This window comes from Electrophorus electricus, chromosome 1 (assembly GCF_041902795.1).
Source record: "Electrophorus electricus isolate QZ-2024a chromosome 1, ASM4190279v1, whole genome shotgun sequence".
Classification (NCBI taxonomy): Eukaryota; Metazoa; Chordata; class Actinopteri; order Gymnotiformes; family Gymnotidae; genus Electrophorus; species Electrophorus electricus.
Genome location: NC_137497.1, coordinates 38,476,314 through 38,548,402, shown reverse-complemented (window position 1 = coordinate 38,548,402; position 72,089 = coordinate 38,476,314). Strand labels below are relative to the sequence as shown.

Sequence of the window (72,089 nt, the reverse complement as noted above, 5' to 3'; positions counted from 1 at the left end):
ATATAATAATAGGATAATAATTATATAATATATTTATATATTATATACATATAATATATTTATAATAGGAGACTATTATAAAATGGGACTATAAGAGGGAAAAATATGGGAACTCATCATTTTATAATAAACATAAAACTAGTAATTAACAATTAAACTTTATGTAATATTGTCATCAAAAATGGCTTTTCAAAAACGTGGACAATAAAAAGTGGGTTTTACTGCAAATATTAGACAAATTGTTTTTGGAAATTGCCATGGTACAGCAACCACCCCCCCCCCCCCCCCCCAAACGTTTCCATGTATGTGTGTGTGTGTGTGTGTGTGTGTGTGTGTGTGTGTGTGTGTGTGTGTGTGTTTGTTTGTATTGCTATGCCCTCTCATGTCGTTCACCTGATCCTTGTTGTGTGTAATTGTCATGCGTGTATATAAGTCTTGTGTCTTATCATTGAGGTTGTTGGTGTTTGAAACTACAGCCTACATGCTACATCGGGATGTTAATTGTGTCAGTAAATATCTGTTTCAATGTGCCTCGTCTCCACATCCTGCTTAAGCCTCCAAACGTCACAGAAATGATGATGACAATGAAAAACATTACCATCTGCTGATGGTAATCAAAACATTATTTGAAGTGCTATTGCACATTTTCATCTGAAAAAACAAACAAACTTTCCTTACATCTAAAAATAAGCATCTAGTATGATTGTCTGATTAACTGTCTAATAATGGTAATTCAGTACCATTATTACAGAAATTTCAGGATTTACACAATCTAGACAAATTGTTTTTACCAAGTGTTCAATTTTGATTTCCAGTTTGGATTTTATGCATATAGATATTATAATCTAATAAATCCCCAGATAGTAATTTCTTAAATACATAGTGGTTTATATGGTCAATAGTAACAACTACAACATCAGCTTTTTGTTAAGATTACTAAGGTAATTAATGAAAAAAAACTGGAATGAATTGTAAATTGCTGATAAAGAAATCAAATAAGATTCACTGAGTAGTTTTACAAGGCCAGAAAATAGAAGCAAAAAAACCTTTACATAGTATGCTTATGTGTATAAATCTGTGGGGCTGGGGGCTTGTGTCATCACAGGCTCAAGATAGTGTGTAATTGAACTGAACTGCCAGAACCATTGGGTGAGTGAGCTGAGTCAGTGTGGTGACTGCTGAAGAGGCATTCAGAGCCCAGGGCTCCGAGTCGGAGACCAACCCAACACACACCCCACATCAAATTTTCCACAATCCCCAGGCAGGGAAAAGGACAGCTAAATTAACACTTACATGCATGGATAACCCAGCCATCTAACACAAATATATCTACAAACTGCTATGATAGTGTGAATCTGTCAGAACATTTTATTATTACAATAATATTTCATAATTATTTATAATGTCATTTTAATAATAAAGTAAGTACATTCATTTTGAAATTTCCAATCAGGACAAACACAATACAGACAAATTACGTTTCCTTTATTTAAATATTTGTAAATATTGGTAAATTGTTCAAAACAAAATGGGTGAGAAAATATATGGAAATAGAACCTACTAAACAATGATGATGCGGGAGAAGAGTTGACTGATCATACATTCACCACCCACTTTATTAGAAAATATACCTAGAGACTACAGCTGCTGCGCTGACCACAGGATCACTGTTGACTGAATATTTTTTGGGTAACAGACAACTTTCAACCCAGACACTGACATATATACACTGACATATGAACATTTACATATAAAACATCAGAGCTGCTATGTTGCTGCCATACCACTACCCCGTCAGTGCTCTGCTGTATTGAAAATGGCCCATCACCCAATTGATATACAGTTGGTCCTGTGGTGCAGTGGGGTAGATGGGTAGCGGGTGGAGAGAAATTGTTCTTGCAATAAATGGGATAGTCTGTAAGTCTACCTCTTTTGAATGAACCTCTGCAATAAATTTACTTTAAAATGTGACCAGTAATTAGAGGTGAATGGCTAGTGTTTCCAGTAAAGTGTACATTATTAAGAAGATATTTTTGATGAATATTTGGCAGTTAAATGATGATTTCAGATGACATAAAACTACTGGCTCCATACAACTCATGCACATATTTAGTGTCTTGCTACCGGGGCTCTTTAGTGAGGATTTGAAATGCCTTTACAAAACAGTGAGGGAATCTCAAACCCCTTGCAGCACAGATCAAGGAAATTCCTGCAGTGGACAGGCAGATTAAGTTTATGCCTATAAATCCCATGATTAAGAGCTCCATTGACGCCTTCTTATCACGTTCAGGACATCTTAATTACACTAATCAGATCTAATCACAAAGCAGTAAACACATTTATAATTTCCACTAAACATTCCCCAAACATTTACCCCAATGCAAAATAGGGTAATTAGCATTATTATGCAAAATGAAGTTTGGCATCCCTTTCTTTCCCATATTTTAATGTTAGACATTAAACAAATGTTAAACACTCTCCTATTCTCTGTTTCCCTTTCATCCCTACTGCTGAATATAGGTCTTTTGACATTTAAAGGAATAGTTCAGTGAAACAAATTTCCACAAATTTCAAGTAACAGCCAGTTTACATGATAGTAATTCATATTTGAATTATGCTAATTGGCCAATATCTTAATACTATGTTAGCCAATTAGCTTCATTGCAAAAATGAAAAAAGAGCAAAAATTTGGATGTTTCAAGGATATTAATCTCTCACCTTCAGACTGATGCTTTCAACCAGGTAATTCCTTCCAGTCTCCTGGAAGCATGGCCTCAGCTACATGTATCAAATACACAGAGCAAACTGTAGGAGCCCTTCTTGCATGCGACATTGAAATGACTGACTCTAATCATTGTTTATCATTTCTAGTCATTTCTAATTCTGTTTAACAAGCCTAAATGAATTTTTAAAGAAAGTGACTGAAACCCTGAACCATCCCTCTCCCATTTTTAAACCTGAGGTTAAAGGATGTGTGGTTGGACTACAATATATTGCACAATAAAGAACAGAAGACTTGCAAAAATCTATAACATACTGCCCATCATTCCTACTGAGTCAACATGAGTATATTTATGAAGCTTTTTACAAAGGTCACATTATTGAATTTCTTGCTTGTTCACTAAAAAAAGCAAAAAACAAATGCTGTATCACTATTTATTATTTTGCCTTAAAAATGTACACACATAAATGCACACATTAATTTCAAACCCTTCATTCCCGAGAATCGTTAGTTGTCTATAACCTCTCTCACATGTAGACTCCCACTATAAACCCATGATCTATTATCATCCCACATCAGAATTTTACCTTATTTAGTATTTAGTTACCAACATGGAGAATTCAAAACATAAAATATCTTATTTACATTGCAGTCTTTTACAACCCTGTATACAAATTCCAATGACAATCTTGTCTGGATATTAGTTCAGAGGCAAGACTTCTTAAACTAAATAGGTTGCTTAGAGGGGTGTTGGCCAGCAAAGATTGCTCATGTATGAGATCATTGGTCAAGGAATGTTTGATGCACTATAGTTATGCATGCTTTACATACACAACTGTTTATAAACTTTCATACGACTTATCACATATATGTGTTGCGTGTATGTGCACTATGCCTGTTACATATTGCTTGTGCTGTAATAAAAGAAAATGGTCTACTCTGTTGTCAGTTAATAGATATGAAACAGAATTCTTCTTAACCATATTCCCTCCAGTAATCAGTGAGGGGGAAAGCATTGCTGGGTGACTTGGACAAAATTTAATATAACAATATTTTTCAAATAAATCATGCTATCACAATACCAATGGAAATCTTAAACCATAGCAAAACATGCTATAAATGTATCTGTTTTGATTTAGTTTTTATATGTTGGGGAACTAAATAAATAATGCTAAAACTAAAACATTCTAATAATTGTGTGATGTCGGTACAAATATATTTGTGGAAAGCTGCACAGTACTAGAAGGAATTTAGTATGATGCTAGTACACAAGCATCATGCATAGATTCATTAAATTGAGCTTTTAAAGACACCTGCATGAAAATATAAGTTGGCATAAAAAGAAATAAAATATTATAGATATTATCTACAGTATTTTCTTGTGTTTGAAGATGAAGTTACATGACAGACACTTGAATCAATGCAAACTATTTTTCTGTTTAAAACTGCAATCCCAATCACAATTAAACTGACAAAAGCTTAATCGTTAATGGTTTCTCTCTCTATGCAGTCCAAAGCCTGTTCATGAACACAACAAAGTAAAAGTACTGTTAAAATCAGGATGCATTTATTTTGGAGGTGTCATTACCTGAAAACTGTAATTTTCAAAAGTATGAAAGTACAATTTCTGTAGAATAGCACTTAAGAACAGTAGTGGAGTACTTATTAATATGCAGACACTTTGCACATCAGCCTGGGATTAACGTATAACTGAGTCTGCTTTGCAGATATGTACCATACTATAAGATAATAAAGTAGAGAGAACTGCTGTTAACCATAACATGTGAACTAATGCCATTGAGCCATATTGTTGTAGTTTAGACCCATGAACTTGCTTGCAGATTTGCCCCATGCACACTGCCCTCTCTGTACCAACTGCACTCAAAACAGAAAGAGAACAAACACCACCTCCACATTTCTGTCCACAGATACAGCATGTTTCCAAGGTGATCGATAACCAGGATGCTTATCAGGCGCAGGGTGTGTTACATGCACCTAATTGCAATTGATCCTTTTCTCTATCACATTAATTATGAATCCACCCCCAAAATCACCTGCTTGTTTGGGCACACAAAGAACAAGAACAAAACTCCAACCTAATTTGTCATTGAGTGCCCTAAAGGTTTTCAATAAGGCAGTGGCTAGTCCTTAATGGTACTGTGGTACCTGGTTGGATGACCTCTAATTTACTTGAAAGGTCACTTGAAAGGTCAAGGTTAATATGCAAGGCAGCACCTATGTGGCCACATCAGTAATAGGCTTACTCGAGTTTCAGAAGTGCACAAGCACTTAAGAACACAAGTAAGTTTCTTTCGCCTAGCTTTGCATAGATTCTGGGGATCTTCAGATCAGAAATGGATAAAATGAGAACCCAGTATAATTATAAAATCACATGAAGTGGGCATCCATATTTTAATCATCTTAAGATTTACTGCATCACTTACATTTTAGAACATCATGTAATAAAATCTATTTTACAAGGTTTTTTTTAAATTATTATTATTATTTAAAACCTATTATAGTGAGTGTGCCAAGTCTGGCTCCAAAAAGATCATCTCAGCACTTCACTATGTCACACTTAAGATAACTGGATACATATGTACTATAACTGCTTTTGTTTGGATGTATTACTTGTATTTGAATACAGTGAGTGCACCAATGATTACATTTATATGCACATCAGCTCTCTGATCTTCAACCGAGTAAGGGTAATACTCTGAATTTGTTAAACATCTTTCATTAAGGTAAGGTCTTAATCTCTGCAAGCAAAACCTGATTAACTGGTCTAAATATGAGTATGTAAACAGCTTTGTAGTTTTCTGTCTTTCTTTAAATGTATACATGTCTGACTACATAAAAATAACATGGCTATTAAATGTTTTATGTGCAGCAAAGAACACTCTTTATTTCACCAAACTATGCATTGCGTAATTGAGGTAATGCCATGTGTCTATACACTTCAGCTAAATTATTCCTGTATCCTGATTTTTCAGAAATCAAGGTATAGTTGTGAATGCATTCACTGTTAATTGGCTATATGTTTAATTATATTTTAGTGTTGTTTCTTATTGCTCCCTCCTTGAACAGTCTTGCAACACCAACTGTGAGACATAAACCAGATTTATGCATAAATTTATTTAGTTTAATAAACTATCACAAAACTGCTTTTGAGTAATGCAATACTTAACATAGACACTGTTATAGTAACCAATTCATAATAGTACCATTATATTGTTATTCCTAAAAGTGAAATTATTAGATAATGCATTACCCCCAAAACACTGAATATAGTCACAGGAACATTTGTCTATTCAAACTGAATATTTAAATTTTTGATGACACAATATTGATATACCAATATAATATTGTCTTGCTTTTTCTTTCCTTCCCCTCCCCCCAAAAAATTGTAAGTACAATTTATTGTATGATACTGATCTGATATAACTTACACAGACTAAATCAAACAACCACAGGGCTGCATGTGTACCCATAAACTAGGGAGACATAGCATGCTTCATACTTGAAAAGGAGGTTTAACTCCACATGCCCAGCCAAGAGCCCCCAGCAGGACTTCCTCAAGTGAGATTGGATATTGAAGGATGGAAGCAGGAATGGGGAGGCATGTGGGTAATAATAATGCCTCTGATGTTAGTGCTGATCTTGTTTATTTTAAAAAAAAGCCTTGCTGATCACTCAGACAGAGAGAAATTCATGCAAAACAGGGGAGCTCTAACATGGTATATTTGTAAGAATTTGCATGACCCATGTCATTATAAAAGGCTAAGGGTAGGGATTCTGTGGGGTTTTGTATCTGTTCCTTTTCTTATGACTACATGTATGGTACTCAGTGATATAAATTTTACAAATCTTTGGTCATATTACAGCCATTTAGGATGTCTAGGGCATGCACATAAATCCACAGTGGGCACAGCTTATTAACGCATACTCACACACACCATAACAGATCACCACCCCATGTGTCTCCATGATTAACCCCTTAATTACTGCTCTAATTGTGCTGACTTTGTTCGTAGAGACAGTTCAGTTCTTTTCATAAAGAGTTGAATTATGTAGAATAGCATTTAGTCCTGAAGGTCTGTACCTGTACTAAACTACATTGGTGAACAACTCCAGCTATAAAAGCATGCCATCTCTTATTCTAAGACAAAATCCTTTGCTATTGTTTTTATTGGCTCTTAGGTAGGTCAAGATGGACTATGTTTTCAAATGCAAAGATTCGCTCTATCACTGGTACCTGGGATGCCTGGGATGCCATTTGGCATTCATGTCTAGGTGTCTAGAAGAATAGAACTGGATGTTCCCTCATTGAGTGGAACAGATTCCATAGTCCCTCTCGCTATCGCTCTCTCTCTCTCTCTCTCTCTCTCTCTCTCTCTCTCTCTCTCTCTCTCTCGATCTCGATGCAGAGTAATCATAGCCAATCTAGAGTATCTGCTAGGTGTCACTGAACTGAGTTATGTGTGTGGCGCTGTCATGCAACATAAGTGGTAAGTGGTATTCTGCTAGATAATGTAACTAGCAAGTGGTAAGTGGTATTCTGCTAGATAATGTAACTATGTCCTATGGTGAAAGTTTATGTTCAAAGCTATCAACCTTTTAAAATATGCAATTAGACAGACAGGCAAAGAGGAAGGTATTTTCAGCCTTTAGTGAATTATTAACAAGTAAATGTATGAAATTTCACCTGTCCTCATGTCTGATCACAGATATGATTTAATCATTTGCTCAGGAAAAATTAAAGAAAGGAGATATAGTAATCTCATAAGAACTACATTACTCTTTTTTAATCTAAATATCTTTCAAAACAACCATAAACCCCAGCTGGACAGTAAGATTGTGGTGACTGTGGAAGTTCAGAAAAATAAAATGGCAGGATATCTAGTCATTTTCAAAATTACAAATACATGCCAAATACTTGCTCAGGTTGTTGGTTAAAGACCCAGGTTATTGTTGGCACATCAGTCATACATGAGAATGGTTGGACTGGGTGTAATCCTAATATTCTATTGCGCTTGATTGACAGAACTTAATACATAAGCTTAATACATTTTACCCAACAATAGGACCACAGATTTTCCACTGGAAGGGGAAATCTTAAATAATAAATAAATAAAATGAATAAATTTGGGCATTTATTAGATTTATAAGATAATAATCAGGAGCATTTTATATATGTACACTCGCAGCCCAGAATAGCAAGATTCACCAAATCAGAAAGAAAACAGATTAGGTTTCCTGGGGCTTTCAATAAAAAAGAAAGCACCTCCCTGCATTCCCTGAGTGAATACCACTGAGAGACTTTCATTTATCTGTGGGATTACACATAGGGGAGAAAGAGATACAACAGAACCCAGAGAGATTAACCAAAATTTTGGTGAATTTCAGTCCCATTTGCATGCCTATGAGATATAATGAAATCCTGGAAAATCTCATAAATATCACTGTGCTCATGCCTCCACTTACAGTTCTGCAGACAAAGGGGTCTGAACGATGCACATGGGATCTGGTGTGGATATTATGCTATGACACTGAAGTTAGTAACAATTTAAACTCTTTGTTTGGAATGAACTTGACCTTTTATTTTAAACTCTTTAAATGCTCTCTGTAAATTTTGCTAATAGAAATATCATTTTATCATAAGCAGGTATCTTTTATAATTTTATTACCATTAAAAAGAGGAAGGATATTCTATATGGTACAGTCCTGTATATCCAATTTACAAAGAAAAATCACTGATATTACTTTGATCTATTGACATAATGTAGTAAGGTCTTATAAAGTACTATCATATGTCCTTACTGCATTATAAGGCCCTGAGCAGAGAAAGAATTTGTAATGGGATGCTTCCCCCGCCACAAGTCACATGGTACAGCCTGCAGAGGGGGGTTTACTCTTGTTTGTGGCCACACCCCCATGAGGGCACGCACCTGTACAGGGTTAAACCCCTATTTAAACCCCTGTCAGTGCTCCCCTCACTGTTGGTCATTGTTTGTTAGTGTCTGCGTATAATGTTAATGTCCATGTTTGTGTAGCACTTGTTGTTGCTTGTATAGCGTATGTCTATGTTATCGTTAATGTTAGGTTTGTGTATGTTCGATGTTACTGTTATGTGTGCGTGCCAATATTGTCCTAAATGTTTTATGTCATTAAATGTTTCACTCCGTCGAGAGAGTCTGTGCATGCTGCGCCATGCCCTGCGGCACTCGGGCATTCGTTACAGGATACCTCTACAGTTTCCTCTGGTACCACGGCCATTAATAAGTTTGAAGTTTAATCTTTCTGTTGTGTCACAGAAATATTTTTGCAGTATAGAAAGAAGCAAAGGCACAGTCTCTCCTAGAGATTTAACTCTACAGTGTGAAATAATACTGTATTTATCCTAGAACCATGGACCATTGTGGCAATCTATACATTTCAAGGCTATTTACAGGATCTGCATCATCCATTCGAAGAGGTTTGTATTGGTTGTGGGTTTGCAGAATGGGGACTGCCAGTACACATGTTTTGATTTTGCTCTACCTTCAAACAGTGTAAGGTTAAAAATGTACATTGGTGGCCCTGCTGTCACTGGTGCTTCCATAGCACTATGTCTTACATCACAGACTGTTTCCTCCACACTTATACAAGAGGTTCCATGGACTGGAGCGTTGAACCAGATATCAAAATATAGAGGATACCCTGGTGGAGGCCTGAAAGGCTGACCTAGGTTCAGAAAGCCCTAAGCCTTCTTACTCTGTCTCGGGTTCCTTTGCCCTAGAGCTAGGTATTTTGGCCCAAGCTGCCACAGGGAGGCTGCAACAGGGCATTTTCACTATGCCTAGTGTGGTGGGGCAGGAGGAGGACTCATCTTGAATAATATACAGGCAAGTAAAAAAGCTAAAGACCACACCACAAACGTGGCTGTTTCTTTTGGGGTTTTTTGGCTGATAGATAATAAACTCATGGATATCAAGCCTATTGATATTGATTTTTTTTGTTATCAAAGGTCACTAGCTAAAGCATAAATAGTATCTGTGGTGTATTATCAAAGTGTGTTTCCTTTTTTAAGAGAACATACCCATGTGACAAGCATGTCTGATAATCAGTGAACAAAGAGAAATTCACAAAAACATGCAAACACATTTCAGTCGCATGCCCACGCAGTCAATGATGACCTTTCTTTCTTAGTCTAGGCTGCCAAAGACATTGGAGTTTAATTAAAAATAACATAGTTGTCAGCTTTGTTAAGGCTGAGAATTTCTGCAAAGCAAATTAGTCATATCTCTTTTAATTAACTAGTGTTTTAAAGCAACAATGCAATGATGATAAATTAGGTGTGAATCTGTCACTCTCTATCCCATGCCTATTTCCATCAACTTATTAACTGTGATTCTGCATAGTATACAGTAAAGTCTTATATAACTGCCTAAGACATCTCATGCTTTTAATACTACATCCAATGATACCTGAAAAAAGTTACATATAAACACCAGACATGGCCAAAAGAACATTAGAATGTGTCTTGGTATGAATTACATTTTTTTCATTAAAGACCAGAATAAATTAGAAAATAAGGTGTTAAAAAAGTGTTAACTCATCTGACCCAACTCGTAAAGACCATGACACCTAGATAATGAGCTGAATGACATGTGTTAAATCCCATACATGTGCAGAGCACTAGGCTCCTATCAGAGCCATGGTTTTACTGTGATGCAGTAGTCAGAGTCCTTGCTTAGCTTTTGCTTGCCACCAAGCACCAGCCCCAACAGCTACACATGCAATGCAGCGCCATGCTCCCACGGCCCATAGCATGTCATGTTTCATGCTCCCACGGCCCAAGGCACATCATGCTTGTATGTCCCAGAGGAAGGCACACATGACTTGGCAACAGCATAGATTAAATTCTTATCTCATGCGTGAGGGTTTGAACTCCAGCCATTGGCTGGGAAAACCATGCATTATCAGTTCCAGCCTGGGAGATTATCGATGATTGCACCTCTTGTATGTCGCATGGGTGCCGTCTGCTGTTTATTTCATGGGAACTGCCAGAACCGCTCAATGTCATGAAGATGTTCAGTCTGTACAGTGGAAGTCAGCCAGCCTTGAATTATGCTTTATCAGATCTAAAACATTTTGTGTGTAACTTAAATTGGTATTCACAGTGATACAACAGCATTATGGAATACACATCAATATATAAATATTATAAATAAATATTAGGGAAGAATATACAAAAATGTATTTGCCTAAATAAACAAATGTAAGCAAGTATTATAAAAACATACAATGTGACTGCCTACCCAATGTATGTTCTTCTGTGATTAAGATAGCTATAGTACTTTTTATTTTAATTTTGCATGTGTCAGAATATTTAACTTGACACCAACTAGTAGACCTATGCAAAGATTATCTTTAAACAAGGTTATTTTTGTATTGACTTATTACATTATACTTCACTTTCATGTAAGAGAGAAAGTCTACTGATCATAGTTTCATGCTGATGGAACTGAGATTGACTTAGAAATCCTAATTTTTGCATGTAGTGCTGTGATGGTCAGGGAAAATGTATAGACTGAGGAACAGGTCTGATTCATCTCATCATCTAATTAACAAGTGTTCCTGGGGAAAAGTTGTGTTGATAGAGGAAAAAAAAAACACTACATATATAATACAGGCTTACTCCAAGAACAAAGCTGAAAGATATTTACTTATGTAACTGTAAAATACCCTATGAAGTACTCTATAAAGGGGTTTAGCTAACAAGCTAAAAACAGAATAGCTGCATAGCTTCACCATAAACATTTGAAAAGGTCATCAGTAAAGAATCTAAATGAAGTGCACCTGCTCATTAAGATTCCTGAAGCTTGTGTTTTACATGAGCCATTAGGACATCCTGTATGTGGGTCACGTGTATTTGGTGTCCCTGTAAAACCATATTTAGGAGGCTGATGGGACTCAGTGTAGACATGACACTTTATCAGCCCAGCATGGGGCTATGTCCTGCAAGGCCATGTGCTCCAAGACCAATGATTTATCTCCCAGAAGCTGTGGTCGTAATGGTAATACTCTGCAGGTAATTGAAAAGGAAAACTGAACTAGGTCAACAGAAACTTGAACAGGGCCACTGGATGGCAGATAGTGTCTATGTGTGGGGGTGGTTGTCTTACAGTGATTATAATCACCTCTCTCCCCGCTCCCTGAGATTTCACTTCTTCAAATGTAATCATTTATACTTATTTATTTGTCATTTTTGAGTTGGCAATTGTGGTTTAGCTTTGCCAGAACCTTTCCATACATCTCCCTGTACAAGTATTTTGTACAAATGATAAAAAAGCAAGACCAATATTTAATTTGCAAATTAATTTGCATGTATTCTTGAAAACTGCTAAACCTGTTTCTAGCAATAATTTTGCATGTGTTGGTTAGTGCTTTGTAACCTTTGTAATTCCCTATTCCACTCCCTCTTTGTGTTTGTATCCTGTCCTGTCTGTATCTCAGTAAATATAGGAAGAGACAGGAAAAGTTTCTCTGTCTGTAGAACAAACAGAGAGATAAAATAGAAGGTCAGCACACAGCTGCACTACAATCCATCAAACACCAGTGCCTGTGCTCTCTGTCAGTCCCTGTGTCACTGCTATTGGTGTAATCACAGAAAAAAACACATTACACAGGACATCACCAAGCTGTGTCACTTTGAGATAGAGCAAGTTTGGCTGTGTCAAATAAGTGGGAGCTTACACATCTGCCCATATCACAGGAAGAGGGATTGGAAGAGAGATGAAAAAATAATGTATGCATTCATTCACATGGTTATTACTTCTCATCTGTGAGAAAGGAAATGGAAAAATGTTCTAACAGCTGGGTCTCAGCCCTTATAGCACACCACTGTGAATATATTCATAATCTTGAAATCCTCCCTCATTTCCAATCTTCTCTTTTTACCTCATACCCACATACTGTTTTATCTATCTATCTATCTATCTATCTATCTATCTATCTATCTATCTAGCTAGCTAGCTAGCTAGCTAGCTAGCTAGCTATCTATCTAGCTATCTATCTATCCAGCCCACTGCCCCATTCTTCAGATGTGGTTAATGTTGAGCAAATTGAGGTTTTGGAATACAGGGTAGGTGCACTAGAGGAGAGCCAGATAGAAGAAAGGAATACACAATGAGAGAGGGATAAGGAGAGGTGAAGAAAACACAGATAATGAGGGAAAGAGAGCTTGTAAATTCAAGCCAGTCATAACTCAGACCAAACCCTTAGGCTAGGGACATACCAAACTGACAGTGAAGAACTAAAAGGCAACTGTAAACGACTGATGATCACCTTCCGCCAGCTCACTGTTACCCATTGTCACTTGTGTGTATTTACACTCGAATACACTAGACTACAGCTGATGAATGACATGCATGTACATTCTGCACTTGTGCAAAACAAAACAAAACAAAACAAAGAATGTTGCTTCCCGAAGTTGCAGTCTTCTTATAATGAGTCTATTGAGTTCTCAGTGACTCCCACTTTAGTAAGCACCTTCCTTCCATAAAACTGCATATGGTAATGTTAAGGTAATGACAAATTCCACCTGTTCTCCTGATAGTTACCACAAACAAAACAACAACAACAACAAAAAATTATGCAGTGTGTGTCTATATTATCTCATTTCAAGTCAAATTTAGACTGAACAGCCAACAGACAACTCCCTCATGCCTGACTGCCGATGCTGATTTTACATGTACAATTTGCCAAAGCAGTGCTGACCAGCGCCAATAGTTCAGAACACACCACACTGAGACTGTTGGTCACAGACATCTTCCAACAGCCTGATGCCATCCGACAGCCAGTAGTCATGGCAGGTTCCTGGCCTTAGTCTCTATCTTACACCTGAGTATCCATTTCCCCCTGGTGTATACTGATGCTGTGAAGACCAGGCCAGAAAGTGAAAACTTACTGCAATAATCTCACACACACACACACACACACATACACACACACAAACAAACAAACCAAAAAAAAACCACACACACTCTTTTCCTGTTTAGAGACTTGTACAAAGCTAGTGTAATTCCTTCTGAAAGCAGAGCATATTTTGCAGATTAGCACCTGGTTGTGAAATAGGGGCAAACATGCCAGATCTAAGAGAAGCAACAGCAGGCATTCTTGTAGTCATGTCAAATCCTGAATACCATGCTCTGATGGTTTTGTGGTCTCCTTACACTAACTAATTTGGACCATCCAGTAAGGATCAAGTTCTCTCAGATGTGATGGTGTAGGAAAATGCAAATGCATGCAGAGCACAGGGTTCCTAGGACAGGAAAACCTAATGCAATTCATCAGTCATCAGACAATTTAGGTGAACATCTCAAATAAATAAAATCAAATAAAAAAGGAGCATTTCAGCTGATTCATGGGTGTAAGGTGTCTAAGCAAAGGAAAGTGTAAGCAAAGGAAAGAAGGAGGAATAAACCAAAAACATGCAGTCAGCTGATTTGCTTTGATAGCTACACAATTTAAACTCTAAAGTGAAAAATCAGCAAGTTCAGTAGATTGTGGGGTATAAACCACATACTCATTTTTTTTCCAGTTTATCTTGATAGCAATGATCATGTGGAATGTTTTATAGCCACCCGAACTAGCATGGTTGGTAGAACTCTGATGACTGACCAGACAGTTTCTCTTTTTTATTAATCTCATGGCTGTGACTGAGCTCAGAAGAAGTAGCATGCTTCTGATTTCTCTATACAGTCATAGTTTGATCTTAGAGGGCTCCCAGCCATAAATCACCATTACATATAGTAATCTCTGGAAAGTACATCAATCTTCTCTCATTACAATTTGCAGTTCAAGTCACTGTAAATGTCAGCCTAAAAGACTCCTCTATGTTTACTTGTTATTGCTGCTTAAACTTGATATAATTTACACATTTTTTTAAAAAAGGAACAGTAGTGTTAACAAGGGTCATTTCAGTGTGTTTAAGGCAGTTGTGCGTTTACTGTATATGCCCGCTGCCAAACAGCAACTTATTCATCACAACCCTGTCCCCAGGGAGAGTAGTTGTGCTGTTATCACTTGCTAGTTAAGCCGATGGGGTCTGAGAGTACGATGTTGCGGCATGGAGCCGACAGCAGTGGCGTTTCTCATAGCGGAGAGTGAGATGACAAATGCTCTGGCTTGAGTGCGCTATGCCCGAGGTTCCTGAGTGATGGAGTGCACACTCAGTCTAACAGCAGAGCAACAGCAGAACTGCACCCACCCACACACACACACACATACAAAAGAAAAAAAAACAAGTTCAGAAAGTCAGATAGCTGCCTTGCAGATTAGCCTCATATCTGGATGCACAAGTAGGGGGTAATTTATCAGACCAATCCTTGTAGTTGTGTGCAATTAAATGATAACCTACTGACACTGCATAATGTTCAAGGTATTGTACAAATGTTGACAAATGTGTTTTGCCCATAAAGGATATTTTCTTTGACATCCATTAACTTTTAATGAAGGATTAAACAATTTAAAATGTTATTAGATAAATTGTAATGATTAGTGTGTCTGTGTGTGTGTGTGTGTGTGTGTGTGTGTGTGTGTGTGTGTGTGTGTGTGTGTGTGTGTGTGTGTAAAATCATTTCTAGATGATTTTTACAGGTTGCTATATCATCTTGCCCAATTGCCCAACTCATTCTCATTCCCTAGAAGGTGTCCTTTTGTGTCAGATTTCTACATGACCAGTAGCTAAATTCTACTGCATCCAAATTTGACTCTTATTTGACTCCGTTCATAATGTTTAAAGTCAAATTTTATGTAGTAGCCTATCTGGTATTGGTTTGTTAAATGAATGTTTGTGATTTTTGCTTTTAATTATAGTTATTTTATTTCAGCATACTTTTTTAAGATATCTGTAAGAAAACTCCACCTGTTATCAAAATCCACTCAGGCTTTATTCTACATCTGTTCTCATAGCAAATTGCAACTATGTAGGCTTTATATCTTTGTTATATTTTGTGACAGTACTACAATTTTTCACCGATGAAAAAATGCGTGCATCACTGCTGTAGTGCGATTAACACTTCACTAAATTGGCAAAACAAGTTGAATGCAAGACAATATTTTGTACCAGACCCACTATTGCAAATGGTGCTTCCTCAAAGTGTGCCGAATGAAGTGATGACCTTATGACATTCAATAATACCCTGGTAGTCCATCTTGAAACAGGAATGACCTTATGACAGTTAATGCCCTGGTAGTCCATCTGGGAAGATGCAAAACACAAATTTGGATAAGCAAACAGTTTTACTGACCTGCCCTTGAAGTGCAGGGACCCCTGCTGCTGTTGAAGGAAACTTGGGAAAATCACCAAAGTTCAAACAAAGTCAAGATAATTTATTATGTATTGAACATGAGAGGGTAGTTAATTAACAAAACCGGCTGCTTATTTGCAAGACACTCAGTCCAAGCAAAAAGTATGGTTTGACAAAAAGCACAAAAGTGATAATTTGTTCCTCAACAGAAAGTTCTGGTTAGGCTTCCCATGTGTGTGTGTGTGTGTGTTTGTTTGTTTGTTTGTTTGTTTGTTTTTAATGTATGTGTTTGGTTACTGTTTGTAAGTGCATGAACATACTACACAGCAGGGTGTTCTCCATCCTTGCAAAACTTAACATCCCATATGTGTTTTCACACATAATACACACAAGGTCAAACAATGTAGCTCACTTAAACCGCAGCATATAGAAACATCAATGAGACATGGTAGGATCTATGATAAACAACTCTTTGGCCTTCGACAGCAGTAGAGAGGAAAAATGATGACCATATGTTGCCGCAGTTACATGTTCTGCTGGAATAATCATCACAGGCTGCTTTCCACTTCAAAACCAGTAGCACAGAGACCCGGGGGAACTTGGAGAATGTGTCTGATCTCTGGCATAAGAGAGCCATGGATCAGTACTGAAATGTGTGCTGGTGTTTGCTTAATAGTGGGGCCATCCACTGCTGTTCACGACCCAGATGCTAGAGAAGAGCATGTAAAATGATCTAAAGGCTGAAGGGAGCACCAAGCTTTACTGTACTGAGTAAAGCTACAGCAAGCCAGTCTAAGATTTATGAAGGCAATGCAATGTGTTATGCAGAAGAGAGAGAGAGAGAGAGAAAGAGAGAGAGAGAAGAGCAAGAGAAAGATCATGCTCTAACATTAACAGAGTTTTTTGATTGCCAGCAAACAAGCATATTGCACAGGAACCTTGCCTCTCTCTCTCTCGCTCATGAAACTTAATGCCTGTGAGTGCAAGAGTCTTTTAAAAATACAATATGCAATGCAACCACCTTTGATCAGGGTTGACACAACATTTTGCAAGTGGATATTTTTCCCTTCCCTGAAGGAGGGACTGAAGATAAATAATGTCAGTTTGTGCATGGCTCTCTTCCCTTTGGTTTCTGAAGCTTAGATTTGTGCTGGAGGCAATGCACAACATAATCTTTATTCCCCTAGATATAAACAGAAAAATTAATTTGGTTCTTTAGGCTGTGACACATGATCTATAACTATACTACACATTTGAACTGGAGCATTTATTAGTATGAAACTTAGCAAAAGACATTTTCAATATTATCACTGGTGTACTGCTGAGTTGTAACATACCTCTACGTGGGAAGTTATATTTATTGTGGCACATGATACTTTCCCAGAATTACATTTGTGTAGTCCATGGTTACAGTAAAGAATTTTTTCTTTACATTGCTTCTTTTCCAAAGTGTAAATGTTTGCTCTATTAATATTATATAAGACATTTTAATAATGCTCTGGAGTCTGGATGTCATGGAAGGCTCCTCCCCCAAAGAGTCACATGGTATGGCCCACTGCATGCAGGGGATTCACATTTGTACTGTTTGTAACCACGCCCCCTGGGATTGCACACACCTGCACAGGGTTTAATGTTGAATGTCTGTCTATTTAAACCCCTGTCAGTGTGCGCATTCTCGTTGGTCATTGTTGCTACGTATGTGTTAATGTCTATCTCTGTAACCATAACGTTAGTTTGTGTTGCCACGTATTAATATGTATGTGTTCTTTGCTTTATGTTAATTGCATAGTCATGTTCATTGTAGATGTTGTTTGTTAGTGCTACCATTGTCGTCTATGTTTTGTGTCAGTAAATGTCAAGTGTAGAGAGTAGAGAGAGTCTGTGCATCCTGTTCCGTGCCCTGCGGCACTCGGGCCAGCAACGTTACACTGGACTTGTAATTATTAGTTCTTTGTGTATTAAATGTTCCATTCTACTATGATATTACAGAGAGCATTTGCACACTGTTGGTGTAAAAAGATGTCATCCTGAAGATTGAAATATGTTTGATATATTAATGGAGGATAGTTATTTATATAAAGGTGATTTCTCAGCTGTTGATGTCATCATTCAACCAAGTAATGAACAATTTTCAGCAAAGTAGTATGGGCAATTACACTACAACTAGGCAATCTGAGTAGAAAAAGAACAAAAATCAAACAGTATGTCTAATTTGTCAGAATACTTTTAAAGCTGTTAGAGGCCATATAACCTGACAACATGTAAAATTGTATGTTTCAGAAATCTTATTTTTGGATTTAATACACAATGACAATACCAGAGTCTGTCAGAATGCACATGTGGTCAGCAGAATTTGGTAGCCCAAAGGCCCAGCATTCTCTTGCATCTAATCACACAATTTGCCTCAGCTGTATGTTAGCATGACATCCATAAACACGAGGGAGGTTGTGTTAGCATTCCACTGCTTTTCCCATTTCCCTATTGCTCAAAGTTGTCAGCAATACAAGTTTGGTAAAGGGAAACATCAGGATGATATATTTTTGTTGCATTATTTACTACGTCTAGGCCTGGTAAGGCGACAGTCCCTGAGGTAATATGTCTCTAGACACATTACTTCAGACAAGGAACAACAGGGCTAAGACTTCGGCTTCAGGATTTATTTATTTTTTAATAATCCAATAATCTGTGAATCTAAAATGTAGCTGCCCAACTATGTACAGTTCTCCATCTAACAGCATGTGTTATTTGAAAGAGTGACCAGAATAAATGTGGCATATGAAAAGGCAAATGAATGATGTGTGTGTTCTGACATTGTAGGTCACACTTTATGCACAGATGGGTCTTAATTGCACTAGTCTTTGGGTTGAACTCATGGTTCAACTCTTTTTTTCTTTCTCTTTTTTTTGCATTACTTCGGCTATATTGATGACTGTTCCAAAAGCATTTGAACAGAGATCCTACCATAGCGTCTCATACATCATTCCAAATGTGGGGAGGAGAGGTGTGGATAGACAGACTGACTAATGAAGAAGTAAATGCACTTTACATGCTGGTAATTTCACTACACTAAATTTAAGAACATTTATTACCAAGTCAATAGATAAAAAAATACATCAAAACATGATTTTCCTGTAAAGCCTAATGTACTGTTACAAAGGTTTGACCTGTCACATTGTATTTATTGCATTTTTGTCATAAGTATTGATGTCAGATTGATGATACAGATTGATGTCACAGTGTTAAGTGCCAAGGATGGGCTGGCTGGATGAACTGAATAAACATTAGAAGACTGGCTCACAGTGCTGGTATGAGATAATGTAGTGAATCGAACAAGCTATTAGGGAATATGGAGAATACTTTGAAATTGCAACCCCAATTGTCCTCCGAGGCATCAACCATGGTCAAGTAATCTAAAGAAATCCAGAAGTGATACAGTGTTAGAAGTTGACTTTTTAGTGTTAACAAGAAGTATGCTTTAGGTTTTTTATTTTGTTTTGTTTTGCTTTTGGTCAGCAAGTAAAATGTATGTTTTAGTTTTCTGCTAGCTATTTAGTACGTTTGTCACATTCGCCCCTCCCTGGCATCACGGTTCCCCGGCAATGTTGTTTTTGATTGATTCCTAGATCTGTTTCCTTGTGCTTACTTGTTTTGGTTTCATTCTGTTCCACCCCGCTTGCTTGTATACCCGCCTGCAATTATGTTCACATGTGTCTTGTTAGTTTTCATCAGGCTCCGTATTTAAGATCTCTGTTTTGTTACTCTTGTTGTCGGTTATTTTGGTGATCCATGTCTGTTTGGTTTGGTCCTTCAGTTCGCTCAGTATGTATGGTTCTTGCTGTTTTGTACCCTAGCCTTTGTTATCTTTGTTACATTGGTTCATCCCTGCTTAGTTTGTTATTAAATTCCCTCTACACTTGCATCCAACCCCTCACCTCGCTTCATGCTGGTGTTAGAAAGCTGATGTTACAAAGTTAGCTCACTAGGTACCATTTTATTTTACTCTTGCTGTAATATTTGTTTGTAATGTGACCTTATTGTGAAGATATGTAAGTTTTTGTGTAATGTTTTAGTTACAGCACCCATTTCTAAATAAACTGCTCAGATAGCTAACAAAGCTATCTGGCTAATTATATACCCTGTCAGCTGTTGGAATGATCAATCACTCTAGTACCTAAGGTAGCAAATGAAAACCTTTCACTTTTATATATATATATATATATATATATATATATATATATATACACACACACACACACACACACACACACAATAATGCCAGCACATTACATTCTCAGAAGACATTTTGTTCAGCAAGTTTTGATCGAATTTTCTTCAATTTAGAAAAAAAAAAATAATAGAAATAAATATGTATGCACATGCAATCAAGAGATTAATCTGCCTGTGGGAAGAATGTGCAGCACAACTTATATTACAAAATATTCTTCCTCAAGTTGTTTGCAGTAAGACTTAATTTTTCTACTAGAGACATCCTGTCTTATATCTAGTCAATAACACAACACAGTGAAAACTGTCTTTCATTTTCTGAATGTCAGCAGGCCCAGAAAAGTCTGTCTGGGGCTAGTTTAAGAGCTTCTTAAAATGTATGCATCTTAATCTTTCCAGGATTTGTTAACCATTAATCCTTTAAGGGGCCAAATGTGGGAATGAATGAGATCTCTGTTGAAAAGTTCTTGCTTAAAGTTATTCTTAGTGGTGTTTTAAGATACAAAGAATAAAGGCAGAAGCAACATCACAAATAAATAACTAAAACTCAACACTCACAACCATAGTCTTACTATAATCAAAGCCTGTAGTCACTCAACATTCTATTCAGCATAATAATGCAATGAGCACACAAAATCTAGTTCTTATACCCATAATATATTTTTCAATTTCTGTAACATAGTTATTGTTGTTTTAAAAAATAGAACTCACTATTCTCAGTAAAGCACATGAATTGCAACAGCAGTGATTAAACAGGAGGTGAAATAAAATTGAAATGTGTTCTATGATTGCCCAAGACGAAAACCGCCCTGTTGTAGCCTTGATTCCCACATAACTATAGAGTATTCCATGGACAGGTATTGCATTGGAATTGGAAAGAGGAGCATGTCTCAAATGCAAGTCAGCCATTTTCATGCTGCATAAAAGTTTGATGACTACAGGTTTGCAGGTTGTAATATCACTGCCCTTTTTCTGTCCTCTGTAAGTGAATATTTGTTCAAGACATTAATCCCCAGAGAGAAGAACATGCTTTTACTTTTTTACTTGGATCTTCTTCGAGAGTTTGCATATTCTGTAACATCTCTGTCCACTAGTTGCATCTTTCTTGTGACAAGTGGACACAGCAAATGTCAGAATTAGTAATAGATGACATTTAGTTTTGGTGATAGACAAAATAAATGAGTTCTATAAAGCAAGTTTATGAAGTCATTGCTCTCATTTTTAAGGGAATGCTATGTACCAACCACCAACAGGCAGACCTGTCTATCCACAGGGTAGAGTAAGATGCTTGTCTCTCTGCCTTGCATAGAATAGTAACAAGAGATGATGTTCTGACACCACCACCCACAATGCTGTGGAGCTTCATGCTTGGGTAATGAGCTGACATTAAGTAACCCTCCTGCGGGAAAATGCAATTAGCTTAAATGCCAAACACACCCCAATACTGTCAGAAAATCCTGCCTACAGTTTGTGTTGTTTTCTACTGTCTATAAATTGTAATACTAAATGTATGTGGACTTTCCATGTAGTAATTTTTCCACTCATTAAGACATTTAGAATTTGAGTTAAATATTAAAGATTTGCACTTTCAATACTGTCTTTTTTATGTTGTGTTCCATTATCAATTAGTATTTATAAGGTTATACTGGACTACAGTGTGTGCATGTTTGGCATCAAGCATACTTAGTGCAACAACATGTAGGAGAAAAAAAGTCAAGAAGACAAGAAGATAATTCAGATGTAATAATCCTGATGCACAAATAGTTTTTAAAATGGCAGCCACAGGCCAGAATGGTCTGCATTGCTGAATAGTCTGCTTGTCAACTGCCATCAGCACAATCCATATTGGCACCATCTGCTGTAGGCATTGCCAGAATGGGTTTATAACTTCATGCCTGTTGATTTGTAGCTAGCTGCATTGATCCATTTGGTTGCTGATTGGACAGAGGCGGGGGGTGGGGGGCAGCTGGCTTTGCGTTCTGTTTTGTTGTGTCCCAGTCTAAATGATCCAGCTCTGACTGACTGCAAAAGGAACATTTATGGACTGAACATTGGATTCTCCTTTGGCTTCCTTTGAAACTACAGAAACACTTCTGAGCAGTTCAAGGGGCACACGCAGTGATGTACTGCAATAAATCATGTTGCCATGGTTTTTGATGCATTTGTTTGATATTTAAAAGGCTCGAATAAACTCTTTGGACTAATCATAGTGTGTTATGTATTATATGTAGCTTCCCACAGATTTACTCACCCTATATACAAAACAGAGGTATATTACATAACTTCAACTAAACAAAAATGGTTGAGGTTATGTGACATTTCTCTATTTTGTCTATAGGATGAGTGACCGAAAGAATCGGTGTGTTCTTAAGTTGGAGAGGCTTTATTTTCTGCTTTTGTAAGGATTAGTTTTGTTTGTTTGTATTTTCTGACATGTTGTCATTACTATTACTAAGAGATTGAAAGAGATATAGACAGGATCAGTGAGTTTTCCGCTTTCATAAAAAAGTACTTAATATCACAGTCACAATCACCCTCTAATGACTTTTGTGTTGCAGTTCCTATACTTGCCATGCACTTTTTCTTTTTCTGCACTTGTGTCTTTGCCAAGTCTTACCTTTGTTTACTGCTTTTCTGAGCTGCTGTTCCCAGTTTTCTGTTGTTCTAGTGTATTTTTGTTAGTGTTTTGCTATATTTTTCTAATACTTCTAGTTTTATGATGTCCACATTCTATTATCTCTCCCTTTCTAAATGTGTTTATTTGTTTAGTCTACAAAGTCCCTGTCTGCCTGCTCATTGAGTTTGGACTGTACTATGAATAATGCTTGTGAAAGACCTGCTTCCTTCCTTACCTCACTCATTACACATCATCATTCATCATGCCTATTCAAAATACCCAGATGGGTGCTGTATGGCTACTACAAGAGCAATATTTGCATATAAAAAGTTGTCCATTTTGACAAAGTAACAGATTGTATTTTGGATTTTAATTCTCCCAAAAAAAAAAAAATAATAATAGCATACCAAAGTATGTTAATTAGTTATTTAAAATGTCTGCAAATTAATATTACTGTTCTGTGTGGCATATTATGAAATCTCATTAAATAAGTATAAATTTGCTCAGTTGAGCACCAGGGTTTTAATATTTTTCACACCATTGTATGTCAATTTTCAATTTAAAGTTTCAGTTTAAAGTTTCAAATAAAGATACAATTGCTATATTTTTATCAGTATATACATTCATTTTAGTCGCAAAGGTTTATTTAGTTTACAACCCTCATTGTTTTTTTGTTTTTTTGTTTTTTTTTGCTTGATTTTGCTAAGATTTATTTCTGAAGATCATAAAATGGTGTCTCATTGTCAGCTGTTATGTATATGCACAGGTACAACTTGTCTCTATTGCATCTGATACATTTTTATGGATTGGATGGCACACACACACAACACAAACACACACACACACACACACACACACACACACACATATGCATACATTACACATACAGGAGCTTTTATGACATATGACATATATATATATATATATATATATATATATATATATAGAGAGAGAGAGAGAGAGAGAGAGAGAGAGAGAGAGAGAGAGAGAGAGAGAGAGAGAGAGAGAGAGAGAGAGAGAGAGAGAGAGAGAGAGAGAGAGAGAGAGAGAGAAAGTTATGCGTTCCCAGTCCTGTCATCCTGTGATCATCTTCTAAAGCAAGCTTGGCTTTTAGAACACATCAGTTTAATTAAATTAGTTTTCTGGTTTTCTGTGCCCACTAAGAACAATGATGAATCCAGTATGGATAATGACTGTTATTTAATATGATGATGATGACGAAGAGGAGGATGATGATGTGATGATGATGATGATGTTGATGATGACAAATCTTAAGAACACTGTATTCTGGGATTTGTATAAAATGTTGTCACCATATCTTATGCTGCTGGAGTCTGTAATGGACACAAAGTGCTGCCTCTAACAACATATTTTTTGTACTATGTTTCCAGGTTAATTCATAATTTATTACCTTGGTACAACATGTGCTTATCAGCAGTGTGCATTTACCATCACTATAGGTGCCTGTTCATCCTAGTGAATTTTATTTTACATTATCGCTGTTTATTGTTAAAAAGTAAGATGGCCATATTGTTGCCTTAGGAGAATTCATAACTGTTTTAATTTTTCAGCACTGAAATCTGGACTAAAACATTATATTGGAGTAATATATGGAGTAAAATTCTATGGTGTAGACCAAGGATTAAGTCAATAAAGTTTTATTTATATAGTGTTTTGAATAATAGACTGTATAGCAAACAGGACTAGACCCCTAATGAGCAATCCAAAGGTCATAGCGGTAAGGAGAAACTCCCTTGGGGCAAAAGGAAGCAACCTTGGGAAGATCAGATTCAAAGAAGAAACCCATTAAAGTAATTTAAAGCTTTAAAATGTAATAATAAAAGTAGTTGAACAAAAATGTAAAACAAATGTAATATAAAACAAGAAAATGTCATTTATCAGTATCATTTTGAAAACTGTTAATGAAACTTTCACTAACCCTTTGCAGCCAGTGGACATCAGCAAGGAAACAATAACAAATAACAAAACTTCATTAGTTTGTGTGGCTGACTGACCCCAAGCAACATCTGGCCTCATTCATAAGGTGATACTTCATCTGTGGACTACAAATCCCAATAATCCCACAGTCTAGCTGTGAGCTCACCATCTGACATTTACAGAGTCTCTGCTTGTTGTGATGATGTGCTGATCCCTTTCCCTTTCTCTGATCTCTGCATATACAAGCTATTTCACCCAAGTTCAGATGAAAATGACGTCATGTTCAGTACTTCAATATAAGAGGTGGGTCTTGACACTGATCTGAGTCGAGCTCCGTTATCTTTTTAGATTATATAAAAGTGACTAAATATGCTTACATAAACAAGGCAGTCATGCCACAAAAGGAAACAGACCTGTTGGTGTAAACAGAACTAAAGGCAAGTCATAGGCTAAAGTTAGGAATAATAAATCATTGATACAATTGATAATACTGTAAGTCTGAGATCCATGTGAAGGAGCACCTGAACAGGTTGCTCTGATCACTGCTTAGCCCTCGTAATCTTGGACAGGAGGAAGGTCTTTTAAGCCAGATAGCATTGGCAGTAGAGTCTGTTTCCAGCCTTCAAGCTGAAGCCCATCCCAGACAATTTACTGTACATAGATATTGTAGCAGAGGTCAAGGCAGCAGGAATTTAGTCTACTGTAAACTAGAAAAGCAAGCTCCAGTGCTTCCCAATGGAATACTACTGTCTTTAACTTTTTTTTTTTTTCCAAGCACTCCCAACCTACAGAAAGCCAGCTGGCAGCAGACAGCACCCACGTCCCCATGTGGAGTAATTACTGTGTAAACAAGGGGCTGCATTAGAATGGAAAGAGGTCCTGAGCCACAGTGACTAAGCAAATGTTTGTGTGCATAGTGTGTTAGAGAGACAGGTTGGAGTGAGAGAGAATGACAGAGAGAGCTAGGCACCTATTAAAGGTGTGTCAGGGCTTGGTGGTTATAAGGGTCACTTAGCAGCAGTGGGCTTGCTGTTACTTATAAGACAGAAACTGCTGGAAATGGAGAAAACAAGATACCGGTGGGTGGGTGGTTGTGCTGATGGATTGACCATTATATCAAACAAAATTTAAAATTGGGCTAAAAGCAAGCACAGTACAAGCATGGAGGGAACAAAGAAAAGTTGGGGTAAATAAGTGAGCAGGTAGACATGCATATAGGTGCATGTAGGGAAGAAAGAGAACAGAGAGTTGGAGGAAGAGCTGTCTAGAAAAGAGAGACAAAGGCGGCAGGCATAAAAGAGGGCAGCTCAGATAACTGTGTCTCTGAAAGAGCAAGACAAAGAGATAGGGAGACCATTCAAAGATGCAGGAAGTTTTCTCCATCTTTAGTGCAGTAGCTTGCACAATAACAATAACTCATTATCTCCTAATGATAATACAGTCCTCATGTTACAACCCAGGTGTGTGGGCTTGTGTGTGTATGCATGCAAGGGTGTTTGTATACTTGCATGTGTGAGTGTCATTAAAAGTGCTCCCACTCAACTGTATCAAACTATATAAACATAGAAGAGCATCTCTATGGCCTGTGAAAGGTTCATTAACTTCATTGTGTGAGGCTACATGGTCAGCATCATTTGTTCTCATTTTTCAAAGCTAATAATGTACATGAATTGCAGTATACAAGAAATATGAGAAAGCATAATTAGAATAACAATCAATTCAGTTTGAGGAAAAAGTAAAGGAGGATCCATATTAATTGAAATATGAGATCTTTTCAGTGCACACAGTACAACTTGCAAGTTTTTAAAACTTGCACCCAAATGACAGAACCCAAATCGGCAAATTCCATAGCCAAACATTTGTGTTTATTGCTTAGTCAGTTTGTGAACATTTTTTTAAATACAATATACACAAAAGCAAATTCCATAATCTGTCAGGTGACACCATCACTAAATACAGCATTATTTCTTAATGATGTATAAAAACAGAATAGGCCAAATAATCCCATGAGGAATAAAGTACTTTTGAAAATTGAATTACCACCACTGGTCAGTTTCCAAGTATATATGCTCACAGCAACTCAAACAAACAGGGCTATTATTACGGAAGAAATGTACCTAGATAACTCATCAATGAAAGGTTTTGCAAGATTAAATGTGTTGCAAGATTGTTTTTCGGTATAACTCATTTTCTTAGTAGCAAACTTTCAGAGTGAGAAAGGGGAAAAGGGCTGAAATGCTAACAATAAGTGAACTCTATTGCTACTCACAGCAATGACCCTAATCATACTTCTTCCAAGTTAAATTAAAAAAGCAATTTGGCAATTAGAGATTATTTGCACTTACATATGTTTTAAAGCCAGTATGGAAGGAGTAACAAAGGTAAGTAAAGTCTGTAGTATATTCATTGTAGTTGTAGTGCTTCTGCTTGAGCATTAAATGTAAGCATAGTAATTAAACCAGCTTCATGGTGGCAAATGTATAAATGTGTTAAATTTATGAGAAAATAAAACGATGTTTATATTGTAAATGTGAAGTCACTAAACATACTAAACAATGCAAACAATGGTGTCAAGAATTCAGAGTAAGTCCGACCAGCCCATGTCACAATCGAGTCATTGACAGGCATGGAAAAGATGCTGTTTGGAACCGATTTCCATACCAATTTCCAACCGATTCCGATTTCCAGTGTGCGGAAGTGCACAGTCCAGTGTACAAAGCCCAGAATGTGGACCTCAGAGTGTGCAACAGCTTTATGGACTGCCCTATATGAGTGCCTCCATACTTTACCGAGCAGCAGTACACCAAACATTATGTCTAAGGAAAAAATCAACCCAATATATTAGAACTTATGGCTACCTAAGTACAATTCATTAACGTTTCATACAAGTGTAGAAGCATTACCAGGCCTATTCAGGTGATTGTGTGCAGAAGCTAGCAAAAACAACAACAAAGATATAAAATTAAATAAATAATGCACAGAGCTGTCATACAGCTAGCACTGGCTACTGTATTTTTATTTTATTTTTTTCTATTTTCAAGCCAAAATTCTCCCTTGTTCAGTACTACCCATAAGCTCCCTGGAAGGCACCCAGACCGCCTACAGCTGCAAGTTCTGCTGTTTAATACAGACATCAATATTTTGTAATATTCAGAAAAGGGGTAGTAAACAGAAGCAAGCACTCTTACATTCTTTTCTTTTTTTCTTTTTATAAAAATATGTGCTTTGGTGAAATGCTGAAAAATCTTCCAGAATCTTTCTCAAGTGACAAATGAACATTTCTAGAATTTCTTCAAATCTAACATTCCTTTTACATGCTTGTATAATTGACATGCTCTCGTCTGAGGACAGGCAGGAAGCAGAGGAGCGCTTGTAGCTCTGCTCTTCACCAGTCTTCCACTCATCAGTCACTGTGTCTAGCCTGCAAGCGCACTGTAATGTCTCCTATTTTTCATGAGGTGAGGGCACCGGGTGGATTTTAATGCAATAGTTGGGGCATTGAGAGGCAAGACACCCTGCGCAATTACTCACATGTCTTTCAGCTGAATTTCAAAGCTCAGCGTGTCACAGCTCTGTTCTTTTCATACTAGTTTTGTTTTGTAGTCATGTTCACTAGCCTACACATGAGAAGAATATTTAAGATGCTCTGAGCACTTCGTGATCAACCAGAGTTAGTTGGAAAAGAAAAGAACCTTGAACAAGGTGCAGGTCAGAAGTACAAAAGTGCACCACCTCATATCATCTGCTCAGCTGAGATCTGGACAATTGCATTATTTCTTACCCTAATGAATTACCTCAATAGCCTACGTGGACTTCTGGTAAACCCCATGCTGGGATTAAGGCTTCCAGTGCCACTTTCTGTGTTTCCAGCATCCTTCACTCTGCCTTGAGTTAATGAGCCTCTTAGACTAAAGGATCTGCCTCCTACAGACACCAGTCTAAACTTGGGGATGGAGAGAAGACCTACATTAGAGGACCGAAGTGTACAGGTGGGACAGTAAGGGTGTAAGAGTTGAGCTAAACAGGGAGGTGCAAGACCATGCAGGGCTTTGTATGTAAGGAGGAGGATGTTGAACTGAATGCGTTCAGGGACGGGAAGCCAGTGTAGCTGATGTAGACTAGGAGTAATGTGGACTGATTTCCTTATATTAAGTAGGATTCTTGCGGCTGAGTTTTGGACCTATTGAAGTGAGTGGATGGTTTTGTTAGGGATGCCAATGAAGAGAGAGTTATAGTAGTCAAGACGGGAGGTAATGAGGGCATGAACCAAGGTTTCAGTAGTGCTAGTAGAGTGGGATATAATGAAAGGAAGTCAGCAATTGTACAATTTTGTGAGCCTTATAGGAAAACTGCTCAGTCTTCGAGAGATGCCCTACTCTCTCATAGTCTAGAGCTATGGCCCATGCCCTGGTGCTACAAAGGCACCTGAAAAAGAACACCAAAAAAGTGTAAAGTCTTAATACATGACTACTTTGTAGTGAAATGTTTATTAGTTAAACAAATGATTAATGCAATGTGCACTGAATGCAACACAACAAGACTTATACCCTAGACAAGACAACATGTTTTACCTCTTAGGATACAAGTTTGCAAGTAACTCCTAGTAAGTTCAAGAGTTCACAGTTCTACATATTTTACATTCTACCACAGAGATACATTAGAAAACCTTTTAGTGACAATAAATCATTAGTGAAAGAGATGCTTGATAATATTTACATTGCAGAACATAGTAGAGACCTTTCAGTAAGGGAAGGCAAGATCTTACACAGCAAAATTTCCAGCAATTAATAAAATAAATTAACACTTTCATTGTTCATTTATGTCAAAATGAGTTTTTGTAATAGAAAATGTACAGTCGAGGCCTAAAGAAATAATGTGTGGGTTTATTATCAGGTCTATACATTCAAAGTGGTGGGGGATTAAATTGCAGTGGGTAACTGCCACTTTTCTTCTAGGGCCAAAACCCAACATTGCTGTAGTCTGTTGAAGGCCCCTATGAATATCAAATACGGCCTTTCAATCCTGTGTAGCACAAGACTGCTTAACAGGTCTAGGAATTCACAAAAACCAATTAACCTTTCTTTACACCAATATAAATGAACAAATAAAGAGGCTTCACACAAGGTGACAACAAACCATTAGTGGCTCACTGATTTTCACATTCTCATGTGATGAGGACATTTTCACCTTCATTTTGGCTAATGATCTTGGTTTTAATTACTACTCTTTTCTATAAGATTGCCATCTAATTGCCATCATTTTATTTTGATTGAGCTTGAACTTGGGTGAAGTTCATCTAAATTAATTCTGGATTTATTAGTGTTTAACAGAGGAACGGTAGACTGCTTTGAAGTGTCAGATTTTTAAAATTCACATATTTACTCTTCCTTCTACTGTTGTGAATTACAGTGCACACATCACACAGACAGTGTACAGTTTATTAACCATTTATGATGTTCATTTAATTTTTTTGGTCTATCATCTTTTGAAAGTGAATACCAACAATCTTTTGTCACTGCATGACACTATGCAAGGCTGGAACAGAGAGAAGTAGAGAGAGAATTTACATTGAAAAAAAAAAACGTTTTTGTAGGAATATTATCTGAACATAGTTATGCTATATAAAAGGAATTTGGAGAGAGAAAAAGATTGCTAGAATGTGTGCATATTGAAAGAATGACTATAAATGACTTCCATTCTCTCAGAGCATTTTTTTCACAATTTGATTGCACCAGAGAAACACAATAGAAATATACAGAGAAACCCAGTCCTGAAACTGAAACATAACTATGCTGATTTTTTATATATATTTTATTAGTGAGTATATATTATTTTGTGTATCAGTGCCAATTTCTGTGTGTGTGTGTGTGTGTGTGTGTGTGTGTGTGTGTGTGTGTGTGTGTGTGTGTGTGTGTGAGAGATTTAAATAGGACAAACAGAGGCGGACATGTTGATAGGCATTTAAGATTCAGATTACGTTAGCTGTCTCTCTCAAGGGTATTGTGTGAGGTGGCATTATGGCAGAAATAATGAAGTGGGTGGTGCTCTCAGCACTGTCTCTTTGGTACGCTGTGCTGCATTATATATTATGATAATAGCTTGGTGCATGTTTCAGCGCCTGTATAGAAATAGGGGAGGAGAAGAGGGACTTTTAATGATAACATTTTAATGATACACACACACATACACACACACACACACACACACACACACACACAAACACACACACATACACACACACACACACACACATATACACACACACACACACACATGCCCTTAATTGCAGCCCACAAAAATTATTTACATTTTTGCTCTGTTGATGAAGTACATAGAAGCTGGATTTGATGATTAGCAAATTAACTGGTTCTCACTATAAGTTAGACTGAACTTAGAATGTGTAACTTTGTTATGGCTGACATAGGGCCACCTCAAGTTGAACCCAAGGTTAGCTTGTCAACCTACAAGTACAGCTTATAGAACACATAAAATAAATAAATTAATTAATTAAAAAAAAACATGATCTAAAGTGCATATTTCATAATCAAACATAAAAATGATGCTGCATTTTGTGAGTTACCTAAATAGACTTTTCTTAAATGTATGGAATAAAAAAAAAACACAAAAAAAAAACATGCACACTCCTATCCTGAATCCTAACATACCACAAATGTATAGTCTGATAATGAATACAAACACTCTGGTTTCCTTCACATTGACCCACTTTAAATGAGTACCTGAAAAAAACTCTATTGACCATGTCTCTCCATCACTTACACCTCTCTTTCACGCTCTGCCTCGCTCACTCGCTCTCTGAGTCTGTCTCACTTTGGTGTGAGTGCTATAAGAGTGGAGCTGGCGTCACGCCTTGCTCACCTTTCATCTTTCTTCCTTGACAGAAATCACATGATTTCACGAGCTCGCCAACGGAGCTGATGGACAAGCGGCTCTAAAATGTTAATAAATGCTCTGCTTCATTCTCACCAGTAGTCATATTTCACCTGTGAATTTGGCTTTAACCTTGGCTACTGGTTCTCACTTCCACACAGGGATGAGGGTCGTATTGACATCTGCAATTCAATTTTACCTTCCCTGAAAAGGAAAAAAAAAACAAAAACATGATCTTAGAAAAAGTGTAAAATGAGATTTAACAAATCTCAGTCTTGTCCTTGTCACTCTTGATCTCATTGATGACATTACAGTGAGAGAGAGCGGAGTGCAGGGTAAAAAAACAAATCGAAAATGGGGAAAAAGTGTGGTTAAAGATTTTTTGTGGCGCTTTGCCCTCAGACCCAGTGCTGGTGTCCTCTAAGAACAAACTCAGGCCTTAAAGTCATTCAGTTTATTTGTGTATTTTGTTGGTTGGATACTTTAATTTGCTTTTGAGACTTTTCCAAAGCTACGTACATAGCTCTGCATACCTGTGCATACATTCACATTAACCATTTACCAACTATTTGGTAAAAAGCCTACCTTGTGTACACTCATGTATTGTTTTATTAGAAATGATGATTATGTACAGCATCTCTAACTGTTTAAAAGAATAGACTAGTCACCTGTTTGACCGCTCAGCACAAATAACAGCCTGAGCTTCTAGTAGAAGCTTGATATTTTCTATGGTGTTTGAGAAATGACCTGTTTCATAAGCTCTCATTTTTACCTAATACATCCACAAGCAACATCCATCTGATGTTCGAGTGAAGTTTCAATTAGGTTTCTACGGCATTCTCAAAAGAAAAATCATGAGCACATGTTGTTCTAGGGTGTTTCATTACATATTGACCTTTGGGTGTGATAAATATGTTTGACAACTGTAATAAGACCCTTTGGATGTGTGAATACCAAACCAAACCCCAAACATTTAGCAAAATGAAAACTATGCTTCAGGAGAAACATTTGAAAACTATGCTTCTTTTTATGTGCTCATTGTGCCCGCCTTATAGAGGCACTTATTTTAATATGGAAAGGAAATTCAACTTAGTCATTTATATTGTAGATATTAATCTTGAGTAATAATTAGACTATGTGATGGTTAGTATAAGCATCTACTGTCAGACAAGTTAATGGTCCATACAAGCAAAGTGAATTCCCCTGATGTTAGTATTCCCTCCAAAACAAACAAGTCTCAACTCCCAGTCTCTATTGCCCTCTAATGGTCACACAAATCTTTACACACCCACTCTATTTTGTTGTTCCTTAGCGAGTATAGCAAATCAAAATGCACAATAATATTTGAGGAAGGTTTTGCTCTAATTACTGCATTTTGGTTTTTAATTATGTCATTAGACTTAGCTTTGCTGTATTAACACCAAGCATTTATACATAACATAAAGAGCGGATACAAACATTGAAGTCAAATGACTATATTATATTACACACACACACACACACACACACACACACACACACACATATACATATATATATATACATATATACACATACACATATACATATATATATATATATATATATATATATATATATATATATATATATATATATATATATATATATATATGTGTGTGTGTGTGTGTGTGTGTGTGTGTGTGTGTGTGTGTGTGTGTGTGTAAATGTATGTATATATATATATATATATATATATATATATATATATATATATATATATATATACAGTTAAGTGAAATGACAATAAATAGCTTCCCATTAAATGGTCTAAAATAATAGAAAGCTTATTTGAATTAATTTTCTGTATCATATCAATATATTACAAATACAAATACATCAGAATTTTGGCCTGCTATTCCAAGAACAGTGAGGTAACCCTGACAAAATATCACATCTATGCCCGCTATATTAAATATGTGTCTTTGTATCCTAGAAAAGGCTGTCCAAAAGCTGTCCAACCCTTGGCGGATCTACTGTTTGGATCTACAACAGCTCAATACTTTGAAATTGACAACAGTCATACTAACAAGATGAGCTCTCCAAAAATGGAACTCTTATCTGCTACTGTTAACATCTAGTCCTTGGGATGAGCACAGACAGTACAATTCAGAAGCAATGTATAACTAAATAAATAAATTACATTTTATCATACCTTGACAGTTACACTGACATCCTCCGTTTAAAAAGGGTTGTCACCACTATGTGTGAAATACATTTATCACAGTTTTACTTAATTGTTTATACACTGTTGCACTCTGGCACAACAATTTCAACTGATGTATATGCTGTGTTTTTGCCTATGGCCCAAAACACTGTGCACCTTTTATTGGAGTTGAGTCATTACAGACCCTTAAAGACTTCTTTCAAATCACTTAATACATGTTAAAGGAGAGATGTTTATTGACATTAACATTAAGAAGCAAGACATAATAGGCACGGCATAGTTATTTGGCAAAATGAAAAAGTCTAAACTAACACACAGTACCTTAATTAGCTCTCATTTAGCCAATGATAAATGTCATAATAATTAAAATATCATGTCTTTAAATGGGGTATAATAGAATGAACAGTCACAGCATTTGATAGGCTATCCAAATACAGAACATAAAACCAGAATGCAATATTCATTTTTGCGAACAGTCTATTGGCCCAATTTTTCAATGTGCTTTAATTATTACAAAGATGTATAACTGTAATAAATCCCTTTGGAAATGTGAATATGTGATTCATTGTGTAATAGGAACAAATCATGACTAGCTTGTAACCTTATTGTGACGCGAGGAGGCAGAGCAGGATGCGGGGATGAGTCATGTTAAACATCACGAAACGTTTATTGTTACACAAAATAAAGATGACTACATGGCTAGCAGGCTAACCATGTTCAAACATGGACAACATAGACATTCAAACACAAGACTTATATACAGGCACACTAACGATGCACAATGAGGAGTAAGAGTGAAACACAAGGAGGGTGTGCCCATACAGACGAATGCACACACACACACACACACACACACACACACATACACACACACACTCACACACACACAGGGAGACGTTTGTGAGGAGGAGCCGTACCGTGACACTAGAAGTATCATGACAGGTATGCATGAGTGTTAGTCCCTTCTTCAAAAACAATCCATTTCTTGTTATTTTTTAATCTTGAAGGTCAGTTTAGACATTGAATTCAATAGTCAAGGGAAACCAGTGTACAAGGGGCAGCCCAGGGCTTCTATGTTAGCTGCTAATGAGGAAGTGAATAATGCTGCCAAGACTATATGAGAAATAGACAGACTCACTTTTCCAAAAAGCACCTGACAAAAGTATTATCGTTAAAATGGTAATTCATACTCAAATTAGTATTTGCCCATCATATCGCCATCCAAGGTGAACAATAGAATGTCCACACAACTTCAAATTATAACAATTTACAATTCAGTTTATAGTGTCATGAAAAAATGAAAAGTTAGAACAAGTACAGTTAAAAATTCAGTAAAAGGTAAAAGCTGTAGTTTTGAACTGAGCCTACCAGCAGGTCCAGACAAAACAAACAAACAAACAAAAACCCTAAGAGATGCAAAACAGTCCAGGCTAATAACAAGAAGAGGGGGACATTTAAAAAAGAGGTTTGGAAAAACTGCACAGCACACAAAAATAAAGCATTTGTTCAATAAAGATGAGGCATATAGAATATTTGTGTGCATCAATCTCAGGTGTACTATTTGGACTGTAAGTACAAGTAAATCTGTTTCAATAAAGAGCAAAGAAGATGTTTCTTTGGTGGCATATTTCTACTACATAGGTGTCAGCAATTAGGTGTAGCATCCGCAAAGAGAGACTTCATCAGGATTGAGCCACAGACCAGGGAAGAAGATGACAAAGTGCTGACATTACTACATGGGACCTGGATATCAAGCATTCTGCCTCCCTATTGTTCAGCTGAGCTGGCAGAAAGATGGTAGAGAGTGAAAATAATTCAGCTGTGGAGCTATGATGTGAACTGCCAGTATTTGTCACCAAACCTACAATTCTGAAAGCCCTTGGTAAGTCTACAAGGCTTAGCTATGGCTGGTTGTGGAACTCCATGGGTGGTCAGATGAAGCAACATCCATGTAGCTGGGATCGGAAACCTACAAACATTTGCAGCACAGAGGAGACATCCTTGTCCAAAGCATCTTACAATAGTGTTAGTTGTTTCCATGGGAGAAATCCTTATTCTAATGTATCAGGCCTGAGTCTAAGGATACCATTACACTAGAGCCCTGTCAGAGAAAATGCACAAAAAGAAAGTACACAGAAGAAGGGTTTTTATGTAGAGAAGAAAGTGAAGGATTGGTGATTATTCAAGTACCTTGAAGTGGCTATGGATTTTTCAAGTCCTTCTTGAAGAAGTGGGTCTTTTTAGTCTTCTTTTGAAGCAAAAGACCTGTGCACGTACAGGTAATGGGAGTTCATTCCACCATCTGGGCAGGGGCGGATCTAGAGAAATATTATTAATATTCTTAGTGTGCCATGAGGGTGGCATGCAGATCAGATAGAGTAGCAAATTCAAAGCATAGTTCCCTCTGCATGTGCCTGCATATATGGCAGTGTCTGTGTATAGGTTAAAATACCTAATACCTAATAATAAGCATTACCATACATGTAAGCATATATGCTTAATATGCACAAAAAGCATCAGCCCAAATTAAACTTTTAATTGAATAAATATAATAAGCATTTTGCTCATTATTGTATAATATATGTATAAAATAAATATACTACAATGACAGAAAGCTACACATGAGGTACAGGTCTACACAATCATTAAAAATTCAAGTCAAACTTATGTGCAACACTTTGTTTATTGGAAGATTGTAAATAACATATAAGCTCAACTGTGTATTGTAAAAATGTTTCACTGTTTATACTATTTCACCAGTAGGGGTCACTAATCAAATGTATTATACGCTAATATACAATAGAATACAATATAACATGTCCAAGGCCAATTCAAATAGATAGTGTTCAGCTGATCACTGTACAACAATTGAATGCTGTGATTTCTTTGTTGGCTAGGAAACCACCTTCCAAACTCATCCAGATTTAGATTGCTTTGGTACATTGGACTTAATATTGTGTACAGGCAGATTTGATAGTCTAGTCTCAGTCATAGTTGACTGCAAATGGTTTTGCAATTATTTTTATACCTGAAAAGTTCTTTTTACATGAAGCACTGCTGACAGGCAGCACCACAGCTAACCAAACAGTTAAAAAAAAATAAAAAAAAAACACAGCACAGATGAGCAGATGAGCAAATCATTCCTTTTACAGGCCATTATCCAATCAGGCAGTTTGTTCCAGGTAAGCCGTACCCTACTGGCTTGAAGGTATTTGTCCTTGCTTCTCCAGGTGGTTTGATGCTAGACTGGGAAAGAATACATTTGCTGACAAAAAAAAATCAGGCATTGGGGCAGCAGCAGTCCTACGTATGGTTGAATCTGTGCCCGCAGGAAGTCAGCTGTTTTTCGACCGATATTTCACGTCAGTGAACCTGATGGATGTATTGCTGGAAAAGGGTCTTGCTGCAACTGGAACCCTAATGAAAAACAGGGTCCCAAAGCCATGTCAGCTAACTGGTAACAAACAATTGCAAAAAGAAAGTAGAGGAGCATCAGTTATGGCGGTCAGAAATAGTCCTGAGCTGGCAATTAAAAAACGGTATGACAATAAACCAGTATTAATGGCGTCTACCATACATGGAAAAGATCCTGAGGATATCTGTACAAGATGGTCCAACAAAAAGACCAGCAGTCATCAGAAAATACAATGAAAATATGGGAGGGGTGGACTTGTGTGACCAAATGCTGAGCTTTTACAAAATGTCAAGCAGAACCAAGAATTGGACCAGCTGTGTAATTGGTCACTTCTTTGATGTTGCCATCACAAACTCCTGGATCCAGTATAAATCAGACAGTAAAGTCCTGAATCGACCTGCAAAGGACACTCAACAGTACTTGGACTTCAAGTTGCATATGGCTGAAGAGCTCATAAATAATACATATCTTGACCACAGTTCAAGTGAAGACAGCGAAGAAGAGTATGAACCACCAGTGAAAAAGAGAATTCCACAACCAGAGCCATATGTGCGTAAATACGGAGCCATGCACATGCCAGAGATGGTGGATTGCAAGCATGCAAAAAGATGTAGAAATATGGGCTGCAAAAACAAGACATACATGAGATGCACCAAATGCAAAATGTTTCTCTACATCACCAAAAAGAGAAATTGCTTCCTGGATTATCATCGCTAAAAACTAAACTAAACTCAAGCAGTAACAAAATACAAAGAAATTAAGAAAAAAAAAAGTTCATTAGTTATCTTTACTAAATCAACAAGTAATGTTCAATAGAATTCAAATCAAATGAATACAAAACCAATTAAAGATTTTATATTTTAGTTACATACTTACTTTTCCTGATAAAATAAAAAGACAAACAAGTAATTTTAAAGAAATAGAATGAAATATGATTTTTTTTAAAAACTGAAATATGTCAGTACAGAATGTGAAAAAGTTAACTATGCACCTGGTTTAATATCACGTGTATAGCTGGAATGTCAAAAATACAGAAAAGCTTTTTTCCCATTAAAATTATCCTGACGTCCTCTACAGTGGACATGTTGTTAAATTAAGAATAAAATTAATTTTGAAAAACTGTGAATTGTAAGATGTTTGTCTTACTCTTAAGAGACAGAAAATCACAAAAAACTCTAAATTGAAAGACATTTATTTCACTGAGTCTCAGGAGGAGATACATCACCACTGTTACATCATTTATATGTTACTGAGAGTCTTTAGAGTGTTTATTTAATCTATAAAGGATAATAAAATAGTGTCACCCAAGGTTCTTTTTGTACTCCAGCCCAGGTTTCTACAAACAACCAACCACTGGTTATCTAGCAGCATTCAGCCTGTCTGCCAGAAAACTCTCATGAATGACACTATTGTAGTAGTATGTCATTATGAAAGAGGTCTGCTGTGATTTCTTGACATCTTTAATATCATCTACAATGACTGAAAACACTGCAATTTTTTTTAACCTCTTGCATGATACGTTCAGTAACCGTTTCAGACAAACATTTTTGACTTGTCATTTGCTTCTTTTTTAACAACAAGATCATGGTTGTCCAGCAAGTTTAACATTGCTAGGAAAATGCAGTTTTATCTGAGGAAACAGGTTCCTTGTCACCCTACTGGGTGATTTTCTGTAGTAGTCAAGATTAGAATTTCTGTAAGAGGTTTAATGTAATTACCTTTAGGGTAATCACCGTTTTACTGGTGAGGCTCATCCATGATAGTCAACAGAGATACATTTTTTTACACATTTTTATCCTCTGCCCATACAAGCATTGCTGTTGTATGATTATGAGATCTGGCATGAGAATTGAACCTACTTTCTTTAATATGGATTTCTTTCAATTATGATATCCCACAGTTGAGGTAAATACACTTTTGAGGGCATCAGGAAAGGAGAAATGCTGACAAGCTCAACAAATAGAGGAGTCTTTATACTTGGAATATTCTAAACAGGGGTGTATAGCATTCCATTAGGAAGTTTCTCCTGGTACATCCTTGGTATGTCTTGGGCAATATCTTCAGTTGAGAGTGTTGATCTCAGATACCAGATCTGAATTTGTATATGTCCAGAAGGACAACAAAACAAAAATACTATATCAATTTTCAGTAGTGTCTCAACAAAATGTTTTGTTTAAATAAATCTGATAAGTACTACAAAAAGTAAGTCAGTCCACCTTTTTGTTGCAACATGGTTCCTCTGATATTTTTATGTGATTTTAAAAGTATTTAAAAGTATTTTAATCTTTAATGTTAACACTAACATTATTTGGTAAAAGAAACCAAATAATCTGGCATGAGTCATTATGGCTACACTTCATTACATTTACCATTTGGTGATTTCCTCAGATAGCTAATTGACAGTCTTGAATTATGAAATTAAAACATCAGGCATGAATTTTGATATGAAAACATATTTAATGAAAATATGTTTACCCACACACAAAACTAGGGTGGCATTAGGGGTATGAAGACAATTGTTAGGGAAGTATATGCCACCTTGTGCCATACCTGTTGATCTGCCCCTGCATCAAGGTTCACAGAAAAGAGTCTTGAGGCATGTCTTCCTTGTGCCTTGAGGGACAATGGTTCCAGTCAAAAGATATTGCACAGGGTGAGACAAGTGCTTTCAGATAGAAGGGAACAGGTTCATTTTTGGCTTTATAGGCAAGTGTCATGGTTTTAAATCTAATGCAGGCAGCAACAAGACGCCAGTGGAGGGAATTTTCAGTTGACATTACAAGATTGACAAACTGGTGCCATCCTCTGTTTGTGGAAAGTGTTTCTACCTTAAAGGAACTGGCCAGATCTTGGTGTGGGGAGGAACGAAAATATGTAATATATTTGTTGAGCAGATGCTGCTCAATATTCAGCCAGAGGGCAATCACAGCTCGCCAGTTTTGAGAAGGGTTCTGCTCCATAGCGCCTATTCCTAAGTTACCGCCACAAAAAGCAGAGAGGCTGGGACTGGTGTCTGCCCAGCTGTGTATTTCAACAACAGTCATGAGAGCATCCGAAAGGAGGAATGCAGTAACCCCTGATTTAATTTCTGTGACCTGAAATATGGGCAAGAAACAGCTAAAAGTTAGGATAGGAGATCTCTACATGCAAGAGTTCAGCAACCCCTGACAGCCAGTGGCAGAGAGCTAGATGCACAAGCAGGTTACTAGAAGGGAGCAACAGAACATGGCAGGGACTTCATGTGTCACCAGACATGGAAACAGGGCACTACAGAAGCAGTGAAAGAACAGTGTTAGTGGAGTTGTAAGGAAGAGAGAATAGCAGAGATCACTTCTGTGGAAGAGAAAGATTGCACTCGCACCAGCTTGATCTGTAGCAGCATAGATGCTTGCCTTTAACCGCACCAACACCCCCTAGGAAAATGGCAAGTGGCAGAACAGAAGAGATGGCTTAGAACCTCTGGGCAGCATCTGCCATGATAGTGAAAAAGAGAGACAGTTCTGTTTCGGCCATTGATTCCTCAGTTGAATTCGTAAAGTGTGGCTGTTGAATTCAAAACAAAGGCAAGTTCCTGGGGCTTGTCCATCGGTGGGACTGGGGAAGCCACTGACCCTAAAAAGCGAAGACTCTACAATTGTCTGACAACTTGCAACATAAAGCACCTGCAAAAATGCCTTGTCTAAATGAGATACTACTGATTAAATTGTAAAGAACAAGTTTCCTGACTCTCAGTAAGATCTTGCCCTGATGCTACATTTTTAATGAAACTGAATGAAAACCTAAATATATGATGTGAAATCTATATAACTGAAGCTGATGTAAGTCATTTACTTTATGGACATTTCTGTACTGCGTAAGTACTAAATAAAAACTACTACCATAGCAGATACATTTTTGCCCACAGCAAGGAGCAGATTTTCATAAAACATGGAGCTCCAAGATCAAGCCAGTGCTGCTCCACTGCAAAACATGACAACAGGCCCATAATAAAAATGCACATTTCATTTTTGCACATGAAAATGAACAAAAATACAAGTGCCTAATTAAAACTTTTAACATTAAACATGAGTAAGGTGACGTTATTGCTACCTCTAAGGATTAGTTGTAGAATCTAAAAAGACACAAGTCGAAACATGACATAATTTTCCATTTACAAGGATGGGTCCCTGCATGCATAATAGGCTAAACATTTGCAGCCTGCTGCTGGTTTTTCTTCAGGTCCCCTTTCATAAAGTGTTTATATCTCATTTTGCTAAGGTAAGAACTCATATTTTTATTACATATTAAATCAGAAGCATTTTTCTGGCTCGAGAGGGGAACAAAGAGGGTGCTGTGAGTGGGTAGAATGTGAGGAGCGGGAATAAGAAAAGCTGGAGCAGAGTTGGAATGGAGTGATTACGGAAGACTTTGAGTGAGGACTGGAATTTTCTGCAGCCCCACTCCACTCACATAAATTGGAGCCATCCTTTGTTTATGGACAGTGTATCTAACTCATGTTGTGAGAGAGTGGTGGCAATTAGTCAGACTGAAGTGACCAATGTTGATGTATAATGAACAGTTTCCATTTGTTTTCCCATGGTGCTATAGGGATTCTCTAATGCTACAGATATTATCATGGTGCTATAGAGATTACCTTGATGCTACAGAAGTGTGTGCAAATGAGTTTAATGTCACAACTCTAGGTGCTTCATAGAGTGTCACCTTTTTAGATGCATCCCCTTATGATAAAGCCTAAAATTGAAACCACTTACATTTTTGAGCCTTGGCTGGGGATAATTTTGCATGGTCATGTCAGCTTCAACTTATTATTGACATACACTAATCAGTTATCTTCCTCGTGAATATAATCTAATGCCAATATACATTGCCAGGTAGGCTACAGCTCATTAGTGCAAACTACACTGTGTACATATATCAACATATTCTCCCATCAGCAGTATTGAGATGTATTTTGTTATTATCTCAGTGATGTTATTTGAGACATCTTAAGACATTTCAAGACACATTTTGCAAACATAAAATATTTTATTCAGTATACAGTATGTTGGTTTGTTGTCCATGTGCTCAGTTGTTCATATTAGGGAATGAAAGCCTTCATTGGAAAGATTGAAAAGTGACCAGAGCATCACTCCATACATGATACCAAATAAGACATATTAAAGTATGCTCAATCCCTAGTAGTCTTCCAGCCAGGGACAATAGTCCCCCTATGGAACTTCATAAGGTAACATAATAAGCATCTTCGGTACTGGGGGGGGGAAATGTTCTGTCTTTTCTGCTGTGCTATTACATGTCAGCAGGCTCAGTAGATACTGATTACTGGTTAGGATCTTCCATGGATAAACAACTCTATGAGGATCATAATAAAAATAAAGCTCATGCGGTTGTTAACCAATTTTATCCAAAACAAACAAAAATATTTTTTATGCTTCTCCTGTCTGGTAGGAGTAGCAGTATTTGAACAACAGCAGTACTGTGGCTATCACATTAGTGCATTATTAATAAAGTGAAGACCTAATATGGTCTTAGTCTACTCATACAGAACTGAAAATTGGCTTCCAGCTCAACAAACCTGCAGTATTTGCATTTCTGATATAAAAAGCAACTCAGGACTCATTTGAGGCACCTATTAACCATTCAACGAGAACAGCATCTGTTCCCTCTATGCTGACCCCTAACAATATGGGCCCTGTAGTTTGTAAACAATATTAACATAAAACATTACAGAATGCACATTAGGACTGTTTTTCACCCAGTACACTCAATATCCACTTAATAACAACCATTAATGTGTTAGAAAGCATGCAGGTTTACAAAAAGAGACTATAGCCTATTACTATTCACATCCTGTGATATTCATCCTCCAACTCTTCAGCAGATATTTCATGTGATATTTCTCTGTGTGTATGTAGTTTTATATATCTTTACACTAGCTACATCACAATTTCTTAGAATAGAAAGACCATTCAGTGGTGTTTCTTTTATACTGGGTAACAATCGTGCTGGTAGTAAAGTATTTCTCCTCCGAAAAGTCATGTCTGACTCTCTCCCAACTAGTGATGAGTCCATTATGTTGCAGCACCTTGTGTTCCGTGCTTGTCTGTTGACTGAAGCCTAGACCAAAATGCAGGATATTATTAATTGTTCAGAGTCATTTTTGTATCATAAGTCACAGAGTGCACAACAGTATTTATGTATGTTTTTTATGTAAACTCAGTGTTCCCGTCTTCCTTATCTTGGGGTGGTGGCAAACTGTTACTGTAGCCACTATATTTCAGCCACATCAAACTCTATTCTTTCTGTTTACTTATTTATTATTTTTTATTTCTCAGATGCAGTCAGTGGTACTCCCCACTGTAATTTATTGCATTATCTTTAAATAAAAAGGTACCTTTCTTTTATGCGTTATATGATCTAATTCAAAGCTCCCCCTGCTCACTGTGCCAGAAGGTGGCACCTGGCCTAGACCATGCTACCAGTTGCTGAGTTTTTGTTAGAACCCTTGGGCCCAGAGGATGGATTCTCCTGGAGGCTTTGTTGTTTTCACCTACTTTAGTGTAGGTGAAACAGGGAACTATTTATGCTATTATCCTTTTACCAATGTAGCAAAATGTGATGTTTGCCTTTCTTCCCATCAAGTAGCTGGTACCATGCAGGTTTTGCAGGAGTCCCCTCAGGTTACAGAGCCTTTTAATTTTTGTTATTGATCTATCCCTGTCTGAATGCACAGCATATGTTTCTACTCAATCAGCTGTAAAGCCCCTATGGCCATGACTGAGTTTGAACTTTGAATGATATCTTTGAATGAACTGGCGGTGGAAAACTTCCCCAGGGTAAAACTCTATTAACCATAAACCATGTATTCTTTTGAGGATGATCTAGGATAATAGAATGTACTACATGTACTTCACCTGCATTTCTCCCTCCCAATATGATATGGTAAAAGCTCATATTAAACTGTTTGACCATGAAGGCTATTAGAGAAAGCATTAGGCCTTACTCTTCGCCAATTGTATTAGTCACCAAAAAGACGTGAGTCTTCAGTTGTCTGTGGACTATAGGTAACTCAGTGCAAAGATGTATAGCCTATTTCCTGGTTTGAGGAGTGCCTATAATAATAATTATTATAATAGCAAAAATGTTATTTTTATAACACCTTTTCACACTCAAGTTTGCTTCACATAATCATAAACACATAACAGATAACAATCAGCAAGACATCAATTCAAAGCATACAAAACATAATAGTCAAAATCACAATACTTAGTATAGCACTGACAAAACACTGACAAAAACTTTTACATTGTGTTTTGAATTCTATGATAGAAATAGATCATATTAATTTTGATGAAGTGATTTCCAGAATTTTATTTGCACCATTGACTTAGCCAGTGGGAATAACCAGGAGCCAGTAGCAGAGAAGAACAAGGCCAAGATGGCATTCTGTACACCCTCTGGGCTGTTTGAATATAATTGGATGCCCTTTGGGTTATGTGATGCCTCAGCCACTTTCCAGAACCTTATGAAACACTATTAGTCTGAGCTGCTCTATCTTGATAATGTAATTGTGTACCCAACTTCCTTTGGGCAGCATTTACAATGACTTTCCCCATATGAAGCCACAAAGGCTTAAAGTAAAACACATTGTTTCTGAAGATGAAGTGGACAACAATCCTGACAAGATTAAAGTGGTGAAGATGGGTGTAAGTGTCCACAACATCTATTTCTGGCCTTTCCTCTGGTTCACAAATTATTTCAGGCATTTGTGTGAAAGCTGTGCTAAGATGGGTGCACCTTCACATTGCTTGGTGGGTCGATTAAGTGGCCCACGGAAGAAGGGGAAAACACTGCCTGTATGTTTAGAGATATGCTTGGGAGGAGTTCAATCCCTCAAAGAGCAGCTAGTCACAGCTCCAGTTTTATCTTATGCAGATTTTCAAAAGCTTGTCATTGTGGAGGTAGATGCTAGTCATGAGAGACTGGGGCAGTACTTTCACAGGAGCAGGACGGTAGACTCAGGCGTATTGCTTTTGCTATCTGAGGGCTTATGAGGATTTAAGACTAGAATAGAATATTACTATCTTAATCTTAGATCTGAGTACAGGAAATCTGAAACTAAATTCTAATTGCAAATGATCAGATGTTCCACTATTGGACTGCACTACACTAAATTCATTAAGACCAAAGAAACTAACTAAATCAAGTGTATGCCCATGAGAATGAGGAGGTGGTAAATCAAAACTTTCAGGTATGTTTTGAATTCTTGTATCAATGAACAATTTGTTTCGACAGATATATTAAGATGACCAAGTAACAAAACAGTGGAAGAAGTTGCAGCAACTGAAGTAAGTAATTCATAAAATTCAAATGTAGTTTTTGTGGATGAAACACTACAACCACAGCCACAGAATGATCTGATATTCTTAAATGGCAAGCTGTAAGAACATGGTAATCTGGAACCATAGTTTTATACTATTTCAATAAACAAAGCCAAGCCACTATCTTGAGTGAAACAGGGCTTTCACAGCTCATGCAGCTACAGCTCATAAGGGTAAGAAGGTTTAAATATAATCATTAGGTATTTGCTATGTTTCCTTTAGAAACAGCATACACAAGACATTGTGTATGGTATTATCACATAGCAAGGTTAATGACCGACAGTTTATCAGAGTAAATGACACTAATCAACCAACATCACTCTATCCTATTAGGCCAGAAGAAGGGAATAGTAGAGGGTGCTGAGTAGTAGTAGCTCATACAGATTCTAGAGGAATTGTAGATTACTTAATATGCCAGCAGATTTGTTTGTATTGTTTGGAATATAAGAGTTGGGGGTAAGTTTTCTTAGCCTTGTAGGGAAAATGGGCTTTATTACAACACTACTGTTCTATTTATGTATTTATTTTTATTAAGATACATAAGATGACAAGCATCTCAACAAGCATACCAAGAAGCCTGAACATTTGCCACCTGGTTAAAACAGTTTGATAGGACAAAAGATGAAAGCGAAACAATTAAACATACATGCTTTTGCAGCATGCAACAAACAGTATTTAAAAGTCATGTGTTTATTATGTAAACTGTGTTTATTATGTGTTTCTTTATCCCTTTCCTTGGAGTGATACAGAACTCTTGCTTTATCCAATATATGCCAGCCCCATTGATCGCTATAATTTTTATTTATTTCGATAAATTTCTTAGATACAGGCAGTGGTTACACTCCACTGTGATTTATTGTATTATCCTTTTTTAAAAAAAAATAAAATAAAAATAAATAAAAACTGTTATGCATTATTAGAATTTGATGTTGTCTGCATGTTTATCTAGTTCTGAGCTGCCTCATGCTCTAGGTGTCAACAAGCAGTGGTGAGGTCTAGGCTGAGTATTACATAAGGATAATTTATCTTGTGACAAACTTGCAATTATGGAACATGTGTCCAATGAGAGAAATGTTGAAGATGATGTTAGTAAAGTTGGATTTATCTTTGACTGTAACCTTTGAATGACGGATTACTGCCAAGAATGATGATTCCACCCTATATCACTGTTTTAACTTGACAATTGAGAAAGCTAATCTTGAGAAACATTCTGTTGGTTATCTTAGCAGTTCTGTGTCTTTGATTGTTTGGTTGTTTGATTTAGTTCGTGTCTACACTGTTCAATAAATACATGCACTATCACAAGCTTCTACACACCTTGCCTTCATTAATCCACAGCAGTTTGTGTATTCAGTTCACCAGTAGTAGGATTCTGGATGGGTATTTGGCTCTGTGGAATAGTTAGGAAGTGATCAGGTAATAGCAGGATACTGAAGGCTAAAATAGAGGTCACAATATGTTATTTTCATATGTATGTGTATGTACATGTGTGTGGGTGTATACTGCATATATTTGTATAAATAAAATACACACACCCACAAATTTGTATACATTTTACAGTACTAATGGCATGCAAATCCATCTTCTGAAGTTGCAATGAGCTTTAGAGCTTTGTCTATAATTGCGTTGACTCGACAGCATAAAGTTAGACATAGACTGAGCTGGTGTTCACGAATGTGACATGCTGTGAATGATTTTGAAAAAATGAAACTGTGGCCCTTTGAGGGATGAGATGTGAGGGATGATATAAACAATGGGTATTTTTGAGGACAGTTGTCGTGGCTTCCACATCCATACCCTTCTGCTCTGCTTAACTTTGCCTTTCCTGAATACTAATCATCTGCTTCTTGTTTTCCATGCAATCAATGTCTGTATATGTACGCTGATTTCAGTTTTTTGAGAAATCTTACTTGAGCTGCCTGCAGTCCAAGCTGTGCACCTTTTCTGGGTGCCTACTCACTGCTTTGTTCCTGCTCTCTGTCACCTATCATGATGTAACCTTGTCAATTTCACCTGAGCCAAAAGGTAAAAGCCTGTGAGCTCTTACATCCAACCTACCTTCGCCTTGTCTTGAGCAAATGCCACAGCTATAGCACAATATGTAAATCAGTATTTCCTTATTCCCAATCAGAAAAATGTAATTTCATCTTAATGTTGTATTTTTGTTTGTTTGTTTGTTTTTGATTTTATGAAATATACTTGTCTGTCTTGGTTTTTCTTCCACCAATAATTACAGATTCTTTCTTGAAAAGTTAATTTGAACTGAAGATCTGTGTAAACATTAAATGTATTCCTGGCTCTCAGGAACTGAAAATTCCTGTCAAGTGACAAAGCAATGTCAGTGCTAAATGGCTTTAGTATTTCATAAGCTTTGCATGACCTAGCATTTTGACAGATCTCATTATGTAACTTAATGTCCTGAGAGTGTACCTTTTCTGAACATAAATATTTGAAATCAATTCACCTGGAGTAACCAATAGAAACCCAAAGATGGAGTTTTATTAAGAGGTCAGAGATTTGTTTGCTTGGAGGGCATTTATCTTAAAAGGCTATAACACAAATTGGCCACTAGATGGCTGTATAAAACAACTCATAAAGACTGAGTGCACGCAGCCTGAGTGCAACTCAACAGTGTCAGGAAACATATCCGATTTTTACATGAGTTAGAAGGCCTGATTAGTGTTCATCAAGGAAGCAAGGTCTCTGAACATATTGCAAAATGTTTACTATTTAACATTTAATGGCAAAGAAGAATACCCCCTCATTTTCTTCTTCACTGTAATCTAGACCCTTTTAAAAATGAAAGAGTCTATTGCTATGAGAATGGCTTGGCTATCTCGTCATTTCTTAATTAGTGCTCACAAACAAACAGACCAGTAAATGTCACCAATAGCAGTGATGATTGCATTAGTGTCGACTAGCACTCGCTTTTTTTTATGGCATAGAGCAGACAGAAGGCCTACATAATCCTGATTATGAAGGGCAGACTCAGTGTTACCATTAATTACAATGACTTTTAGTCGATCTGCTTTGATTATGCCACTCGTAATTGTGTGAGCTGGGTCACTAGAGCCGAGAAGAGAAATACATTCGTTCCCGTTGCAGTTGCTGTAAGGATTACCGTACACAGACATCACAACTAAAGGGCAAGTGATTAAAGGGAGAGAATGGCACCTGGATTGGTGTTATGACATTAGTTGCTCATTGAGTAGCAGTAGGAAGACAGGACTGTCTGCCTCTTTCTGCGAAGAACTTAAAGACACTTTTATTAAAGCCTGAATTAATAAAGGTTATAGATTCTCAAGGAGCACTCAAGTAGAGGGAGTGAAAAATGACTGGATCTTTTCAGTCTTTGTTTAAACATCTTTGCACACTTCTGTCTCTCTATTCATCCATTTTCTCACTAACTCTTTGTCAATACATGGAATGCAATTGAGTTGGTAGCCATAGATTAAACGGGCCAGATTAATGGATGGATAGATGGCATCAAAGTGAACCTAACTCAGGCTATACACCTTGGCCTATCCTATCACTCTTCACTTGTTTAATTTTGGGGGGGAGGGGGGGTCACTGCACATGATAATGGCATCTTCAGGCAGGCTCACTCATAACAACACTGCAGGTTGACGAGGACACACATGACACAGGACTGGAACTGTTTTTAGGGGTATGTTGAGCAATTTCGATGCATCAATGCCTCTCCATGGCAGGTGAGAGCAATGAGCTTATCAAAGAGACAGCGTGCACACATTAGGCATGACTCAAAGGAGCCCTTGGAACAGCAGAGCCATGGAGGGCAAATGGTGGAGTCCTTCCCATTTCACTCGGCTCCTCTAAGCCAGACTGAGCTGGAGCCACACGCAGATGTTTAGTGTGGTTAAGACTGGGTCATCATTTCCACTCCTTGGAAAATTTTGGTATGCACTAGAAAAAACAACGGGGTGCCAAGGTTTGTGGCCCAGACTTTCAGACATCTGGTGTCGTATGATCTGCTTCATTGACATTCTGTGACTCGAGTAGATTCTGGGAGTAAGGCCCTACAATATTGTGCCATGAAGCACCTCTGTAACCACACCCTCCTCCTCTCAGAAAGGCATTTTTCTTTTCATTAAATATGAATGCACACTGGGCTAAAGAAACCGACCTGCACTACTGAACGCATGCAGATCCCTGCTCCTATGCCCAATGTTCAAAAAAGGTAAAAGTGCGTCTGGATTTTTGCTTGCTGTCACACTATGACATTGTGTATTCAGTCATAACGCAGCTGGAAACTGAACACTAACCACTCAGTTCTGGCAGTGAGGTGGTTGTACCGGACAACACTGCTGTAGATGGACAAGAGGCAGAGAAACTAAGTCATCCCTCCCACCCTAAGACCAGGGCAAGTTGGGTTCCATTAGAGAACAGACCATGGCTGGCTGTAGTGGCATGATTCAAGCTCAGGTTCTAGCAATAGTACACAACCCTCTTAGCCAGCTGTGCCATGTGGGGACCCCAGTTGACATTTTACCATCATTAGTTGCTCATTTCCTGAGAAATATTTCAGTAAAATGGTGAAGAAGCAGCTTAGCTATCCTTGGGATCAAATATCAATTTCAAATATTCTGTGTTTACTGCTCAGAAGAAGGGAGACTTTTTTTCACAGTCATGCCCATGGCTAAGATAAAGATCCAAGGAAGGAAGCTGCTTATTTCTAAATAATAAAAGCACAACTGAAAGCAGATCAAAATTAATCTATGGTCTGAGGTTAAAAGCTTGTCTGAGCCCAGTCCATATACCAGCTGCATATTCATAAACATTTCCATAGAGTTTTGTCAGTTTTAACAATTTTGGGTACCTATTAAATGTCTGGTTTATAAAATAGTGATTTTTGCACTGGTATATATAGCAACAGTTGTAACATCTCTGGGAATGCAGGAAGGCTGGTGGAAATATAAAAGTGGCTGTCATTATGACGTGTACAATGATCCAGGCGGCCCCCTACCTTGAAACATTTGACATTTTATGACTCCTGCTGAAAATGCAAATCCGCAGTCAGAGATTTAGAACTGCGGCTAATCCTCATCCTTGATTTCCGAGTAGCTGTATTCCATTATGCAAATCAAAATCAGTTGCATGATATTAACTGAGAGACATTTGAAATCCTGTATAGCCCTGAATTCAAGTCCTGTATATTAATAAACAATATAGTTTATTATTTAAAAAAGCATAACATATGTATTAATTACATCATGAATTATACATTTTATATATAAACCATGTATAATTTATAAAAGAGTTTTTGATGAATAAGTGTTTGTGTGTGTGTGTGTGTGTGTGTGTGTGTGTGTGTGTGTGTGTGTGTGTGTGTGTGTGTGTGCAAGTATGTGTAAGTGAATGAGTGAGAGAAGAGAGAATGGGAGAATAGCTAGTTGATATAGTTTAGACTATTGCTTACACAGCTCCAAACTACTTCAAAAATATGCAAAAGGGAACATACAAATCCAGTAACAGCAGAAAGTATGTATGAAGTCTGAATGGCACAGCACACCTCAGACTATATTCTTGTTTCTCTAGCTTGCCATAGTCATATGTCGTCCTAGTGAATAGAATGAGCTTTGAACTGTGCATAGCATATCTATGTCAGTTCCCCACTATACATGAGAAGAAAAGAATTTGCAAAACATTAAAACTTTGCAGTTGAAAACAAGATGCTGGGGTACTAGGGATGGGTGTCGTTGCCATAACTATTAATGCGGTTCTGTAATTGAAGCTGAGCATGGAATGAATCTTTGGGTGTTTGTTATTCTCACTTGCGAGGACTAATTTGAGTGTTACAAGACAATTAGCTGTGTGTGTGTGTAGAGCTGAGAGAAGGAGAGTAAAGTGGTGATGAATGCATAAGTCAGTTTTTTTTTAAACTGCGCTTTAAATTACTTGTTTTGATTTGGGGGTTTTTTTAACTCATATACTTGCTTTGTTGTGAAATGGGTAAACCCCCACTCAACCCCCCAAAAACAAACAATAAAAACTGTTCATGCTGAAAGGCTGTTGAAGTTCTTTCTTTCCTTCTCTCTCTCTCTTTCTCAACTCTCTCTTTCTCTCTCACTCTTCCTCACCTTCCCCTGCTCTGCTCCATCTCATCCAGCATGTGTGGTGTGACTGAATATGAAGCGTTTCTCTCAGTTGTAAATGGTTGTCAAAATTGCATTAAGGGCCTTGCTTGCTGGTATCAGTTATCATATTATCCACAGATGCTCTTACAGCACCAACTGCTTCAGTGTCAGTCAATTATTACAGGAGTGTCCATCTGAATTTACACATACTTAAAATCCAATCTACTTAAAGTCCATTTACAGTGTTTTATGATTACCAGTGATTTACTAATGTTGTTGTTGGAATTCAGTTTGGTGCATTACAATGGAAAAACAAAACAAACATTCAGCTCAAGTCTGCATCCTGCAACAGTATTGATTACAGTTTGTGGTGAGAAGGCCGTAATAATACCTGAGGTGCATGTTTCAAGAGTCTTGTGGTCATGCTTTAAACAATTACTTCTTCCTCTACCAAGCTCCAGTCTGCAGTGTGCCACAGCTCTCACTCACGTCCACAGCTCCTGTTTAATTAGGTTTGTTCCAGCGGCCAGCACAAAAGAAGACAGTTGGCAGTAATTGGATTATGGTGACTTTGGAAAGTGCTTGCAAGTGGAGTTCCAGGTTGGGAATATAGATGTTTGGCAGTCATTGGGAAAACTGATAGAAAGAGAGTCTGTTAAAACTCTCCAGAAACCCCCAGGTATCCGATATCTTCAGATGTAATGAAGCAGGCGGGTATTCTCTCTCCCCAGGCCTCTGGGTAGATTAAATTAGCATCAGATTTTTTGCAGCAGATTCAACAGAAAGGGTTGCCAGTGAAGGGCTTAGCAGCTGAAAAAAGTATTTTAGTCTCTGTAGGGTATATTTGAGTTAGGTCTCTTTAGGGTATATTTGTCATGACATTTTTCTAATATAAACAATGACTGAGAGACTTTAGCTCAAATGTAGCTGCCTTTGTTGTTGTTGTTGTGTGTGTGTGTGTGTGTGTGTGTGTGTGTGTGTGTGTGTGTGTGTGTGTGTGTGTGTGTGTGTGTGTAGGTTTGTACATTACTTGTACTTTAAAACAATGGCGCAATAGTAAGTGGTCATGGAAACAGGATTTAATGAATTACTTGATTGACACACAGCAAGGGTGGACTGTGTGTCCTGCTGGGCATGGCTAAGCCTAATGGTCCAATAAGATGTTGCAAGTGTAGGGGTGTGTGTGTCTTTAGGTGTGTGTGGGTGGCATTGTGGTACATGTCCACACCTTCGCACATGTGCATGTGTGCTTGTGCACAACTGTGTTTACTTGCAAATCCCATATATGTATGTGCATATATACATGACCTTATATGTAAATCACACATAGTGTGTATCCTCATGACTTTGCCATTATTTTTTATCCTCTACAGATATGCTCCTACTGAAAACAATTAGCCCAGCTAAACCCCCTGTACAATCTTTTCTGGTTTTAAGGAGTGTTCTATTTTTTTCATTCAAAACCAAATTCCAACTTAATCCAGAAAACTGGATTAGACTTCAATGAGATCAGTGTTCAGAATTATGTAAATTGGAGGTTATGGTGCATTTTTCAAACCCAGCCCAGCACTTTTTAATGACTGATGGTGTAACCTATTGTATATAGAATACCTATTTGAAATGAAACCTCTTCAAAACACAGGTCCTATTTTAGTCCCATTAATGTCATTCTCAAACTTGAGGACAATTCCAGCTACTGGATAATTTATTTATTAGAGAAATAATTAATTAATTACATAGTGGAATATGTTGCAAAGGGTGTAAATAGTTCTAAAAGTGGCTGGCATAATGTTCTGATTATTTTCTCGTATCTCTATTATGAGGAAAAAGAACTTCTGTAGTTACAATTTGCAGCTCAGCAGGTGTTTTTGTGAACTCTCCTCTGCTTGTGAGAACTGAGATTAGAAAAGCTGTGTACTAAAAAGAGTGAGAAACAGAATAAAATATTAGCCATGTAATATACTTAAGTAGGGAAACTTGATTTTGTGAGAAGGGCATATGGCAGAAAGTTGCAACAGAGGGTTGTCGTAAACAGGAGAGGTTATGGACTTTTGAACAGAATTAGCACATGGAGCACATGCTGATGTTCCTGTTAGGCTGATATTACAGCAGACTTGTTCATTTGCTTTGAAAGATATACAGAACCAATTCTGGTGTCCATACTGTCAGAGGATAGGAACCAACATCTTGAAGATATTTCAACTAGTGCATCATTATCTGCTCATTTCAACCAAAAATATAATGGCACACTTTGACAAATACTATACTGAACTTGTGTATCAAATAATCAATTTAAAACAGGGAATACTGTAGTTTTTTTTGCAATTTTTCAAACTGTATTAAAAAATACAAAATCAAAAAGTAAAAAAGTATAGACTTAAAAAATAGACTTATGACAGATTGTATAAAAAAACAAAACAATTGCCCTGTCACTTAAAAATCCTACATCATAGAAATATTCTAAAAAAACAAAGATTCAAATTCAGTGTAAAAAGTACAATTAGGTCCACCTATTTTAGTTGGGAAGTAAAATAAGTTCAAAATTTACTGCCAAGTGAATTTTGTTACCCTGTTTGTAATAACATGTCTTATTATGTCTTCAAGATGTTAATATGTTGGTTAAAATGGGAGTGCTTTCTGATGAAACACTGTTGCATTCTCATATCCACGTTCAGGCACTACTGGTATATCATGATAAACGATTTGACATTTTTGCAGCTGGGAACCTGTCTTCCCTGTCCTCCCTCCCCAACATCCTCCAGCACTGAACAGATTGTTCTGGTCCTGCAGGGGAACGGATATCATGCAGACATGACTGACGGTCCTGACGATTTAATTATCTCGAGGGTTCCAGATGTCAACACATGCTACCATGTACAGCCTATGCAGATGGCATCCAAGAGGTCAGGTTTCACGAATATAGAATTTTCTAAAAGTTATTATGGTGTGACTGTCTGAGTGTGAAACATGGGGCTAAAGTTTATTCAAATAACAGAAAAAGGCACCTGCTAATGTAACGTTGAGTGGTAAGGAGGCGAACGAAGTGTGGAGAAGAGCAAAGATTTATTCGGGGCAAATTGAGAGTCATAGTCGTTATAGCAGTCCAGGGTCATAGAGCCAACACAGATTACGGGGATACATTAGAAACAAACAAAAACACACGAAGGCAAACAGGGGAAGCAGGATATAACAGAGGACAGGAAATACAAAGGCTAGGATAACAAAACAGGCTAACAAACAGAGGCTTTGAAACAGACAAGCTTTCAACCATCCAAACATTAAACCAAACACAATGAACCTAACGCAACCATCAAATAAACAATGAACAGCCAAGACAGAGGGAACGTGACAGGGTTTAAAACATGAACTTAACAAGGTAGAAAGACAAGGAAAACATGGAACATGGAAGCTGGGGGGGGACTAATCATGACAGTTAAGTTACACATGATATAACTGACAATATATATATATATATATATATATATATATATATATATATATATATGTGTGTGTGTGTGTGTGTGTGTGTGTGTGTATATATATATATATATATATATATATATATATATATATATATATATATATATATATATATATATATATATACCTATCAATGTAGTTGCTAAATCATTCATAGTAGTTACTGTGTAATATACTGTTGGGACTTTAAGGAGTAAATATTTGAATATTATAAAAGAAACAGTACATAAAGTAAATGCTTCAAAAATATTTCAAAATGTTTGTCAGGCACATAATCTAATAATTTAGGAATAAGGTTTCAATTGTGAAGTTTAATGAAACATTTGTAAAAGCTAGTGCAAGTTTACAACCAAATGTGTAAAGTCATGACTGCAAACTACTGAAAGCAGTTGCACACAGGTCTGGGCAAACTCCACTGGAAAGAAAAAAGCACATCAACTTAATTCTTCACCAAAATGAACATCCATCCAAAACTGGATGTGGCCTAGTTCACCTTCACGTGGTTCAACTGTATGCCATTGTTGCAGTACAACCTGTCTCTATACCTCTCTATCTACCTAATGCATGCACTCTCACACAAGTTTGAACAATTATTTATGGGTGTTGGCAGTTCTTCTGTGCCTACTCTGCTGCAGAAACACAGAGTGGGATGTTAACCGGCCACACGTTTGGCTAAGAAAGAACCAGCCCAGTAGCAGTTGTCGCACTTAAAGGGCAGCTGAGGAGTGCTGGTTGTGCACATCACCAGGGTGTATTAAAGCAGTAAGATTTCTCTCTGGGGCTACATGAATCAGCAGCATTTCAGGAAGAGGAAAAGGAGGTTATAAAATAGAAAGATAGCCAGTGGGACTTTCTTTAGGGGCTTGATTTTAGTCATATTTCTGACTTGGACTGAATCCGAATAGACAGCATAGGCTAGCCATTCATTAAGTCCTATTTTAGCAATAGTATTGCTTCCCTTAAATAACCTCCCTGGGAAATTCAGGCTGACTACTTCCTCCTTGGCTGGTGCTCATGGAGCCAAGTCAATCGCCTGCCCAGGAGGATCCATATGCAGCAGATAATGTCACATTCACAGAGGAAATGGCCTCTGCTCAGAGGGGAGACAGGCACTGTTTGACAGCCCACAGTGAAATCTGTTACACAACACATCACTGTGAGGGAGAGAAAACATGTCTAGTGCTGGAAAACGGTGAACAAATGACATGCAACATGCACACGTACTCACACACACACACACACACACACACACACACACACACACACACACACACAGTCTTGCATTATTTTGATTTTTACTGGTTTGTGTAGGCAAATCTTTCCCATAATACTACGCTTGGACCCAAACCAAACCTAAATCTCAGTAACCAAAGATAAATTTTCCCCTTATAGTTTTTTCCCGCCAAAGAATAGCTGTAAAAATATTTATAAAATATTTTAAAGCTGCCCTCATTTTGTGATAAGTGATGGGTGATGTGGGGGGATGAGTTTTTCTGTCATCCAAATGTATGAGGACATCTGGTCCTTATAAGCACACAGTGAGGTGAAGGTGGTATTTTGTACACACACAAACATCCCCCCCCACACACACACACACAGTCTTGCATTACTATGTTTATGGGCAACATACATTGGCTTGTGTAGGTAAATAATGCCAATTATACTATGTCTAGTCTGAAACCAAATCTTAATCTAAACCTCAGTAACTGAGGCTAATCTTTGACCCTTTAATTTGTCAAATAATGCCTGCCTAAAATAATTTTAAAGCCACTCTCATGGGGGATGTAGGCAGATGTGTTTTTCTGTCATCCAAATGTATGGGGACATCTGGTCCTCACAAACACACACCCAGGTGAAGGTGGTATTTTGTACAAACTTTGTACAAAATGACTTTCCTCATATCTGTTTATCTTGAGATCGAGGAGTGAGCCTTCTAAACAGGAATTTAACTCCATTGCAGTTTTCCTCCCTTTGAGGTCCAGCCAGTGCACACAATTGCTTCTCTTTCTCTAACACAAAGCCAAACTTGGATGTGGCTCGAAGAGCAGAAGGAAGTGAGGTGCCTAGTGCCAGTTTCCTGCAGTTCATGGCACAGACTCAAAGGATATGTTCAGAATGGTTACTGGGATGAATAACAAAGGGTATTGACTATGTATGAACCAAGGCATGTCCTTTCCCCAACATATACCCAAAATGTTCGAAACTTATTCAGTCTGTGAAGTGTGAAGCAGGGAAGGATTAGAGGACCCACAGAAAGGGGGTGTGCCCCCCCTCCCCCCGGGGTCCCCCCTTCTGCAAGGGAAGACCAAGACTCAAACCTTTTCTTTGAAATTAAGTCAATAGCCTCTCATTATTAGAGTGGTTAGAACATATATTTTAGTTAGTGTTTATCAGAATTAGCTCATCACAACTGATATCAAGCTAGTTCACCTTGCTGTGTTTATTGTAACTGAAGTTTCATCGTATGGCTAGCAATAAACCCTTTCAGCATCATCATGAAAGCAAGGATGGGATGCATAACCACTGTTAACCAAAGCTCTTACTTCTGAAAGGCAGAGCCAAAAAGGCCTAGGACTCTCTAATTGAGCCAGCGCTGGAAATCCAATCTTGTAGATCAAGAAGCTTAGCTCTCTCATCATTGGCCTACATCGCTTGTGCAGGGTCGAGCCAGCAATGAAGTGGAAAAAGGACCCTCTCCCTCAGTGCCACCCAGACAGTTTGACATGGTCGAGCCCAACAAGTCATCAGGACAGGTATTTCCTCTTTTGTGTTACAAGGTGGTATCAATAGTAACGGTGCTCTTTATATATACATAACTCTTTTCTTTTAATTGTGATGCAGCTTCCTCAGTCCTATTATTTGTTCTCCATCAGGCTGTTGCACAAGTTTCTTCTTCTCTCCTAAGTTTTCCTGTTATACTTTTAGTCATGCTCTCTCACCACAAATTCCCTTTGGTCATTTGTTGGTCGTTTTTTGGTTAGATAAGTAAACTGACTGGTTGATCATTCTCATAGGTTACTTAAAGTTTTTCTTCCCTTTCTTTTTCTTTTATTTATTTATTATCAATTATTTTATGTATGTTCTCACATCTCTGTTTATTGAATAAATATACTCTAGTTATAATGCGTATGAGCCATGAGTGATATTCTAATTTTTGGTTGATGAGAAATAATCACATTATTGAACTAGTGACTTTCATGAGTTGTGACCTAATTAATAATCATTAATAAATTGGTTAAAATTAATTAATTTACCCTGTTAATCAGGGTGGTGTCCCTAAGAATCTGACTATGAATGACAATTTATTAAAGTGTTAAACTGCTATATATGTCTTATGTGTATGGCATGGCACTCATATGTGTACCAGTTATGACATGATATGACCACTCTTCAATAGTGTGTGTCTATGTTCTATGTCTCCTTGCAGTGTCATGGTTTTTGGGCCTCCCAAGAATCTGACACATGCAGCTTAAACTAGACAACTAGACACCGTCTTTTTGCAGTTTTGTTATATGTCCAGGTATTACTACTGTAGATACTGCCAAGCATATCTACCAAAAAGGTTTTTTGTCGGGGTAAAAGCTTTGAAGTTTGTTACAGATTAATTTCAGTGATAACACAGTTGCTTCTGGGGCTCAGGGCCCTGTTTCCCAAAATCATTGTAGTGTTAAGATTATGTTGAGAGTGTTCAGTGTATATATATATCATATACATGTGTAGTGATTATATATATATATATATATATATATATATATATATATATATATATATATATATATATATATATATATAATGTAAGCATATCTATTGCAGTTTTCATATTTGCACTGTTCAAGTCATAAGAGACTGAGTCATGGTTTCTTTTGCATATGTGAAGATGTCAAACAAACTCAGATTCCTCTAAATGGACCCCAAATGAGGTCTCAAAATGGTTTGGTCTCAGAATGGTTTGTTTGTGGTTGATACTGTGATCTGCTTGATCTGTATATTTTGAGAATACAGTTGCCCCAGTCCGTTTCATGTTTTTATTCATGGAGAATCTTGAGTGGCAATCTTTACAGATAAAAACAAATGCAAGAAAATGTGTGAATCTGCAGCAAAGTCCCTCCTGCTTGTCTCTGCTTTAATTTTTTTTACTGTTCTGGTATTTTATGTCAGTTCTGTTTTGTTCTCTCTTCAAATAACAGCAATAGGAAAAGTAACCATCTGGAATACACTAGCCATAATTCGATGCTACCCAGAGACCAGACACAGAGGTCTGAGTTCTAAAGAGTCTGTGATGTGAACAAGAAGTGGTGATATAGAAGAGCAGAACTTAGTCCTCTTTAAAGTTTACTTATATTGTGAACATAAAAACAACTGAGATTTGTTGCAGCCAGTTCCCTTTATGGTTCACTTTAGGAGAATTGAGATTGGTTCATTTAAAAGACCTATGTGTGAAAACACCCTTAGTAACTGGTGAGATTACAATTTTAGCAGCAATTGAGAATAATGAGTCTTAATGGACAACGTTTAGTATCTTTTACATCTAGATCATTTTAAGGAACAATAGTAGTACAGTGAGATTGGTCCAAGTGTTCTTTGATATAGATCAGCTTGTATTTGGTCCTGATTTGAATTATATATGAGAAAAAAAAGGAAGAATTCATATTGTGTGTGTACCATCTTTTCTAAGATCATGTGGAAGAAGTACAATGACTTCAGTATATGCAGACTGAATTGTGGAATCATCAGTCAAGTATTTGCTGGGCTGGTAATTTATTTACCCTCTTGCTATAAATGTAATTTTCCTAAAGGGTCACAGTTAATGTAAAGTTTAGGTCTGTATAGTGATTTTATGCCAAACTGTCATAAAGCATTTATCTTTATGTAATATTAACAATGGCACCCGGCCTCAAAAAACATGCTCATGGCTAGTTTATGTAATAACTTCCTGTGACATAGCCTTTATCTGTGAAGTTTCCCAAGTGGCCAGGACCACTCAAAGCCAATGCAGCATTTTTGAAAATATTTTTCATTTTGATTAATGCAGTTGTTTTGTCACTTAATGCAAACATGATGTCACCTAACGTTTTAGTGCTGTGAGCTTTTAATTTTCATAAACAGAGCATTTTTGTGTGAGTGCGTGTTGTTTTCTGGATTATTGTTTTTGTGCTCTTGCTTCATGCAGCTGTGTATTTGACATTTGTTTGTGTCTTAAATGCTGTTGTAATTTGACAATCTGAGCCACCATAAGAAGTACCACTTGAGTACCGCATATACTATTTACCTGAGGGGCAAAATAACCCACAGTAGTAAGTAAACAGTGTGTAAGCTCCTTAAGAATCAAATCCATGATGTTGGTATTACAAGTATCTTACCATAGCAGTTCAGCTACATAACACATAGCAGCATCTCCTACACAGTTTTTAAGATGATTTAATTAACAATTCATCTATGCCTGGCTTTTCATTTGCAGCTCACTTCTCTAACATCCAGGACATGATATATATGAAACCTGTCACTCAGAAATAAAAGAAAGTTAAGCCTCCATGTATATGATGAAAAAAAAATCATTTCCCCCCCTCATATCTTCAATTATGAAATTGATTGTGTAAACTGTGATGTTTTGATAATGTTAAAATGCATAAAACATCACATAAGCCTTCTCAGTCAGCAGTGACAATTGATTCTCAGCTGACATCAGCACAGCTGGCAATTGTAATGAATCTGTCTGTTACACTTAACTGCACAACACAACTATGGGATTCAACATTTTCCACTCAAAATAGCCTACTCATTCAGGTACTAAACTAAACTAGCTAAAGACAGCTAGCACTAATACCCATCAACATAGGTATACAACAAATATTTGGTTTACATCGACACGCCTATTAACAAGCTTTAATAACACCTCAGGTTTAAAAATTATGGATTCTCTAGGAGTATAAACTAGTTGGTATAAAGTAAAATAAGAACAACAAAACCAATATGAAGCTATATATTTTTAAGTGTAGCTTTCATTGCCTATCTGGTGACAGTCTGTAACGATCCCACCAGGAACAGGCAAGAGGCAGAATGCATATGCAGGAGGCGGTTAGTAAACGAGGGAAACACAAATATGAAGGCCAAAATAAACAGAGGCAAGGGGAAAACACTACGGCAGGTAATACCCGATCTCGGCAAACAGTATTGCCTTCAGTATTTTCTGAGTATACCGAGTGTTATTTCTATGATTGAACTACTGTGTATCATAACTTGGATTTTATTGTTTCTTGTTTCTGATTTTTGCCTGCCCCTTTTGGATTCTTCTGTGTAGATTTATGGATTGTTTCTGGTTTTGATATGAACTGTTTTCCCACTATTTGAGCTACTCCTAACCTTGCCCGTTTTGTTTTGACCTTTTTCCACTATGTGGAACTACAATAAAAGCCCTGTCTTTTATCTGCAAGCATCTGATTTGGCCTGGCCTGGTAGAGAATACTTCACCTCCATGCAGATGGCAGATTCAGATGCCTTGAAGGAAGTTTTGACCAACCAGGCTCAGTTAATCAGCCAACACCAACAGGCGCTTGAGGGTTTCACATGGTCAATGGAAACAATCGCCAAACAACAAGCGGACCAACAAACACAAATGTCAGAACTAGGACAATGTCTCAGAGAACTCAGCTCCAGGCTGCAAATGATGACTACTCCTTCTCAGTTCATTCCCACGCCGGCACCTAATCAGTATTCAACCGACCTTCCCCATGAGTAAACCCGCAAAATATGATGGCTCCCTAGACAAGTGTCGAGGATTCCTGTTACAATGTTCTTTATACCTCCATAGCCTTCCACTCTGGTCCAGTCAAGCTAAGATTTCATTCATTACCTCTCATTTACCTGACAAAACTTTAGATTGGGCAACTGCCATCTGGGATAACATACAAACATCATCTTATGATGATTTTTATCGCTCAACTCAAGGCAGTGTTCAATCACCTACATGAGGGAAGAGCCTCCAGGGAGATACTAACCAAGTTGCACCAAGGCAATCGTTCTGTGGCCGAATATGCACGAGACCTCTGTACTGATGGAATGAGGCAGCATTGTCACTTTCCAGAACGGTCTCAATTCAGAGGTCTTACATAAACTAGCTTGCTGAGAAGTTAGATTTGAATCAGCTTATAACTCTGTCTATCCATCTGGATCATTTTATTAAAGAACGAATACCATGTAGAGGTAGGAGTTCTCACCCCACCTGTCCCTCTCCCAGTTATAGACCAGAGCTTAGACAAGAGCATACAGTGGAACCTATGCAATGGGATTCTTCATGCTTAACTGAAGAGGAGAGGTGGAGGGTCTCTGTCTTTACTGTGGATCCTCAGGACATGTTATCCAGGATTATCATCTTAGACCCAATCGAGCCTCATCACTGAGCCATAGAAGAAGCATGCAACCCACATCTCAAAACAAGGTTGTGATCTTGCCCCCAAGAAAGATGATGGCTAAATCATTTTTTAACTGTCTACGTTGTGCCTCATACACCAAACTCTGTTTACAGTCTTAGTTGATTCAGGAGCCAAGGGTAACTTCATACATGCCCATCTTGTACAGGAATTGGACATTCCAGTAGACCTATTACACAAGATTCTTCACCTGGCTGCTCTGGATGCACCATCAATAGGAGCTGGTTCCATATCTCACTGCACTACACTCATAAAACACACCACAAATGCACTCCATTCCGAACTTGTATCATTTTTTGTCATAGAAGCCTCCATAGAAGCCTCATTTCCAGTCATTTTAGGTCTACCTTGATGAACAAACATAACCCAAGCATATCATGGCCCCAAAAGGAAATCACTCAGTGATCATCTCAATGTCTGAGGAATTGTTTGATATTACCTATTCAGTTATGTTTCACCACTATAGAGAGTCCTGCTGATGACCAAGCCTTTTCCCTCCCTCCGGAATACCAACATCTCTCTATGGTCTTTAATAAGAGGAAAGCTACCCTGTTACAGCCCCATGATCCTTATGACTGTTCCATTGACCTTCTGGAGGGAGCCGTATTCCCTAAGGCTTGTATTACCCTCTCTCCCAAGAAAAAGAGAGGAAGAATGTATAAATGAAGCACTGAGCCAAGGCTTTATTCAGCCATCCACTTCCCCCATGGTGTCGGGCTTCTTCTTTGTGAAGAAGAAAGATGGAGGTCTTCACCCCTGTATTGATTACTGAAATCTCAATCAAATATCCAAGAAATATGCATACCCACTATCTCTTATTCCCGTCACTCTAGAACAATTACGAGAAGCCAAGATCTTCACTAAATTAGACCTCTGTAGCGCTTATAATTTGATAAGGATAAAGAAAGGTGACGAATGGAAAACTGCCTTTATTACCACCAGAGGTCATTATGAGTACAAAGTAATTCCGTACGGTCTCAGTGTGGCTCCATCTGTCTTTCAGGCCTTCATCAATGATATCCTTTGTGAATACATTGGAAAATTTGTTATTGCTTATATCGATGACATCCTCATCTATTCCCCTGACATTGAGATCCATGTACACCATGTATGTGTGGTATTGAAGACTCTTCTGGATAACAGGTTATATGTAAAGGGAGAGAAATGAGTTCCACTTTCCAACTATGACTTTTCTAGGATATGTGATCAGCCATGGTGGAATCACTATGGATGATAAGAAGACCGAAGCCATCATCCAGTGGCCCATTCCTGATACCGTTAACCTCCAGAACTTCTTGGGATTGGCAAACTTTTACCGACGCATCATACAGATTTTTAGCAGCATTGCAGCGCCTCTCACAGCCCTTCTGAAAGGATCAATGACCAAGCTACTTTGGAATCAGGAGGCTGATCAAGCATTCAGAAAACTGAATGAAGCTTTTACCTCAGCTCCCATACTTTGACATCCCGATCCTTCCATTCCATTTGTCATGGAAGTTGATTCTTCAGGGTAGGAGCTATACTTTCACAATGATACGATAAGTCCAATTTACACCCAGTGGCTTATTTCTCCAATAAGTTATCACCAGCAGAATGTAACTATGGAATAGGAGAACATGAATTGTTGGCCATTAAACTGGCCTAAGAGTGGAGGCATTGGCTAGAGGGAGAATCATCCCTTTTTAGTTATCACCGAACATAGGAATTTGGACTACATGCATGCAGATAAACAAATGGCCGTTGGTCTTTATTCTTGTCAAGGTTTAATTTTAAGATTATGTATCGTCCCGGGACCCACAATACAAAAGCTGATGCCTTATCCTGCATTTTCCTGGAGGGGACAGAAGAGAAATCTAGCAAAAAGGAAACTATCCTTCCTAGCTGGATACACCTGTCATCTATACAATGGGTAATGGATGATGAAGTAGAACAAGCCATACAAGACACAATCATCATGTCCTGTTGGGAAAACGTTATGTACCTACCTCGTGCCGTGACTGTGGGCCCATTCCTCACTGGTTTCAGGGCATCCCGGGGAGACACGTACTCAACAGCTCCTGGCAACCTGGTATTGGTGGGAAACTATGATGAGCAATATTCGTAAATGTTTCTTTATGTTCAATGAAGTAAAGCAAGACACCTAAGACCCTACCCGCAGGAAAGCTCATGTTGCTTCCTGTACCATAAAGACCTTAGTCTCACATCGCCTTAGATTTCATTACTGACCTCCCTTGTTCTGAAGGTAACACTACTGTCCTCACTGAATTTGATCGATTCTCCAGCAGTGTGCAGTTCATTGCATTCCCGAGTATGCCTACAGCCCTCCAAACTGCGGAAGCTTTGTTTACCCAGGTGTTTCATATATTTGGCATGCCAGATGACATATTACCAGATCGGGATCAATTCACATCTGGAGTTTGGGCTTCATTTTTGGAACATATAGGGGTAGCTAATAGTCTTGCATCTGGCTATCATCCATAGTCAAATGGCCAATGTGAGCAGACTAACCAGGAATTGAGTAAATTCCTATGTTTTTGTATGAACAATCCATCAGACTGATCCAAGTTCCTGTTATGGGCAGAAATGGCCCAAAATTAATTTATTAGTTCATCCACTGGCTTGACTCCTTTTGAGTGTATTTTAGATTATCAGTCTCTAGTGGCACATCTCATCTGAATTTCCCCACTGTGGATGCAGAGGAGTGAAACAGTATGGGAGGAAATATATCAGTGTATCAAACGAGCTCTCCGAAGGTATAAAGAAATTGTAGAAAGGCACAGAGGGGAAAACCCAATATATCAACCTGGAAACAGTGTGGCTCTCTACACAGGACTTCTGCAAGCTGGGGTCATGTCACATGTTGGTTCACAAATATATTGGTCCATATGAAATTAACAAGCGCATTAATGAAGTCACATCAACTCAACTTTCCTGCTCACTTTCATGTTTTGAGGTCATTTCATGTGTCTTCAGCCTGTTCCAGGGCCTTTGGATAAGGTCTCCCCTGAGATCACTCCTCCTCAACAGATTGATTATGACAGCACTCTGATCCATGCAGTACGCCGCATTCTGGACTCTAGAAGGGGTGGTTCACTGCAGTACCTGGTAGATTGGGAGGGGTTTGGTCCCAAGGAAGAAAGATGGGTTTCCCTTTGTGATGTACTGGATCCTGGTCTCCTTTCAGACTTCCATGCAAGGTTCCTGGGAAGGCCTGCTCCTTGCCCTTGCGTCGACCTCTCTGCCTTTCTGCAGCAAATTCTCAATTGAGACCGGGGTCTGCCATGCCTGCTGAGGGTCGTCACGGGCGTCGTCATATCTCGGCCATCCCGGACTCTTTGGAGGGAGATAGTGTCATATCGCCTGATTCCTTAGCACACTACAATGCCCAGCAGACTGTTCATTACCCAAGCCAGGACTCAACCAATCAAGAACATCATGTCAGATCACCCAAATATTGAATTCACCTGTGTGTCACTTAGAAATGCGTATATAAACTTATCTGAAAGTTCATCACGTTGTGAAGTATTGCCTCCAGTGTTTTCTGAGCATTATTTCTCTGATTCTACTACTGTGTATCATACCTTGGATTTACTGTTTCTTGTTTCTGATTTTTGCCTGCCCCTTTTGGATTCTTCTGCCTAGATTTTTGGATTGTGTTTCTGGTTTTGATACGGAATGTTTTCCCACTATTCGAGCTACTCCTTGTGTGAATTGCACAATGAGAACAGTTTGAAACAGGCTTCTAAAGGCAGGGCTGAAGTTGTGTAAAGCTAAGCTACTGGAATTTCTGTGCCAGGAGTGGCATAAAGTTACGCAACAGCAATGTGAAAGACTGTTGCAAAGCATGCCAAGACACATGAAAACTGTGATTAAAAATCAGGGGTATTTCAACAAATATTGATTTCTTGACTCATCCTAAGTTGAAATATTAGTACTGTGTTTATAAATTAATATGGAATTGTTTTCTTTGCATTATTTGGGGTCTGAAATTTCTGTAACTGTTTTATTTTGACCATTAGTCATTTTCATTTGAAAAATGCTCCAAAATACAAGATTTTTATCTGGAATTTGGATGAAATGTTGCTAGTAGGTTATAGAATAAAACAAAACTGCTCAGCCTGGTCAAACACATACCTATCAATTGTAAAACTAGAGAAACTGAATTTTGTAGTGTTCAATTTTTTTTCATAGATAGATAGATAGATAGATAGATAGATAGATAGATAGATAGATAGATAGATAGATAGATAGATAGATAGATAGATAGATAGAATATGAGAGAGAGAATATGCTTTGTGTAATTGCAGCACTTTTTTCATTTGCAGCGCGATGGGTCTTCATGACCATCATACTTATGAGACTATTCTTTAATATATCAGTTACATAATTTCTACAGAATGAATATCAAAATACAGACTTGGTCCTTGGTATACTTTCCTACTTTAAAAATCACACAGCTGTGCAATTGGGCATGCATGAAACTGATCACATAATTCTTTAGGTCATTCCTACTGACAAAAGTGATGCTTTGTTACAACCATCCACAGTCTCCCATAATATATAATTAATGTAACATTTAATTACCCTGTCTCTTAAAAATAGGTGTTACTATAATGACAACTAAACACATTTTCTCTATTTCCCTTTTTCTCTATACTCCTTTTTTCAGCATGCCAAGGAAGTTGGTGAGAAACTGATAGGGGTGTGCCTGCACACATACAGTACTTAAATCTACATCTGATGAGGTGAGGTAGGGAAAGACAGTAAGGACTGTCACCAGTGAATACTCTTATCTGCCATGTGACATTGAGCAGATACTGCAAGAATTACATATTTCAAAGATCGACAGCCCACGCAGTATGGGATATCATAGAGAAATTGTATTCAGTGCAAGCAAGAGGATGTGTTGAGTGCTTAATTGACTAGGGCAGCAGATTTGTATTTTTGCACTTACTCACAATAAAGTGATTTAGATGCATATTTTGTGGTGTGGTCTCAATTTTTAGATTTTTACTCTTATTTCTACAACTTACCCTGGTTGTGGGACAGGCTGTGTTTTAACTTTCCTGGTAGTGGGATAAGTTGTAACAATGGATCTATTTGTATATGGCATCAGTTAATGAATAATGTTATATATTTGGTGAAGTTGCAAACATCACTATTTGCAGTAGACAAATAGGTACTTTGTGTAAAATTTAAGAGCTCTACCATAAATATTCTTTGAGTTATAGGAGCTGAAACAAAGTTTTACAACCATCCCTGGTCTCCCTATGTATTCATAAATAAGAATGTTATCACCCTGAAAATGAGTACAGATGTACTTCTAAAATTTACAGTGTATGATTTTTGCCTCTATTTGACCTCACTGAACATCCCTCTTCAGTGTCCAGCAGTAGTTTACCAACATAGAGGGGATCCACTTTTCCATATTATACATAATGACACATGAGTATAACAGATCAAAAAAAACTATGGGTGATGGATAAATTATGAAAACATATTTTAATTTAGCATGCAAAAACACAGTATAAACAGGTATTTCTTGGTCATGTTGAGATGGATCCATGACTGTGATATCTAGAGAAAAAAAAATAGGTCTTTTTAACATCTCATTTCAGGAAGAAATGAGCAAAGACAATATGAAATAAAGGTCAGGAAGATTTAAAGAACACATTAAGTGTACTGATTACTGTAATAAAGCTTTCAGGCAAGTTTTCAGGAGACCCGAATGAGATGTATAGGGAAAGGCTTTAAATCTCAAATTGGTGATAAATCTTTCTCAGTTTCATCTTAGCAATATAGAAGAACTTTAAAACAGATCTAATTTGGGATTTTTCTTGCCTACAAACCATAAGTACTATAATATTTCAGGGAGTTTAGAATGAAATATTATGGCTGTGATGCCTGATTTTTACCCCACAGTAAGCCTCCAAAGTTTTATTTTTATTAGAACATGTCTGCAATGCAGAGAATATATGCACAGGGCAAGCAGAAGTAATTAAAAAACACAAAGGGGATGAGTAATCAATATCCCTTTTGCTCCTTTCTGAAAGACGAGCCTGCATTGCCAAACAAACAATATTAATACAATCTGCCAAGGCTGTGCAGCTTCCAGACCAGCCTGTCCCATGACACTTCTCAATTACCTCTCAGTGCTCATCTGCTCTTCCACACCTGCCTATAAACCAAAATAAGAGTGGAAAAAAGTCTTGTAACTTGGCTCACCTCAGACATCTCCCAGTGCCTTCTCTGCTCTACTCATGGAAGTTAAAAAAAACCTTCTTCACTTTTGCAATACATTATTGATCATAAGAATCCAGGCTCTCTTTTTTCAACCATGTGTCATGCATAAATTCTTTTTAATCAGTCTTCATGAGTAGCCTAATATCAGTCATGTCTTCATTTTTAAAGCCTGTCTTGGACCACCTGGTGTAAGGGGTGAAACAGGTTTCAGAGTATTAACTTGAAAGCTGGCTCCACAGTCTTTTATGAGGTGCTTAGGGATTAGGATCACACATGTTTAAACTTCCTGTTGATTTATGCAATACGATTGCTTTAAATTAATCCAGTGTGATTAAAGGAAAGTAGTTCAGTGCTGCACAATCTATATTTTCAAGCCAGGTACTGGCTGAATACTGAAATGCAAAAGAGAAGTCTATGAGGTCTAGATGTCTCTTGAGTTGCACAGTTTTCTACTTTGAGGGCAATACCAGGCTCAAAACATCTTGCATAAAACTGATAGAATGCTGATAGAAGGACATACAGTAGAATTTAAATTAACTTAGGATAGAGGAGAGAAGATTGTTCATAACTGCTGTTTGAAACCAATGAGCAGAACTACATTGGCCAAGAGTGGTCTAGTTTCATTATCAACACTGTTTAATATTTAATACCTCCGGACACCAGATCTCACTCTTATTACTGATGTCAGGGCCCTCATGGACAAACAGCAGTCTCTCCTTGTGTTTCAAGACCTCCATTAGCCATAGTAACCACTGTTTAAATGTCTAAGAGGTGGGTAATTGGGACAAAATGGGTTAATATTGCTCAATGTCTATTTGTATGTGTGTGGCTTAAATGTAACCTCAAGGCAAAAAATTTAATCCTTGCTCTATCAGTTGAGGAGTGTGCGTGTGTGTGTGTGTGTGTGTGTGTGTGTGTGTGTGTGTGTGTGTGTGTGTGTGTGTGTGTGTGTGTGTGTGTGTATGTATGTGATCACATGTGCATGTTAAATAGCATCCCTACTTGGGTTTAAGAGAGTGCACACATTTGTTGGTGGGCCTCACTGGAGGTGTTTGTGTGTATTAAGTGTGAGTATACCCTGAGGGTTTCCTTATTTAGTCTGTTCTTTATAAGGCTACATTGGGTTGTACCATCCGCAGTTAGGTGAGTTCTGCTGTGTTTAGACTGCTATCACCAGGACAACAATGCTTGTTTGTGCGAATGTTCAAGGTGAGGATGCAGTGGGAGATGACCCTGTCCCCATGGCAATGTCTTCATAAATAACCAGCCTGTTTTCATAAGCCTCTTCTTTTTGTCTCTCTCTCTCTCTCTCTCTCTCTCTGTCTCTCTCTCTCTCTCTCTCATACACACACACACACACACACACACATACACACACAGTTTTAAGAGCTCTGTTTGGCAGGCCATTTTGTAAAAATAGTGCTGTAGTCATTGATTGAAAGTTCACTGTTAAAAACTAAAGGGCTGCAAGGTTTGAAGTTTTGGGGGGTTTTTTGCCAATGGACTTTTGTTTACCTGTGTAGGGCCATTTTAGCATTGGGTAGGAAAACCTTTCCTAGATGCTTCAAACCTTACCACATTGCTATCTTATCCCTACATGGAAAAGTCCTATTTTAGGGTGTAATAATAGAAGCAATAATCAACCTGCACATCTCTCATGAACCATGATGACAGCAGCTGACTCAATCACTGAAGATTAAGAATCTGACATTACTATTTATTTTTATTTATTTATAAATAACTAGTGGTGGTGTAAACTATATACAGGTCATTCATGAGAAATGAATGAGCAGGTCATTTGTAATAAATGCACAGATTCAGAGGGAGAGAGAAGTATTTAAATTCCTTCCTTAAATTCCTTAAATGTAAATTCCTTACATTTCCATGAAAAAGGGATTGGAAAAAAGAGAAAAGACTGTAGGGCTGTAGATGTAGAAGTTCAGGATTATGTTAGGTCTCTAGCTTCAGGCCCACACCACAAATTGATGAAATGGTCTTATCTGAGTCCTGGCACATGGCCGAAGGACTACAATGGTGCCTGGTAACATGTGATCGACCCAGCCAATGATTAAAGGTGTCTCTCAGGCTGCTATGAGATGGGTAAAAGAGAAGCTTAAAAATGAAGTTGTGGAAGGGGGGGGGGGGTTGTTGATGGACATTGTGTAAGGTTTATGTCAGAGTTAAATGCTCTTTAAATCTGTATTCGATGACAATAATGGCTATGGTTGGGGTGCTAAAAGTATATACTGAATTATCACTACTTTTACTGTCTACATAGCCTTTGTCTTCAGTCCAGAGACTAATGAAAGTGTTTTACTCTGCATGTGTATTCCAGGTTCACCCAGATTTCCACACTATGAGTCTGGTTAATGTCATTTAAAGTACATTTCTTATTACAATGAAACCAAAATAGGAACTAAAACAGAGTGTAGTTATGCTAGCATCAGAGCATTAGTTATTAGTGGTATTAGAAGTTATTATTTTATGGAAAAATCCTTAACCACATGTGAAATATATATTCCATATACAAACCATCCAGGAAAGGAATGGCTACTGCAGAAATCAGTTCAATTCAGGTCACTTTCCATTATTAAATAAAAAGTACTGCACTTTTTATAACTTCCTCAATGTTCTCTAAATCTGGAGTCCACATGCATTGTGCTCTCACTCACAAGCCACAAGATGTAGATATAAGGTTAGAATCCATCGCCCATGTGTTGCCATGTACATCGTCCAGCTCTTTGTCAAACTTCAGATTCTGACCATAGAATCACTATTGGCTGGATATATCTGGGTAGTTTACTATTCTCAACCCACCAGTGACCCTTACACCTGGAAAACCCCAGCTGTACTTATGTGTACGTAATAAAGAGGTTATTGAGCACAGGTGCAGGCTGCATGTTTTTAATTAAGAAATTTGTGATTGAATATTCTTATGATTTCCCTACTCCTACACACCTGTGTCAGCTCATGAAGGCATTGTGCAGAACAATGGAGTATCCAAGATTGGAATCATTCCTCTAAGTACTTCAAAGTGAGGTGGCTGTTCGCAATACATTATAACCAATATGATTATCCTTTCCTGCTTAAGCCAGATCCTCACCAACCATGTATGTAGTTTTATTTTTAAAAATGGGACATATATATATAATTTTTTTTCCTGTCTGTTCATTCTTGTTTTT

At 37.6% G+C, this 72,089-nt stretch overlaps 1 long non-coding RNA gene across 1 annotated transcript; it reads right to left on the bottom strand.

Annotated features, from left to right (window-relative positions):
* Positions 1 to 43,181: 43,181 nt before the first annotated feature.
* On the bottom strand, positions 43,182 to 65,963 carry LOC145651103 (uncharacterized). The gene is made up of 3 exons (XR_014116780.1): positions 65,767 to 65,963; positions 64,650 to 64,729; positions 43,182 to 43,398 (listed from the first exon to the last, which is right to left on the bottom strand). It is a non-coding gene; the product is annotated as an uncharacterized LOC145651103 (long non-coding RNA).
* Positions 65,964 to 72,089: the final 6,126 nt, after the last annotated feature.